Raw genomic sequence first — 72089 nt, forward strand, 5'->3', positions numbered from 1 at the left:
TGTCATTGAAGGAGTGTCTTTTGTTCACAACGCCATAGATCTCCATCTGAGGAAATTGTACAAAAGGACTCATGTATTTGTGAATCCTTTTGTGAAAAATTAACAGACTCATTTTACCGAGGGGAAAAGGATAGCGTCAGAAAATTAATTTTACAAGATCTCATCGGAATTTACTGTTTGCATTTTGGGAAACCTGGCTAGCAACACATCCTTAGCGCTTATCTTTTTTCTTGTTTTTCCACCCAAATGTCCCCGTGTTGGACAGGTGTTGAAAGGAGAGTAGTCGCTGTAGCTAATTTATGTTGTGGGTTGGGTGTAAACAAAGCGTGAAGGATGGGGAACTATGCGCATGTGGACTTGCTTTTATTGCATGTGACAGAGATGACTTCTTTCTGAAGTCATCCCTCTGCGCATGTGGGAGTCTGTGAAGTTCCCATTGTTTCCCACAAGAGGAGATGCACGTGCGTGCGCGCACACACACACACACACAGGAGGAATCAGTCAAAGCTGTGCTGAGTTCAAGTCTCCAACATCATCAACTTAATGCTTCCTTCAAGGGGAAATGTGGGTTTTATGTGTTAAGAGTCTATGGAAATTTCCCACAAGATAATCTTTATCAGTGAATGTGATACATTTGTTAGTAAGTGCATTCCTAAGTCTTCAACTGTAGTGTACTTTTTGGCATCCAAAGAGCCAATCTATTATCAATATGTACGACTGTTTAATTTTTACTCTTGTTAAAGGTTAGTTGACATCAGTATTTCTGGGTAAAAGAGCAGGGAAACATGTATGATGAGGTTATTTTTAATCTATAAATCAAAGCATTTATTTATGAGAATATACTTAACATTTATACGGGGGAAGAAAAGATGGATTGTGGCTTTAATGTTCCTCCCTCAGAACAATTTATGTTGTATAAAGCAGATTTCTCAAAGGTAACTCAGCTGGGGGAAAGGTCTTGCTCAGATTTTGTTCCCATGTGCGAAGAACCAGACTAACTTTTATTTATGGGCAAAGTTTAACTTCTGGCTTTATGCTACAATGATTATGGCTCGGTGTCAAAATTCTAAATGAATCAAATCCAGCGGCCGTGCACAGTTGATGTAACTCTCCCCTTTTTTATTATAATAATGCAAATAATTATTTATTAATATTTCTTTGTCGCCGTCATTGATCGCGACTAGACTGACCCAAAAAAGACACGGGAGAACAAATGAAGAGCAGCATCAGAGGGAAAGTAATGAAACGTCTTTCAACAACACTTTGTCTCCGCTCCTTTGGCCAAGTCTGGGATACCTATTAACACTCCCTTTAAATTATTCATTCTGATGGATAAAACACCTCCACAATTAATTGCATGTGAGCCACCCAACCCCCTTAAATCTCTTGAAGAGGCTGAAATTCATAGCGTGCGCTTGTTAAATGTATCATTTCCGTACACGGGACTTTTAAATATAGAGTTAAATGTGAAAATAATAACTTCTAGGTAAATACAGTCAAAGACGGATGCTGATTAATGGGCGTGAGATGAAATATCGCTCTCTTTGTCGCTTCACGCCCACCCTTCCCCACCTTTTGTGGCATGCCAGAGGAGAAGGAAAATAAAAGAGAGACGCCCTTCTGATAGGAAACTTTCCCATCCTTTGTACATTCTGTTTCATGGACATCACTTCAGAGAAAATGAGCACCCCGCGTCTCGCTCACTCATGTAAATTACATCAGAATCCCAACCTTGCACCATTCACTGTGAAAACGACATTCAGGGTTATATATTAATCATAGACATCACCAATGTATGCAGTATTAATTGTCCTACTTTCTTAAGATGAAAGAAAACTTGGGTATCGTGTTCTGCTGTGGGGAGGTCTGCTGAGTCTGAGTTGTTAATTTGTAGATAATGTGTAACATGATTTCATTTACTAGCTGCTTATTTATATTTGATTTTGTCCTAAGTCTTGCTTTACACTATTAGCTTGCTGGAACTGTACTGTTGGATCCATCTGGAGAGGAATGGATATTACATTTGTGTCTCACATTCAAGGATTAAGTGGGCAGAAAGTGCAGTATTGATGTGGGATATAAACATAAAGGAAGACTGATGGCTGCTACTAAACTGATGTTAGTGTCAGTATTGACGTTTTTGTAAAATGCCGTTTTAAAAATGCAAACTCAGAAGCTAGAAGAAAAAAAAAGAAGACGTTATATTAAAAAAAAGTAATGCTGTAAGCAAAGAGGGAAAATAAGCATTGTGTTTTTGTAAAAGAAGCTCATCCAGGAAGAAGAGTGTGCTGCCCAGCTATTTATTGCTGTGCTGCTGAATGCATCGCCAGCTCAAAAGGCTTCAAATCATTGGGGAGATTGTTAGGCTTCTGTGAAAATTACGGAAATGCAGGGGAAATGGATGAGCAACACTTCATAACAATTAATCAGAGGCCGCTGATTAATAAAGTTCATTTTTTATTCCCGATGATTCAGGGGATTATCAAAAGGACACTGTCCTTGTCATTTTGATTAACAAACCCATCCTCGCTCTGGAAGAGGACGCGCTGAAGGGAGACGCTCTCTTTCGCCCATAAAATAAATATTGAATGAGAATATTAACTCGTTAACCTTGACAAGTATTTGTAATTTTCATAAGGGGGTAAACTAGCAGATTCAGCACAAAAAATGCTGTGGGGGCTCGAGAAAAGGCACAGGAACAGGGGCGGGGGAACGACAACGCACAACAAATTAGAGAGAATGAAGAATGCTACTGCATGAATCCTGTCATTTTTATGGGCTGCAATGATTAATTTGTTTGTTCAAATTCTCAATTAAGCCAGGAGGAACTGGCAGAATTAGAAAAGGAGAGCAGTGCAGTGCTGTCTTGGCTTTGCAAGCACCCTGGGGAGATATAGCCCTACCTGATCTCAGGTCATCAGGCTATTCTGCAGACAGCTCACACAGCCAGGAGCAGGGGTGCGGTATATGTCTTCACTATTCATTTCGAACAGCACGGAAAAAACGTAAGTCAAAATATTTCAGCAGCCCCCCCCGCTCCGATAAATCATTCTGCCTTTTTCTTTCATTTGTCCAGGTCGCCTTGTCAAGGGTAATGCCCTTAAAATGTCAATTGTCAGTGTGAGCATGCATTGCATTAGATATAAAGTACAGTTCACCGCACACAAAAACAGCAGTCAGTCGCAGTGCTATACAAAAAGAAATAAAATATGGAGCTTGCACTTCCCTTTTCCCTGGAGGCCCTGTGCACTTATTATTTGTCAGAGTGACAGATGTTTTTCAAATGATGGTGTCTCATGTGTGCTGAACTTCTACCAAAGCCCAACCGTGAGAGACTGCGGGATGCTATACACCATCTGATGGAAACCTCTGCGGACTCGATCCCTGCGCTCGGAGGCTTTTCTTCGGGGAAGTCGAACACAGAGGAAGAGGTTGTCTGGGTGGTCTGCTGAGGTGATTGCAGCAATTTGCTAAGTAACATGCTCGGACCCGGACCCGACGGGAGCAAATATACAGCCCAGGAACCCAGAGTGCAGAGCGGAGTCGCTCATTAGAGTTGAATTTTCAGAGTGCTGCGAATTTGTTTTGGTGGCTGCAACAAATATTATTTACAGCAAAGACATGCATATTTATATAGATAGAAAAACACATTTGCAAGTAAATCTGCAACCGCTCAGTTCCACCAACTGAGCAAAAAGAAAGAGGTCATTTAGTGGTGTGCATTTTTAACTCTGTGTGGGAGGAAAACACTCAGGTAGCATCGTAGAGCTAAAATACTTTTTAGTGGTTGGTTGTTGAAATATGAAGTGTCTGCCAGCACAAAGAAGGTCAATGAGGTCTTCTTGTTCTACTTTCTTTCTCGGTTTTAGAGTAAAGGGCCGTAAAGGACGAGCCAACAGCAAGCTGCGCATGAATTTTATTACAGGCGTTTGTGAGATTCTTACCCATTGGTGAGAGACTGTTAATATGTGTCACATCTTTTAACAATATAAACCTCAGATATGCGGGGCCACTCGTGCTCTCAAATACATAACTTGGGGATATCCCTCAGCAAATGTACTATTTTTACTCACCTACATTTATGAAACATCTGCAGCACATCATAAAGATGCACTCTGTAAACGAGCATTCCTAACATACAATGCCCCAGTTAAAGAGAGAGGAATCACAGCATCCTCTCTAAGCTGACCCATTAATGTGTGGACAGTGTCCTTTTCTTTTTCACACAATGCATTCAAAATCAAGTGCCACCCTATTTTATCTTTAATGCACCGCCTTCTGTTTGCTCAGTAAGATATCGGTTTACCACTATAACCACTGCGTTATGCTGAAATCAAACAAAGGGAAACATCTTGTGCATTCAAGTGCAACTTGTCACAGAAAGAAAGCGCTGTATCTGTTCTACATACGCTGCAAATTCCCCGAGTAAAATTGCAACTTTTTTATTGTGTTTACGACCATTATATGATTTTTGTAATGAAATCACAGTGTGTTTTCCGGACCAGTGGGTGCTTTTAATAGTGTTGGCCACCTTTCTTTCTTTTTTTTCCAATTCAAGGTGTCCTCTATACCGTATGTATATCCGTAGCAGCAGCATTGACTAGAGCCAGCACTTGTGAAACGAAAATGCTTATTAGTCAAACAGTCCCCATCGGAATAATGCCACGGTCAGCCAGTGGTGAGGGATAACTCTGCCTGGATGACACTCTGGATCCTATTCTGTAGGGGATCTGCTTTAGTACAGCCCGCACAAACATGATGTATGGAAACACAAGCAGAGAAGCATCATGGGACCACACAATGGAAGAGCTGCAGATGAGATACTGTAGCAAGAGCTGGGCTTGCACAGAATATGCTCTTCAAAACAATGACAGTATGTTCTAGTTTCTGTTTAATGATCCATTTGCCCCTGAATCCTTGATCCAAACCGACAGGCAAAAAGAACGCAGTTAAAAATGAAGATCGAATGATTACGGGCGGTGTTAAAACTTGTGTCCTTCGAAGAATCGATTAACTCTGAACAAAAACTTAAGACACATTTTTAGGCTAGTGACTTCAGATCCGGCTACGTAGAATATATACATACAAAAGATGGGCTTTTCAGTTTTATGCATAATCGCTTAAAGCCTGCTTCCTTTCTAATGGCCAGAGGGGGGCAACTCATAAGGTCACAAAATAAATCAGGTTGTTTCAAAGTATAGGAAAGTGACCATACTAGTGTATTTTGACACATGTTTTACGTTTTTGTGCTTTTTAAAGTTATAGTTATAGAATGATAGGTGATATAACAAAGAATGACAGGTAGCCTATGGTCCAGAGCGGGTCTGCTTTCTGGTTGTTACTCTTTGTGTGCGTTGTGTTCAAATTCTCAGCAGAATCTGCTCTTTGCTCGTAAGGCCCAGTTTCAAAACACCAAAATAGTGAGGTTCCAAAACTCAGACCTTTAAAACAGAACTGACAAATCCATGGTTGACGTAATGGTAGCCATTAATTCATCTTTTACTCTGGCAGGGCTTCTCAAAGCTCTGACTGAGTGCCAATTTATGAAACCGGCATATGATTGAGGGCTGCACAGGAAGAATCAATCCATCAAACAAAATAACTGCAAATCCAATGATTTATCTCTTTTTTATTTCTTTACATTTTTTTAAAAGTTATTTTTAAATGACTTACTTTTCAAAAGAAAAACCTTTCTGGTAGTACAGGACAACCTGGAGAAAGGTCACTAAATTCCTGACCTGACACGTGTGTTGGGGGCGGAGTTTTGGGCAAATGTTACTTGTAGTTAATGTTTGAAGTTTGTCTGTTGTGGCTGTTTCTTCATTCTATGAGAACCTTAAGAAATTGTAGGCAAAGATTTTGTGTTGCTGGGCTAACAGCTAATCCACCACCAGTTTTTAATTTAAACTGTATATTATTTATATTATTTTTACATTGAACTAGAGTGAAGAAAACAAATTTAGTAACATAACGAGAACTCGTTTGATATAATGGATTAGGCTAAATATTATAAAATTGTTTTTGAAATTTCTCCAGGATATTTTGTATTCACATATTAGACAAAATACTAGACATGATTCCTTTTGTATTGTTAAAAAAAGATTAAAGGTGGTCAAACATGCCTAGAATGATGGAACTGTAAGTACTGTATTTATTGAAGAGCTACCAAAAGGGGGAAAAGATCAGAGCTAGCAAACCCAACTTATCTGTCAGTTAATAGGCTCGTTAGCTTTGTTGCTAACCAGGCACGCAGTTTATACAATTACACCGTCTTGTTTTATGACCACACACACTATGTTTGGCACTTTATCCCTAGACAGTCTTTATTTGAGCATTTCAAGCTAAAGTAGATTCAGCCACACCTGTTTAAAGCTGGATTCCTTTATTTTGAAATCTGTAACTCTTTCTACCTTAAAGTGAGGATGGTGTTTCCTGGTCAGTTGGTTTCACTCCTTCCTTTGTGTAAATGTTTATACAGATTATAATGATGCAAAAGTATGCTGCTGTGGCTGGGCCCTAACAGAGTTATATTTAGTCTGACTTTCATTGCCAGGATCCTTCACGTTTAATGTGAGGAGGTTTGTCAAAGCATCATATATTTATGTGGAACATTTGCTGCGTATGGGGAAGGGGAAAATCAATTTCCCACCCCTCTTGATAATTTTTTTTTCAGAGTGTACTGGAAAAATGTCATAGCAGGTCTATTATTTTTTGAATGGTAGTCAGGCAGCTGTCCGTCTATATATTTAACATATTTTTGAACACATCAATCTGTCAATAAATTCAGGCAATGACAGTGAAAGGTGATGAAAAAAGCAATAGCTAAAATTAAGCGGGGTACTGGCTTGTGTACTCTACTGATTTAATTCCTCCTCTCCACTTAACAGTCTCAGACACCTTGTCATTAGCCAGTAAACCTTCTCAAAATAAATCCAATCCCATAAATCTACCTCTGAAGGAATCTGATACTTTTAAAAAGTGACAGCAACTGACCTTGAGATTTATTTTTGTCACACCAGAAACTGTCTCCCTCAGCAACGAGAGATGTGCCTGTCCAGATGGTTTTGTGTGGCATCGTCTTGCTAATTGTCAGTGATGCCATCAAAGGGATGTAGCAGACCTGACAACTTAGCTGATGAGCAATAAGATGAGTATGAGGGGGGAAATTAGAGCCAAAAACATGTGACAGTTATTTCGTGCAGCCTACCAATGCTTTTAAGCACTTTAAGTCGTTTGGCTTCTTTTGTTTCCTGCAGACTAGAATAGAGTAGAAAGCAAAGCTATTATTATTAAACTGGGGTTCAAAATAGTCATTACTGTGTAATTATAATGTCTAATTGCATTTTGCAGGCTATAAATATCTCTGAACGTATAATAACGCTGAAGGAATAGGCCCATAATAGTATGCTGCACTGGGCCTCTGAATACTGTCTCTATGGTAATAATATGTTACATGTTTTTTGAAGCTATCACCTGTCTAAGTTCACTTTAAAGTTGAATAGGCTGCAGCGCAGCAGCACAGCGGTGCGTCCCTGGTGACTGTAAAACATGCAAGACAAAACATATGACACGGGGGATAATCCTGACCTGAGACTGACATGTGCTAAAGTACATTATAGTCATTGCCAGGATAAAGGTCACATTGACTTCTGTTATAAATTGGAGAGGACAGCTCCAGCATACATGGAGTGTCAAGTGTGAGGAGGTCTGAAAGAAAATCTCTCGGATGTTTCAGGACACACACGCAGGCGGACAGACGGATAAAAGTGTCTACGTCTCGCTCTCACTTGTGATTAGCACACTTAATCATCGCATTAAAAGAGAAGTCCGAGCTAAGTTCATCACATAATGGAGACGCACTCTTAGGTTTTTGCTGCCTTTACTTCCAAACCTGGTGGTGGTCATTAAAATAACAGATAAAGGTGGGATAACAGCTAAAGTTGGAGTTTATTATTGTTACTGTTTATACTTAATGAGTAAATTCAGGGTCTCGACTATTCTGCGGCAGGAAAAAAAAAGTGCATTTACATATTCATTTGAGGCATGATAGTCTTTTGACTAAGAATACCCAGCTTGAAACGACAGTGAGCACAAGAGCAGACTTTTGCTCTGAGATACAAAGGGAAATGACTTGAAAGGAAATAAGCAAATGAATGCAATGCCTCATTAGGCGGGTTTTATTTGACCGTAGCCAATTAGAGAGCATCTGTAATTTAAAACAGTCAGCCTAAAAAAAGACTCAACGAAGAACACATTTCTCTCATGGGACTGAATCCTTTGCCTTGTTTTCATTCAAATTATTTTTTACCAGTGACATTTTCTATTTGAGTAAAAATAAATAATACACAGAGGACACTGGAGTTCAGAAATATGCAGATAGGCAGACTGCGATATGAGTTTACAAGTTTAGATTTTAAAAAACTGCCCGGTCTGAGGGACTTCGCAGAGGTCAAGGTTGCTTGCCGAGGCGTTTGGCCTCGCTCTCGGCTGGCTGTGCTGAATTGTTTCGCCGTTGCTTTGTGATCAATATCCCTCCCTCTGTCTTAATCAAGGACCTGCTGAGGTATTTGCGGGCTGTTACCTTAATGACACAAAGGTGCGCTTTGAAAACAGAGCTGCAGTCGAGGCAAGACTGACAGCTGGTTTAGCCATGAATCACACCTGAGTGCAGATTAACGTGGCGCTTCTCGCAAACAGAGACAGCACTGAAATATTGATAGGGAGAAGTCGTTTCTGGGGCTTGTGCGAGTGATCCGCAAAGATATGACCAAAACACGATCCCAACTGCTTACTTTGCAGGGAGAGCCTCGTGAAAAATAGTAACACCTGTATTGCTTATACTGGTTGTTAAGCATTGGAATAAAATTTTGTGCAATATGCATAACCAAATGCTGGAATAATGAGCCATCTGTATGTGTGGTCCCTTCCTTGGAGATGCCAAGAACGGCACCATCTGTGATGCAGCTACCAGCTGTTTTCCTTCTTATTACATGTTTATTAAAAGCTGAAGTTGTCCTCTTCAAGAAGAGGAAAAGAGAGCATGGGTGGCAGTGTTGGTTATCTGATTGCCTCCATCTCCATTAGAAACAGACTTGAGCTCTATTCCTGGTCCTATAAAAATACACTTACTGTTTCAACAGAACAGAGGGAGCGCTAATTAAATACTCCTTCTTTTTCATCAGCGACTCGAAGGAAATTAAGAGAACAAACACAAGATTGACTGGCAGCAAAGCAACAAACATAAAAGAGGATGAATGAATCGAATCCACAAGGGCTGCAAATAAATAAATAAATGATGTCACTTACCCCACCTTCGCTTAGCCTTTTGGGTTTGTATTTCAAAATCCCTCAGCAGGGTTTGCGCATCTTTTCTATTTGCATTGTTTTCAAATTTCAAAACCTATTAGCAAGATATCGATCGACCACAATTGAGCATTTATGCACAGCAGGCAACCTACATCCCTCAAGTCAGAATCAGATCACATCTCCCATAATTGAGGGTGGCAGAACTGCAGACCACCCTCTGCAACTGTCAACAAATTTCAGGAGCTCAAACTAAGATGCGTCAGGGATGCATCCTGCACCGAGTGATGGACACCGAGAAGGAGAACTGGAAATGTCCATCAGCGTCCTCTGCCATGAGCTGAACAAGACAGGTCAGGTCTGAATAGACACTGACAAACCCAGAGTGGACACACTGTCGACGCAGACTAAAGCAATACCAAGGGACAAGTGACAGGCTGTTCTGATGCCTTACCTAACTGCAGCACACGCATGCTGGGAGGCAAAAATAGTGTGTGGCTGATCGGACACCCACATCCACTCTAGTCTTTACGGACAGATGGGCCTCACACCCTGGAAAAGGATATTTAATGAACTACAGCGCGTGGCTCAATTCAAAAAAGTCCGAATGCTGAAGTTGGCACTGCGTGTTAATATGTGTGATAAGAGTTACAAGCGCAGAATGCAGTCGAAAACAGCAAATTAATATTTCTGACAGTGCATCCATTTCTGAGGTTAGTATGTTCACTCTGCTCAATGCTCAATAAAACAAACAAAATGCCCTCTCTTTCTCTATAAACAATTACCTGCCATAGATTGTAACCTTATTGGATCGAGTGAAATGTTTGAAATAAATCATTAAAGGCACTGACAGGGCATTTATCTTCACTCTTGCTTTAATGCTCTGTGCACAACACACTGGATGAAGTCAGTCAAGGGTGTTCTTTTTTTTTTTTTTTGTTCGAGTAAGCCGGGCCCCAGTGTGCCTCAGTGTGTGTGCTTGTAAGAGCACTGTTGCGTGTGTCAATCCTCCTGTGGAGCCATGTTCTCAAAGCTCTTCATTTTGAAATCAAGCATGAATAATTAAGCTATTTCACAAGGCTGCTTTAACGATATATTACATGAGAAGAAATAGGTCAAGCAGCAGTGTAAGAAAGATTGTTTGTATGGGTTTTACTGGGTTAAAAAAGACGGTGTACAATGCTCCCCTCCCTTCTCGGCCCGCGTGCTGTACTTACTCTGCAGGATGACTGACAGCCCCAGATTCAGACTCATTTTCCTACACATATGTAAACCTTTAATGACGAGTCATTCGTTTGTTAGGGTTAGATTTAGGTCACGGTGCCATTCCACCTGAGATAACAGGTCAACTTTAACCTTACCTAACCTTAATAATTTTACTTTTTAAGATGTCTATCTGAATGTTTTGCTATTGTTTTTAACAGACTCTGTTTTTATAAAGAATGAGTCTTTTATCATAAAGCATTTTTTAAAATGATACACATTGTAAAGAAATATCTTCTGGGCGTGGCATGGATAATAAAGACCGGAATAATCCAACTATGACAACATCTAAGAGACTATCCAAGGTATTGTATTTACTTAAAGGTTTCCTGTTGTGTATTATAGTGAAGCCCCGTCATAAAGAGGCCCTAAATTCCCCCAGGAAGTCTGGACTCATAACTATATGATTGTAGGTTATTTCCTTTAACCTTCCATAGTGTGAGAGGCGGGGTACATCCTGGAAAACGAATCAAACACAAAAAATCCCAAAGAGTTTGTAAATTATGGTGATTGCCACCTACCCAGCCTCACAATGCAGTCTTTGCTGCTCTTAAAAAGAGCAACTTGTGGTCCAGAGCATTGCCACGACTGGAGAACTGACACCAAAATACTCCTTGTGCTTAATTAGTGACACCAGCAGCATTTAACAGAACCATGGGATGAGAATGTGTTGATTTTACAACTAGTTGCTAGCTTGGTCTGCCTGTTGTAAAGGGCTGGGTCTGTCATATGTGTGTATTTTATTTTCTAACCCTAAACATCTGCTTGCTTTTAAAATTAAGTTCAAGTGAAATGAAGAGCTGGAAGATCATAAAATGATCTGTAGAGCAAATGCAAACTGCAGAGCCAGATTTTATTTTTCAGTCTGTTTATCACCAAACACGACTCGTTTACACATCAGATCCACTTTACCTATATTTAAAAAAGGCTTTAAGGAGTCTGATCTTTTGACACTGTGTCATAACCCACAACATTTGTTTTTCAGTATTTCTCAAAATGTCTCTAAATCCTTTAGTTTTCTCTGTTTTGACAAGAGTTTACGACATGTTTTTGTGTCCACTGCTCGGTTTACATTATGGCCCTACAGTTCTCAGATGTTTTTGTAATCATGTTCCAAAATGAAATCTGACGGCTTGTAAAATCTTTGTTAGAGTTTATCCTGTAAATCAGCACTACATAAATAAGATGAGGTGGCATGGTGATGCAGTGTTAGCACTGTGGCCAGCAGCAACAAACTCCTGGGTTTGAATCCACCGGCCAGCTTTGGCCTTTCTGCGTAGAGCTTACATGTTCTCTCTGTGCCTTTGTAGGTTCTCTCCTGGTACGCTGGCTTTCCCCTACAGTCCAAAGACTTGCTTGTTAGGCTAACTAGTGACTAGTAACTGCCTGTAGGTGTGAATGTGAGCATCAGTGGTCGGCTGGCTGTCTCTGTCCAGGGTGTCTCTTTCCCCAGAATAGTTGGAACAAGGTTTCAAAACCCCCATGACCCTGCTTGGTGACAGTGGTGAGGAAAAAACCTCCAGCTCAGAGAGGGGCATACATCTGCCATCACTGTTTAAGGAGGGGAGGAAGTCTGGACAAAAACACACTGTGGAAGAGAGCCAGAGGTTAATATTAGCTAAATAAATGCACAGCAATGGCAGTATATTCTTCTGCACATACAATTTCCAATGTGCAAAAAGCCTTAGACAATACAGAATCAAAAAGTAGTCACCAAAATAACAGGAGAAGGAGTGTGAGGCATTAACACCTGTCAAGAAAAGAACAACAAGTACCCACTTGTCAAGTACCAACCTTAGTTCAACAATATCAGAATGGTGTCTGAGTCTCTATGGAGTACTGTAAAATTGTGAAAAGGAGTAAGTTCTGACTAATGTGAAAAAAAGCTCCAACGATCTCTGTCATCTGTTACACCGAGCCCCGAGGACAAACACGCCGAGTCCCGAAAAGCTCCTTTAAATGTGCTTTCAACAACAACACACACATCAGCTTGTTCACCTACTTTTAACAAAACGGTTTTCTTCTCACACAGGACGGGCCCACATACTGTCGCGTGCGTATATAACCACGGGTAGCCTTTTCCTCTCTCTGTGTTTAGATTAACTCTTTCATTGCAAACATTATTTATAACTCGCGCTATTCATCGAGACGTCTTAATGTCATCATCAAAAATCCACAACCGCGGCGTCATTTGAAAAATGTTAGATGATGTTTGTATCTGTTTATATGATCACAGATTACTCCTGTTTCATGTGTGTGCGTGCGTTATTTTTTTTATCCCTCAGTCTTGACATAAGTTCATATTAAGCGTGCATCATTAAATTGCTGAAATGTAGTCCTGCTCTCAGAAATTTTTATTTTTAACCACTTGTCAATCACGCAACTGGAAACTTCAGTTATTTCCACAGAAAATGTAATAGCTCTTTGTTTTTTTTTAAGGCTTTGGTAAGTTTTCACAAGCATTACAAGAATTACATCTTAAAATCAAGCAGCTGCTTTTGACTGTATGCATATGTTGTTGCACTGCTTTGAAAATAGTGAAACCAGACTTCAATCAGAGGCTGTCCATTGTACATGAAATTTCATCTTTTGATTAAAGACAGGTTTGGATTTTCAGACCATCCTCCTTTTATCATGACTAGAACATTATAATTAGATTCCCTATTGTGGAAAGACTGTAACTAAATAGTTCGGCCACAAAATATGAATGCACTCAGTCTCGTGATATTGGAAACATTCTTAGGTTGAGCCCAGATTTCACTCGACTGGATAATTGACCAGTGCGGCTCCACAAAAAGCTCGTGTGTTTTTAAATGTTCCACGTTCGCAGGCGGTAGCTTGTCAATCTCGTAACGTGAGGGGGATCTGTGAAGTCTCGACGACGTTGCTTGTTTGGGTTCACTTTGAACTCGCTCTGTTCTTGTGCATCGCTGTCTGTCAGATATTTTCTGAGTCTGTTGCATTGTCTTAACAATTATGAAATAATTTGAAAGATTCCCCTGGATTGTGTTTGCATGGCAGAGCTTTAGAGGAACTGTGTCGAAATTGTTTTCACATTTCCTGTTCTGACCTGGGAAAAAGTGTCCATAAATCTTCTTGGAGAGTTTATAACGTCTATGATGATCAAACAGGAAAAAAATGCTATAATTCCTGTATAAAAACACTGGAAAATCTTGACACATTTCACACTCAGATTTTTTAAACCGCACTTTTAAGTGCTGGTGAACTGTGTGAGCTCATATGCAGCCAATTAGATAAATCTGAAATGCTAGAGAGTGGGAGAAGACGGACACAAATGTCAAAGATGGGGAAAAAAAGAAATAAAATGTCTTAATTGCAGTATTGTCCTCTATCTCGCTGCACTGGCTCAAACCAAAGAGTTGCGATTCATTTTCTTTAAAGGCCATTAGTTTCACAAAGAAACAAATCAGGGAATTTGAAAGACATCCATTCATTTTCTGGGCATATTAAACATAACAAATAGGGTCACTTTGGGTCAGCAAAACAAGCTGTAAAAACACAATCAACATATGTATATTATAAGATTTAGGAAACAGTTGCGTCTTTACGCGATCAGGATAAACGATGTAGCATTAACGTTGTGTATTCGCTATCCTTTAAGCCCTTGTCTGGCCTATATCATCTCCTGTGGGAAATATGTGCCTTTTTAGCTTTCAGGGCTTTACTGTGCTGTCCAAGCAGTTACTTTGTCTCTGCTATTTGCTTCCTTTGTACAGTTTGTTTATTGAGATGCATATGATGAGGTGAGACCAAAATAACACGCTGAAAGATGCGAAAGTGTTCCAGTTGGCTAGGAGAAACTGAAAATGCACTTCAAGCTATATATTTTGCTTAAATTAGTATCTTGTGAAGTATTACTGACTTTAATCTATTTGAGCTGTTTAGATCCATATCGGGAGTCACGGTTATCGTATAATGTTCTTTTTGAAAAAAATGAGAACTGGTTTTTCAGACACCGATATCAAACATGTGAAACTCCTAACAGCTGTCTGTTATGCAGTTTTATTTCAGTTTACAACACCGACTGTATGTGAGGCACACCGTTCAAGGTTAACCTCAAACTTCACTCCAAAAGCGGTGTTTGACAAGCTCTGAATGGTCCAAAATAGACTGCGAAGATGCTTCAAACCCTCTCAAAGTAAAAACTATGAGAGGTCAGAACTTTGGCTGCAGTCAAAAGACACTTTGTTGAGCCTCTTTGTTGACAATAAATAAAAGACTGATTTTGTTGACACTCCAAAAAACAGTGCTATGGGTGACTTCCAAGGAATGCGGGCACATTTTTGGTTTCAGAGCTGACTGATCGGGATTACATGGGTGTCAAAGCTCAAACAAAAATTTCAAGAATGCAAAAACTCTGTTTTTTGTTCTTTGTCGGAGACGCAGCCTCGCTTCGTGATGAGATATGAGGCAAAAGATTTACTGAATTAAGATCCGATTTCCAGCTTGGGAAACATCTGCTTGTGTAACTGGGAAGAATTTCAATTAGTTTTGTAGATTTGTTTTTTTCAGCAGTAAATTTGATATATGATTTTAATTCCACTTACGGTTTATAAGCCTGTCGTCAAAAACTAGTCAAGTTTTTTTTCCCCTGTTTTTTGATGTCTAGTTTCTCAGCATGTGTGCTCTATATTAACTTCACTGTAATGAGAGCCACAGGTGGCTGTGAAAAAGCACTAACAAGATATATGTTTGTCAGATGCGGTTACAGTGGCGGATCACACTTAAGTGAAATCTGTTGAAGTTGTATCCCGGAAAATCCTCGAGTATCCAGGCATAAAAACTGCAAACACGAGAAGAAGAAAAAAGCTCATCAAGACTTAAAGGATGGCAGATTCAACCATCTGCATGTGTGCGCTACTGACGCGTGAACGGTAGGTAAAAAGTTGTAAACACAAGCGCTGATCAGAAACTTTTTTTTAACCCGCCAGTCATGCTCCAGCACCAGATCCACATGCATGGACGGTGTGTAAAAAGCTGTAAATACAAGCGCTGATCAGAAACTTTTTTGTTTTTACAGCTCGGTGAATGAAGGTGTGGAGATACGGGATTCAGTAGGTGCAGGCGGCAGCGGAGCGAGGCCATTCTGGGAGAGATAAGGTGAGTTTGTGGTGGGCGCTGGTGTAACGGCTGTCACCGCACATGCATGCTTTGTGTACACACAGGGTGTTAAGAGCTGTCAGACAGGTATGGCTCAGGCTTGATCTGAGACGTGATTGATCGCACAGGTTCAGGTGGAGTTCACGGGAGGTCTCTGGTATCATTGGCGAAATGAGTGACAGACACAAAATAGGGTGATGGAATATTATCAGGAAGCCATTTGTAATGCGGGGAGAGCCTGGATCTCAGAGGGGTGTTGTCTCTCTGAAATGAAGTCATCCATCAACTCAACTTCATATTTGATTAGGTCACGAGTTGCTTTTAAAGAGAAAGAGAGTCTTTACTATTATGCTCCTTAGTCATAGAGGATTAAGGCAAAGAAATGTTTGGTTTAAAGTGAATAAAGTTAAAAATGCCTTCTGAGATTGTTTCAGAAAAATCTGGCAACATACAAACCCCCTTCCTGGAAGTAGAGCAGAGCTACTAATATTTTTTTCCTACCACTTTGTCACTTTTAGAGAATGGGATCAAATTAGAAGTAGAATAAAATGTCATGTTAGCAGTGGTGATGATTTTCTTTGTTTTATTCAGAAAGTAAAGTTTGTAGTATTTTGGAGTGTTGGTCAGGGGAAAAAAAGCAATGTGATTACATCAGTGTGAGCATTTTTTTCTTTACTCTTTTCCCTCACAGTTTGCAGACTACACTCAAACAAAAAAGTCAGTGTCACTGTAGCTTTGCTGCTTTTACTTTCATCATACACTTTATCAAGAAAATAATGGGCAGATGAATTTATAGTGAAAATATTCTTAGGTTGTAATTCTAAATTAAATAGTTGGTCATGTTTTCACTTGGATTGATGCCTCTTATTTGTAGCCATAATGAGAAGATTAATCAGAGATACAGGAGGGACTAGAGAACTAAGAGGAAGGAACTAAGTCTAATGTGATCTTTATGTAAACAGTGTCCTGAAATGTCAGTTTTTACTGTGTGTTTTGTAATAATCGATTCAGGACTCTTTTGTAATTTGAGTATCCACAGTGCCATCGACATGGCCATACATAATCTCAGACCAATTACACGTTCATAGGGACTTTATGAAGCATTTACAACGCATATAAAGCATTTTTACATCAGGCCTCCAGAACTGCATTCAGCTTGGAAAGTATTAACCGAAACAAAAAAAACGAAACAATTTTGTGCATTTTGATACTCCTGCAAAGAGCGGACTGTTTTTTGGAATCAGCCTGTTCACATAAGTAGGTTTATTCCAACATTCAGCGAGTTACTCGGTCAAACCCACACAATAACCGTGTGTCTGCGGCAGTTCATTCATATCTGCTGGAGATCTTACAAACTTGTCTTTCATCCAGCGAGCAAAGCGGAAGCTGCAGGAAAGGCTCTAAAAACAAGAAAAGCTGCATGAAAAGGCGCCGAGCACAGAGTGATAGAAAGCAGCAGCCCAGCAGCACACAGCCTGTGCTCCCGTCTCTTTTCTCTGGCCTCTGTTCCTTTAATAAACTCATGGTTATCTAGTGTAACAAATGTCTCGCTGCCATCATCAAGTCCAGGCGAGGAGGGAGGAGTTTTTAATGTTCAGTTTGTTCTATGGATCGATGTCTGCTGGCATCGCCTCTCCCCTCGCCTGCACCGTGCGTAATATACTGTACCATTACCAAACGCTTTTTACGCGCATTCCTAACACATTTTAGCCACCGAAAACAGCCTGCGGAACTGACTGACACGCGTCGATCAACATATGTGGCACTGATGGACACAAACGGATCGTGAAAGAAGAAGATTCGCAGCCCGTAGGAGGAAGAAGAAGGTGAAAGAACGATCCCGATTTAACATCTGTTTCCCCCCCACCGCTCTCTCTAAAAACGATTCCTAACTGGATTTTTCTTTATATAGTGAGAGAGACTGAAGTAGTCGGAGAGCCACAATAAAGACTCACACACACTCTCTGTCTATGCATGGACTATCGTAGACCGCATTCAGTTTTCACCTGGGCACAGTAGTGAACTGCGACTCCAGAAAAAAATGCCACGGAGGAAACAGCAGGCACCCAAACGGGCTGCGGGTAAGAGATTTTTTTTGTTGTCAAAAAAGAACCTGTTTTTAATACGAGTGTGAGATTTGTCGATATTTGTTTTACGATTCTGCGAATAGCGTGTCTACAACACAGGGTTTCCCTTTCAAACTTTTATCATGTGGGACCCCCGAAGAGATACGAATCAGATCCTTCCATTTAGTAAGGGATTGTCCCGAGGAGCCCATCAGAGCAGGTTTTCTATAAATGTACATGTGACTATGGGTTACTATGTCCTGTAGAGAGGAACGTGAACGCAGATAAAGTGAATTTAATAATACGGAAATGAAACTAATTCTCATTTCACTCGGGACCTTCTAGAAGCCCAGTGAGGGGGATTCATCAGGGACCTCAGACACCAGTTTTTGGTATCAATTACTGTAAAAAGTCAAATGTTATAAAACAGTAGAGGAAGACTTGCAGCTTTAAGAGCACTTCTGGGATGATTAATTAGATTAATAATGGAAAACACTAGAAAGGGGGAAAGGAAGGACAATAAAGCCTTCTAGGTGCCCCCCACCCCTCCAAAAAAGAAAAAAAAATACTCATACCATGTCAAGGGGCATTTATTCATTCATTGATCAGAAACTTTCTTTGCCCATACTTTTTTTTTTTAACCCTCTCTCACTGCATTTGATTTGACCCGCATGAAGTGTGGAGAGGGGCTGAAAGATGTGGAGCTGCTGGATCCGTAGCAGATGAACTCTGTATGAACTCTTCATAATCTTATGGACAAATGGAGAATGGGTTACACTCACTCACACACACTCTCTCTCTCTCTTACACACACACACACAGAGGCACCCATATACACTCCATCCTTGCTGCTGGCAGGCAAAACAGGATGTGCACACTTCCACAACACACACATTTTTACTTTTTGTGAAGCGGGGTAATCTAGTCAAATGCTTATGTACATTCTGCTGTTTGTTAAAGCACACAAACGGCGCTATATGGAGGCCCGTGCAGTGTGTGCTGGAGGCCAGCATGTTAGTTGTAAAACGGTTTTGTAAATGTTTGTGTTTACAGCTTCTCTTTTTTAATGCAGCACTGTAGGGAAGCTGAATCTCAGCGTTTCTATCCCAAAGGACCCCCTCAAAAAATACCACTAAACTTAATTTTTGCTTATAATATTTAAAAAACAAAAAATCTAAACTACACAAAAAGGTCACAAATTACCTTTGACCACTTTTTAAGCAGCGTTAGCGATTGTGCTATTTAATGTAAATTATAATGTTCCCAAAAAGGCTGCCTCATTACGATCGAGCCGGTGCATTAAAACTAGATTGATCAAGGGTATTTCAGCGTTTGAGGATGCAATTACTTGGTTGTGGTGTGCTGAGAAGTTATCAGTCTTTATTATGGTTGCGGATGTAGCAACCAGATGGTGATTGTTCGCTGCCAATAATAGCGTCTCTTTATACCCGCTTAAGATACTGAGACCCTTATCTGCCCGGCACACTCTCAGTTTACACACACACACACACATAGACACTCGGTGCCATACAGTCACACACTAAATATTTTTCCCACATTTCAGTCGCCAAAAGCCCTCTTTTCTTAAAAACAATGCCCCCAGTTTTATTCAGAGAACTTTTGAGTAGATGCCTAAGTGATCCCTTTACACGCTCTCAGCTGCCTCGCCTGTACTCTGGTAAATGTGTCAGCCCTATAGAGAAATAAGCCTTCCAGAAGAGTTTCTTCATTGTTGAGGTAATTGTCTCCTCTTTGACAGGCACATTCATCAGTGGCTTAATGGTCAATCAAAAGTTGGCAGGCAGAGTGTTTTCATTCTTTCCTATCCACTACATTAGGAATACTTAATCAAAATGTCTCCCGGTAATGGCTGTGAAGAGTTCATGACTGACTGATCCGTTGTCTGTGCCGATAGAAAATTAACAGCTCGGCACTGGAGAGATGTGGGCCTGCAGATAAACAAATTGTGCATTAATATTTCATCTTCAAGACCTGGGATGTGCTATCAAGCGGTGGAATATTCCTGGGCTGTGTTGTCATTTTTCTCGCATTCTTTTTTTTTTTTTTCCTCCTGTATTCTTGAAGGCTCTTTGCAGCTGTAACTCATTTCACTTGATGACTTTACTGGGGTTACAGAGAGTGACGACAAATTGATTACCTGGCAGAGCAAGAATGGAGCGAAGAGAGGCGCAGGCTGACAGTCATGTTATAATAATATGTTTAATGATGTGTGGAGGGGGAACAAGGAGAGAGGAGTATTGAAATAAGAGCATGGAAGATGCAAAGGAATAGGTTTCATTTTTGTAGGGCTCTTAAAGACGCAGTATCCCCCCCTTGGTAGGAAATAGTGTTTTGCAAGGTGTTGTGAGGGGGTAAAAAAAAAATCGCAATTTCCAGCTCGAGCATTTATTCAAAGGACATGCCGCACTCAGGGCTCTTGCATTCTCTACTGGGGATTGTATTATTAATAGGTGTATTTGTAAATGTGAGACCACAGTTGTATCTGATTTACTTCCTTTACATACAGGGTTTGTGTGGTAATTTAAAACGCCAATTACTCACCAGTCCGGGATAGGATGCACTAAACCTTTACTTTATTACTGAGAAAACATCACTAAGGCCGAGGCTATCAGGCTGCAGATTCCAGGATGAAATTTGTGTATCGGCTTTATATATGGTGTAAACGTAAAGCCCTATAAGTGCACGGGATGCATTTTTGAGTGAAGGGAGCCATATGTTATTTTGCGGCCGTGGGAGTATTCCTCTTTCTGTTTTTTACAATAGCTCTCTGCCTCAAACTGTTAGCCCAATTTGCTGTTAACAAGATAAATTGGAGAACAGACAAAGGCATTAAGTGTTGCAGTGCCAGCTAGTGACTGACAGCAGCTTGTGGGAATTGGCTAGCAGAAATTCCTCCTAAGTGGTTTGTTCAGAAAACATCCTACGATCAAGGCAGATGTTGTTTATCCAGTTTAGGTAGAAAAAGGAAGTCCATTTTGTATGACAAAAACTGCGAGGAAAATGGCAGCAAGTACAAGAGAGTCTTATTGTATTTTTTTAAAACCCCATTACTGCTCTCGTTCCTCTGTATTCACTCGCTTTTGTCTAAAGCCTTTGTACCGACTTTTTTCTGTGATTTTTCTTACATTTATTTGACTAATTAAGATTTAAAAGGAATGATGGTCTTGCTAGATTGAACTTTTTTCGATAATTTAACTGATCTCGTGTATGCCTGTTTTTTTATATTTATCCTGTGACTCTGACTCTAGAGTACAGCTTTTTGACATACTGAGCTTCTCCCCATACTTGATACGGTTGCATCATCAGGCTACAAGTTAGGAATCCATGCATGGCACAACATATGGTGACTGCCCGACCCTTTTACAGAGTACACCCCATGATCTTACATGGTTTTCCAGAGAAAAGACAGTGCATGACAACAATGAGGCAAACCATCTTCTTGGCCTTGGAAATCATGTGATTGTTACTGCTAAAAAAAAAAGCCTCCATGTGCCTTTTTTGCCATTTTGATACAGAAGATAATGAAAGTTTTTGCAGAATAAGATGAAAAACCTCCCCTTATAATAAAAAATATGTAGTAGTCATTTTGTAACAGTGCTCATTCTGAGTGCAAAACTCTTGTTTGAATAGTTACCAAAGGATATTATCATTAGCACTCATTAAATCAGTGTATTTTTATGCACCATATCTCTGTGAATTTATTTCAGCAGGGCAAATATTTTGTTTTGATCAAATCCAGCCTTGAAATTTTGTTTTCTTATGAGCAAACCCGACTCTATGTGCACACTTTGTTGCAAAGCTTGCAATTCTCTAACTTGCAGCCGCTCCCCATAGAGATATCCTTTAATAACTTTCTCCTCATCAGCTAGTTTTCTTGCTGTATATTCTCGCCACGGTGGGGGGAAAAAAGGGAGGGGGGGTAGGATCAAGTCAGGTGGTTCCAGCGTGATCTCGTTGCATTTTCTCCTGCGTGCTAGTTAGTTGACAGGTGTAGATGGCTAATAGTTTGGGAAGGTTTTTGTTTGCGTGAGAGGCAGACAGTGTGGTGCACTGTCTAGGTGATAAGAACCAAGACTCCTGTGCCCTCCAGCACAGTGATCTCTCTCCTCCGCGCTGCGCTCTCCTGTGTGGAAAAAACAGCCTGTTATGATTGGTCTCAAGGCAAGTGCCTGTGCAGTGTTGCACCTCTCTACAGCAACTGCTCATTCACCTTGCCTTCCCTCAGAGACCTGCACTAGTTTCCAGGCAAATGACACAATTTGATATGCCGTTGGGGTGATTCATGTGGATAATGTTTCCATGTGATCATCACTGCAGAAAAGAGACTATTTCTTGTTATGTTTTTTTTTTTTTTTTCCTCATTAAGTCTGACAATAACTGGAATATTGGGAGAGTTTATTGCAAGGAGGCTAAAACTCATTATTTCTGCTAGACATTCCAAGTACAAAAGAAATTATGTTATGGTATTTTGTCCAGGTCCCTAAAGATGTAATGATTTACAGAGGAAAATAGGGAGGAGACTTTATAGCTTTGGTTGTTCATTTATGTGGATTTAGAGGATAAGAATGCAAGGCGAGTTTACAGTTAATACAGTAGCACTGAGGACCTGGTATTGATTACACAGAGGAGGTATGGTGTGTCTTATATGGTTTATGGTAAAGCGGACTGCAGCTCATATGCTTCGTATTATTGTAATGATATACATTCCTACCATAGTTTATGCCGCTTTGTCAGGACATCGTCTGTGTCCACGCAGAGTCGAGAAGATGTAAGTGAAGAAATCCATCTTGTAGTTGTTGACCTACATGTGTAGTCAGTCAGAGAGCATACGTGTCGGCCATATGGTTAGGAGGTTTTTATATACAATCACAGCCGGATCAGGTTAACCTAACCTGAGAGGCTTTTCAAAGCTCTTAACATATTATGTTTCTTAAAAAGAGGTCCTCTCCAGATTTAAAAATCACATCTGCTCAGGTTTCAGGAGTGGGGACCATCTGGGGTTCCTGCGCTGCTTTAGCTCAGCAGCAACGTGGCTGATAGTTTCAAGTAGAGAAAGATCCCCATGTAGATGTTTTTCACCGGTTCCTGTGTTAAAAGTTTACTTTAACTTATATCATATATCTTACAGTGATGTAAATGCCCAGTAATGAATGAATATGACATTTCGCTTCAATATGCAAGCACCAAAAAAAAAGAGAAAGCATTAATCTTAAGTTATCCGCGGTGTACCTGATTTGCTTCTTATCAAATCCTTAATGAGCTTCAATTAAGATTTATTATGCAAATTAACCCTCGGCTGCTACTGACTGCAGGAGCAGGAGCTATGACAATATTGTGCTAATGGTGTGATCTGTAACAATTACAAAGGTAAGCTGCCTTCACAGTGCATGCTCCACGAGCCTCTGCGAGGTCAGACCACTAAATATGCGTTCAGGTGTTCTGGAGGTTTGGAAAATTGTTTATCAAGTCTTTATTAATTAGTCTTTTAGATAGCAGTAGATAGAGATGTGATTGTTTCCCTGATATGCGATGTGTTCACAAGCATTGCTGCTGCTTATAGCTGCTTGTTTTTTTATAAAGTGTTTGCCAGTATATGTATTTATTTAGCTAAACTTAAACAAAGGAAGGCAAAGGGTAAAGGAAATCTGAGACTGTAAACCAAAATAAGCTGACAGAGCTTAAAAAATTAGGCAGCCAGCTGTATTTATTAAAAATGAAATATTTTCAAAATAAAAAAAATATTCAGCTGTTTGATTCCAGCTAAAATCAAATGCTCATTAACTGAGACTATTTCAGTGAATATTTCTCTCTCTCCGCCTCTTAAACACAAAAATAAACGTGCGGCATTGTTATTCCAACACTTAAGGCCTGGACAGGTAATGTGTCTAATTATCTCATCAAGTTAATTAGTGGAATTAATATTCATTACTTTTTGCTCTTGCGTTAGGAGCTTTCTTTTCACATTGAAACGAATGTCAAAATGTACACGTGCTGGTCATCAACTCAGCAACTTCACTCGTGCTTTTACAAGTTAGCTGTTCTGACTCAAAGATAATCAAATCGTAAGCTAGACACTAAATGTCCCGTGGGGAGAAAAACAAAGAGCTCGGAATGACAGAACATCGTTAATGTCCATAATCTGCTCTGCAAACCCAGAACCTTATCAAGAGGCCCGCTCTGGACCCTGCAGTATTCATCCACAGTATAGAGCATACCACCCACAAACACGCACCAAATAAGCACAGTGATGTACACTTCTAAGTGGTAATTACCTCATTAACTCAAAAAAGAAGAAAATGTCACAAGAAAATCTACATATTTATGTTAGTTGGGTTTTTTGTTTGTTTGTTTTCATTTCATTTTTATTTAATTACGTTGAGTGGCTGGGTTTACCTTCACCTTTACTGAGCTACACATTACAAGCAAAATTCAAAATGCTGGCATACAGCCAGGCTCAGTGGGCATGGGTTTCATTTGAACTCTGGATGGGACACATTAGTCAAGGTCCTGGTGGTCCTGCCACTGGAAATTTCAAACAGTCCGTTTTATGCATTCCAGCAAATCTGTATGTACAAAATTTTCCATTTTCTGCATTCATGTAAAGGGAATTTTTCTTTATTTATATAAACAAAATACATATTTTAACAACTATACCAAATAAATTGCAATTATTTGTCATCGTTTAAATAATCCTGAATCCTAAGACACTCCAAATACAGGCCTGATTCACTCTTCTGTGCTTTTTGGTGTATTTTGTTGGGGGAATCAAATAGTTTTAACGTGCATGTGGCACCTATTCATATTTCATGATTATCTATTCATGAGCAAAATTTCTGCTCATGTTAAAAATCTCTGCACGATGAAAACATGTGGCACATATGTATCTGTGTTTTGTGATCCTCTTTGTGGACTCTCAGTAGCATTACATGTATTATTTCAAAGTAAAAGTCTGTGCAAACGCATTTCTTCTAAATATTAAGGAGGATGCATCTTTTGTGCCTCCCCCCGACTGAAATCCACACCTGTGCCACAGCCTTTGAGGTTATGACCAGAGGAATTGCTGCTGGACACTTTACTCTAGCACTGCATGAAGTTGTGAACCTTGCACCTTGTGTAACTTCATTTACCACGAGGCTGATGGCTTCCTGACAGCTTTATAGCCTACGTGTTTTATGAGTCGTCATGCAGCACAATTACATAGGAGCTAATTTGATGAATCAAGTCAATGTTCTGCCGGCTCTGTTGACCTTGGTGGCCTGTGATCGTCCGTCTCTCTTCGGGGGTCATGCAGAGGCTTTCGCATTTTGTACTATTCGGTTACAGTTAGGCAGACAAAGAAAAATAGAATTAACTCACACTTCTTATTATTGCCAATCAAGATTCGTAATGAGAAATTTTCTTGCCTTGTTTTAAATGTCTTTGGTAAACTTTCAAATGAATCAGTTAATTAGCCTATTTTGTATTCCATCGTATTGGAATGCAAAATGATTCCTGTGTTTCTGATCTTTTTTGTTTTAATACACATTATATAGACTCGGTTGTGGAAAACAAGCTGAAATGTCATTTGGAGGTATTTTGTAATCTTCATTCTATAATTAACTGCATTTAAACACCTTAAATTCTCTAATTTATACCAATGTGTTTCAGTGGCATGACCGCAGGGATCGAATGCCCAAAAAGCAATAAAAGACCTGGCCACAGTTAAGATGGAATAATATAATTTGAATTTTTGTGGATTTTATAGACTATCAAAACATCCCAAAAAATCTGCTGCAGTCAAACTGTTTTATATTTGAGTAACCACACACTGGTTAGACTATCAGACGGTTTAACGAGATTTAATCAAATGATTTTAATGGTCATCTTACGTATTACTTGTTACAGATACAGAAAGCTTAAATTATAAATTAAACACATAATGTAAAGTGGTGAAATAATAACTCATATTAGTCCCACTGAATTAGAAACCAGACAGCACTCTCATGATTCTGTGTTCTTAGTGCTTTCAGTGACGTTATCTAACAAACTCTTCTCGCACTAGAAACACTGATTTAGGGGAGTAGAAACTTCAGCTTGCTAATTAGCACAGCTTTCAAATGCTGAATGGCTCATTTGACAATTTTTGTTAGCAGTAGACACGTTTTAATGTCAAACTGAATGTAAAGTGACAGGAATAAAGAGTTTGTTTTTTCTTCGTGGCGGGGGGTCCAGTGGATCATGCACTCTATTAAACACATTACCATTCGGCCCCGTGACACTTTGAGGTGCAGATTGGCTGAAACCTAAACGTGGTCGTGAATAAAGAATGACAGTAAAGTTTCCACTTTACTGTGTAACTAATATTTCGTGTGTTTTTTTTTTAATTATTATGGTGATATTTCTATTTTGCGTTATTAAAACGGTCCCCAAAAATATTGTCAAATAAAAATCAATCAGTAAAGTGCTTCATTTTTCTCCACATACATAAAAATTTGTCTATTTTTGTCGACTGAGTAATATTAGCCACGACCTAAGCATCCTGTAGATCTTTACAGAGCGCTAAGAAAGAATTTCCTTCTTGAAAGCATCACCATCATCATCACGGGAGACTCCAAAAGTGGAAAAAATCAGAAAAACACAAGTGTTTAAAAAAAAAAACCTTGGAAGCAGATACTGTTTACCTGTTTGCCATAAAACTAAGAGACATTGCTTGGTAAAAATACCAAACATTTTCTCTGTTTTGGCTATACTGCTGTACCTAAACAGTGCCTGAGACTTGCACGGCATCGTGTTAAGAACCTTCTCCTTAGGGCTGTGCCTGCCTGTTTGTGTCTACAGTATGTGCTGAGCTAGTCTGTTGAAACAGCTTAATTGATACTCATTAAACAGCAGTGACAGCTTAGGTATCCATGATGAATGTTGAATAATTCTGTTGTACTTACAACTTGATTAAGGAGAAGCACACAACATGTCAGTGTTGTAGCCTATGGCTTGGTCTGTGTGCACTTACCAGCAATGATTTCTTATTGCTACCTGCAGTCTTCCTTTAAGTTAATCTCAAGCGTTTGTGTGTGTGTGCCTGAAATAAACAAGTTTTCAAGCACTACATAAACAAGTATTAGAATTTCGCACGAGGATTAAAAATAGTTTTTACTTCATTTGACTTTGATTGTGATAGATTTTGCAGAGAGTGCAACACCAACCAATATACTTCATCTATAAATGTGAATAATGTTGACTTTTCTTTGTGTTTATTCAGCCACAGTCTGGCATTTTCATACAATAATAAAGTCAATGGATGTCAGGCAGATGAAAAATGTGCATCTTGTATTATTTCTGTTAGAAATTAAAGGCAATTGGAATTGGTTCAAAATTGACTGTCTTTGTAATGAGTGCATGACGAATGGTATAATTTAGAGAAGAAAATGAATGCTAGGGAACCAAAAATATTATTCTGCGGCATTTTATATGCTGTGATATTCCATGAAGATGAACTAATTTCACTAAATACCACATAAAATCTACTCATAATATTTTTCTACAGTATCATAAAACAGTGAGGATCAGGTCACCGGGGCAGATTCAGATTGAGGCAGATTCTCAAGTTAGTGTGATTTGATTTTTAGCGCTGTCTGTTTGTCTTTCTGTCAGCTGCTTTACGCAAAAACTACCCGCCCGAATTTGATGAAACCTGGGGGAGAGGTGGATTATGGGAGAAGAAACAGCCTATTACATTTTGGGTTGGATCCACATCACTTTCTTTTAAACTGGGAGACTAGGCACTGGCTTTGGTATCGGTCTGTGCTCTCTAAGTACCCTTCTAGGGTTTTGTTTGTTTGCTTTTTTTGACAGCCTTGGATGAATAAAAAAAAGCTACTTTAAAATCCTTATCATTTTCAGATTTCGAGGCCTGCACAGCTTCTCAAATTGCTGACATCTGATTAAACCGACGTTCTGTTCCCATAAGAGAAAAGAAGCCTTTTCTCCATTTTGAGAGTAGATGAAAGAGGGGGAATTTCCGCAGAGGATGGATTTACAACTTTATCCTCACATGATTAATATTACACAGGGAAGTCTTTGTACAGGAAGCAGCATGTCTAATTATGGTCCAACTGTGTCTTGACTGAGAGCAAACAAAGAGGAACTGCACTGACACGTCACACAAACGGTTCATGCGGGTGCGGGGTGATGTCATCGTCACCCAGATTTCATGATGCTAAGCCCACAACTGATTGAGCAACGGCAGAAGTCTGGCTTTCAGTATACTACGTCCAGCTGGCGACTGCCTCCTAGAAACTCTGTGGGCATATGGGTTTAGCTTCAATAAAACCCACGGCCGCCGGTGACGTGCATTTCCTTCTTTTTCATGTTTTCAAGGTTACGCATTTCCACCAAACACATAACCTCACCACTTATGACCTCACTGATGATAACTACAGTATGTCTACATTCGCCGTACTGTTAGGAGCAGATGCAGATTCATCACGCTCGCCCCCTCTGCAAGAATTCCAGGGACTCCATGTCCTCCCACGTTTGCCTGTTCATCATATATCTCAGCCCAGACATTCAAGAGGTTGCTAGCCAGGCCAGCCATAAGTCTTCCTGTCCATCAGGACGGCACCGTGTTTCTCTGCCTGATTTTCAGCTGTTACTTGTAAACCAGAACAGCATTCTTTAGATTAACAGAGTGACAGGGAGGCCTCTAAAAGCAAACTATAATAGTATGATATGTTACAGTCATATTTTATGGCTTTTAGTGTGTGAGGTCGTGCGTGTGCGTGTGTGCAGACAGATCAGCTTAAGGATCTAATAGGCCTGCATTGCACCTCGGGGAGTGTAGAAAATAATGGTGCTGTGTTACTGCTGTTTATCATTAGGTTGATAATGATAACACGTGCACAGCGCAGGAAACCTGGCCGCACCTGGCCATCGTCACAAGTGGACATCACGTGTGAGGTTATTCTTCTCATTCTTTTAGTTTGTTTTTTTAATATTTAATATTTTATTTTTGTCAAGAAGTGTGTCTGGGTGCAAAAAAGTCAATGATATAGAACTAACTGTCAAAATAAGTTGTGTTCAATCCAAAACCGCTTAAGGTGTCAAGGACACGTTTTCCTCCCTCCCATATCCTGACAAACATTGAGTCAGCAATTGTCTGTTGTATTTTCAGTACTCTCATGCCACCCCCCCCCCAGGCCATTTTAAAGTTGTAGAAAGTGGTCATTTTCTCTGTGTCAGTGGGAGGTCAGTGCTGTGGCAGTCAGCAAAGCTATTCGGTCTGGTGAAACAGAGTCTGTTGGGAACCTTAAAGACATTTTGTCCGGTGTAGTCGCCTCTCACTGTGTGTCTTCACGCCTGTCTCTTTGTACTCCTTGTGCTCGTAGAAAGTCTAAAAGAGCTCGAAGCATTTGTTGGATTGCTTCCAGAGCTCCAAACTTTTATTCTTGACACCTAAGACTACCCAGCTGTCAATTTTAAACCTGCTTATTAAACTGGCATATATGAATCTTGTCGAATATTTCCATTTGCACGGCTTTACTCCGTCTGTGTGGTCATTTGTCCTTGTGTCAAAACTACTTCTTGTTATACCCAGCTCCTATTCAATCTGAATACCTACCTGTCCTTGCAGCTCCCTGTGTTGGTGACTGACATGTCCTCTCTATGCTGCGTACTGTATCCCTGGTAACTGTCGCCTGGGGCCCACTCACTCATCCCTAAAATGTAACAGAGGTCACACACAGATCATTGCTGTAGCCAAAGGCCCTGACTTTAATACAGAGTGACCTGCACAGGACACAGCGGTACAGCAGCTGGTCAGTGATGAATCTGGAAACCTGCTCCATCATCAGTATTATAGAGAGTTTGATTGTGTGGAAACCTGACCTGGATGAGAGTGAAAAGCAATCCAATAGATGAAATACTAACATTAATATAATATTATTTTGATATTTTAAAGAAATTTAAAAAAATAAATAAGACAAGATTTGGTCACCTACTAGGGAATATTTATTTGCTTAAACTATGAGTAACTACAAAAAAAATCTTCTGTATTGTACAAACCACGCTGACTTAAGATAGTTATATTACCCTGATTCTGTCCAAAAGTATTTAAAGGTGACCGCTTTGTAGTTGCAGTTGCTCATGGTACTAATGGCACACTAAGTAAGCCATGTCTGATTAATTAACTAATTAAAGCTGAAGATATCAGTTGTCATCTAAGTGATCCTTTTGACAGCTCCCCATCTGCACTATAGCTAAAGAGCTAACATTAGTTAACGTTGTAACTGCGCAGATTGAGATGTTAAACGAAGGCTCAGCATTACATGTGTGGAGATCCAGATTAAAAAATTACATTTTTAGGTTTATATCTATTTAAGAATGTCATCGACTGTTGTTTAAATACTGAAAATACACAGTGACATGAAAATGATGCACTCTCTGTGAAATATTGAGACGGGACTGATTCATTTTAAAGATTGATTGAAAAAAAACCCCAAATACGCAGGTTAATTGTTTAAGGTGGTCCGTCCGGCTGATGCTTACGTGGTTAAAATCTTGGGAAATTCTCCAAACTTTTCAGAAAAGCAGTAGTATTGTGACTTCTGCTTGTTTTCATAGGTTTGGGTTTTTCAGACCTGATGCGATCTTCCTCGGTCTATTGAAGTGACAGAAATATATGTTTCAAGCATTTTTTAATTTCACGTAACTTTTCCTCCCACTTTAATTTCGACATGCCCGTAACAGTCACCGAAGAAAGCCAGCCGGTATTTTCCATATGTGCGAGATCTTCGAGTAATCTATAATCTTTGGTACAGCACTGGCTTGCGGTTTGAGTGGGGTCAACATCACCCTGCCCTTGTTGCTGTCTAATCAGTGTGTGTGTGTAGATGGTGCTGTAGTGGAGGCGAAAGCAGTGAAAAGAGACATCTGCTTCAAAACTTCTTTGAAGAAGTTGTTTTGAGCCTTCTGCACCTCCTTTCTGCATAGCCTCGCCTCTCATACTCCCTTGCTTTCTGCAAACTCCGTCCACATATTCCCTCGCCTCCTGGATGTGACACCATCTGTCCATGTGAGCCAAAAACCTACGCAAGTCCTTTCGAAGTTTGTTAATCACTCGTCTTCTTTCATGTACGTTTGGCTCTTACGTCAGCGCACCGTAATCTCGTTCTTGCCTAACTGCCATTGTGACCACACAGAGTGCAGACAGGGCCCATTTTATCTCACGCCATGAATATTTCCTAAACCTAAACAAACAGCGACGGAAAATGGATATAACAATAAAAGAAAACTGGAAAGTAGTTAAGTAAGTACTTCTAGCTGTTAGCAACAGGAAGATGGCGCAAATGACCTTGCATGCTTAAATGGCATTAAACATCCCATAAGTAACCTCATCATTATGAAAAGTTGTTACAGTACACTTCATCCATATCTTATTTTGTAATTTCATCTTATGAAATGTAGTTTAGCTCAGTCCTTTTACATGCTGCATGTACTTTACCGCCTTGAAATCTGTTCTAATCCCTAACCAGGAATTCCCGTCTCCCTCAGTGAATTAGCTGTTGATGTGGCGGATCAGTTTTACCCAACTTCCAGGGGGCGTCCTGACTCTCCAGCCTCACTGAGGCTGAGACTGATCTTCAGCTGCTGCCTCAGTGTGTCTAAACACTTCTATTTTTCTAAAGCCTCGCCTGCCACATCCTCACATGGCACAGCGAGGCGAATAGCACTCGTCGGTGCTATATGACTATTTACAGAGTGTGATAACGAAATGTATCTCTTCATTCTGAGACTTGTGACTGAGGGTGACTTTGTAGTGTTTACACAGCTACTTTCAGATTGTCCCGCTGAAATATGAGAATTAACCTGAGGTGCCACACGGGACTGTTTTAGTTGGAGCTTATTGACATCTTTGTGTCTTTAAAAAACACTCTTTGTATCAGTCGGATTTCTACCCATTGAAATTTAGCTCGCTAAGAGAGAGATGTTGCAAGGGTCTTTAAAACTCATCAGCCTCTGAGCGTGCAACCTTTTTGTATGTATGCTTTCTTTCTTTGAGTTGTTCCTGGGTTTTTGCATGTGTTACGGTTGTGTTTGCATGTGTTTCTTACATGCTTCATGGCAGCCCTCACACCCTGGCAGCGACCCAGCTGAAAAGTTCCGGTACTGTCCAGACGCATCCTTTAGGGACCTCATCAGCCCCTGAATTTCCTTCCCCTCACGCCTGAGGGCATCCATATTCATTTCCTCCTCTGATTTGGGGAAAATGATGAAAGGCTGGCTTTTTTCCCATCTCTTATTTCCTGCCAAGGTTGCCTGCATTTTAATGCGACGTAAATCTGCAAAGACCTGCAAACATGCTCCCATTTGGACATGGCCAGTTCCATGTTATTAGTATCATGCCATATCAAAAAAAAAGGAAGTCCCAGGGTTGTTAATGTTATTGTAATACGATTCCTTAAAACTTTAGTGTGCATCAGTACGATAATCCATTTTGTTATAAATCTAGCTCGTAGTTAGGCTCAATTACTCCAATTTCACTGTAAGCTGTATTTACCTGTCTTTTCCATAGGTCTGTTTCTCATAAAATGAACATTTCATTCACTCCTAAGTTATGAGTGCTGGATGATATCATGGAGATAACTGCACTGGTTTGAAATAAACCTGTGATTAAGCTGGTGGGTGGGTATTTACTCTTACCGGAGACAGGAAATGAATGTTAATGAAAATAACAGTCGCGTACAGTAATAACCCAACTCTGTAATTATTGGCATGCTTTGATGATGCCATATATACTCAACACACACATGCGCCTACTTAACTAAACCTCAGGTAGACTATTAGCTCCACTAGCAGGATCCTGCCCTCCGCTATGCACAACAGTGCTCAGGGTGGGGAGGCCTTGCCCAATGAAGGAGCGGGCTTTCAGTTGCCGAGACAACCCTAAACACACATGTACACAAAGGAAAGGTCCCACTGTGAGAGAGGATCATCTCCACCTCTGGCTGGATAAAGAGCGCTCCACACACTGGAATGCACTCCTGCCCTACAGGCGTATGCAGCAGTGTGTATATGCAGTTCGCAAGCATCCCACACACCATTCATGGAGTTTATACTTACACCCAGAATGCTGTGTTTGTGTTTCCCTGTATTTAACAGCAAAGCACATTAACAGGTATTAGAAAAACAGCACTGTGTTTTGCTTGAAATACGAGGTGAGATTCTAGCTCCTAATAACAAATCTGAGATTTGTACCAAACACAGGAAGTCGACCGTAATAAATTATTAATCACGAAAAGCTGTTTTCAGACATTATAAAAAAAAAAAAAAAAAAGAATTATTATTACAAAATTGAATCTGAAGACTTGCCGTTTTGTCTCGTGTCGTCACCGCGACAGCTCACTCTCAAAGATGGCACTTGATGGTTTTCACTAGTGAATTTAGAGCGCTCAGAACTTCATCCGTATTGTTTGGCTTCAAATCTGGGCCACATATGATAACAGAATTATCCCTCTCTACAGTAAGCGTGTGGAAACTCATGCAACGGTCTGTCATCTGAGGTCTGCAAGATGCAAAATAGCTTGTGGCTGTGGGTGTCTGATAGACCTCGGTTTCTTTTATGGTGCAGCTTCAACTCTACGCAGAGAGAGTGTGGGCATGTATCACTCTGACCCAAACACACTTTTAATGCTGACTGGTGCAGCAAAGTAGTTTGTGTATTGCAGCCGGTGCCTCTTTCACCATGAGTGCAGGTTATATTTTGGTGGACGTGGTGTCACCTGTGCATTTATATAATGCCTTTTCAGAAAGTTAATACACTTTGTGTGGCTGCGGAGGCTGCGCTTTTGTTAGAGTGTTTGAGCGGTCAGAGCCAATTAAACTGTTTTAAATGGGTTAACTTTTTCCACATTTCTTTACATTAATAAAATTCTTACTCTAGGCTGTGCAGGTCAAGTTGCTCCAGGATTACACACACACATATATATATATATATATCTATAAAGGAACTTAATGTTAGGCCATCTGGAAAATACAGCTTTTAAAGAGGGTGAGTAAAACTTAAGCGCTGCAAAGGGACACAATTCAGCTAATTGTAAACAGCTGCAGGTGATATCACCCTTCAGACTACAGACAAAGCAGGGGTAAAAAGTCCTACTGAAAAGCTCTCAATTTAAAAGAACACTGCAATCCAGTCTATCCTACTGAGGAAAATATAAAGTGTCTGTTTTAACAATAAATGTTACCAATTTACTCTGTCCTCAAGTGACAAATGTTTTTTTTGCAAACATTCAGGCTTTTGCACTGCAACATCCTACAGGCAGAAACCCCTACTGAAAAGCCCATTAGAATCAAATGAATGTCAAATTCTGCTAAGTGTTTGCACATGACAAACATCTAACATGGCTAATTGCAGATAAGTGTCAGGGTGAAATGTGTTTTGAGCCTAGGATGGTGCAAAATGGCGTTGTGTATTTCTGTTTTAGTATAGTAGTGATAAAGCCGAGGTTTGGAGCAAATGTGCCACGAGATTTCCTTTAGAAAAGCAGAAACGTTTGTCTGCATCTTCAGTGTTTGTCAGCGTTGAGTCATTGTGGTTGTTAAGGTCATTTAAGAAAGAGCAAAGTTAAACGCTTCTCATGTCTCATGACCGACATCTGCATTTCTTGTGAAAATAAAAAGAAAGGCACATACTGCACAGACTGTTTGTAACAAGAAAACAAGTCCTGGATTTATTTTCCTTACACATTCGGTGCATTATGAATTAGGGTGTCTGCAGGTTATGAAACAATTTATTCATTTCCCTTAAAAAGGCCTCAGAACCTGTTAAAATTTTTAAATTTTATTTACCAAGATCTTGATTTCTTTTTCTCTTGCCTAAAGGCAACAGAGTTAGTTAAAATATTTTTATGTGTCAACTGTCAAGTGACATTACACATCCATACACTTCATGTGATCCTGGTGTGATCGTTGATTGTCTGCACACGAGTCTGTTCGGTGCTCTTTTTATTTTGCTGCTGCTGCCAGCTACAATAGCAGCTCATTAACTCATATATATGTAAGTATGTGTCACATCTTCCAAAACTTCACCAAACTACTTTAATTGGTTAATCCAGTTAAACATTATCTGAGTGTAGGCTACGCTTAGTGAATAATTATATATAGATGTGAAAATTGGATGCAAAAAGTCAATATGTTTGTTGTTTATTTAAATAAATTACAGACCTTATTAACTCTACTTGGAATTAGTTGGAAAAAAAAACATTTTTTTTTTGCAATTAGTTGATTATTTGATGATCAGAAATAAACTATAATTATATTAATAGATTCGTTAAGCAAAACATTAAAAAAAAAATCCCCCTGCTGTGATTTTCAGCTGTTACTCTAATGCTATTTGAATTTTGAATAATTGATCACTTAACCAAAGCAGTTTAACAAATAGATTCACCGTCGTGCAGCCTTAGTCTGTTACAGTTTTTTTTGGTCTCAGCTGTAATGACTCCCCGTATTTCACATTGTGTTCCCGTGTCTGTTTGTGCTGGAGTTGTAGAGCTTCCAGTGCTGTAGTAGTGCGACTGGGCACCATCTTGTGTCCTGAGCAATAGCAGCAGGCTGTTCCGTGGCAGCACACCAGCTGCCTGTAGTTTAGGGGAAGAGGCACTGGGCTGGCCTATCTCAGATTTGGGTCTCTGAGTTATTGACCCTCGTTGATAAACCCCTCTGAATGACACGGGCATAATTCAGCCTAAAAGTTTGCACTGTCACCGGGATGAGCTCACTGTCTTCGCTGAATATATGGGTGCAATTTTCGAAATAGGTTTATAGCAATTCTTGAGAGAGGAGGGCGAGATAGTGATATTACTGACTTTATCACTGCAGCTGAGCAGCATCTAGCACCTCGGTATCTCTCTATCCCTCCACTGTAGAGCGGTGAGGGATCACAAAGCACATACATTGTCTGTATTACTAAAGCAAAAAGAAAAAAATAGAGTCCAGCTCCTAATGGGGGGGCAGGGAAATGATATGTCATTATAACAGTAATGCTCTATTATCCGCTCTTATCATACACTTACATGTTTTTTCTTCCCTCTGGTTGGGTTTTACATTTACTTTAGTTGTATCCTAACTCAATAAATGTTGCATTGTTTGTCTTCTTGCAAATGGATCTTGCTCAGTGGCTATCTGGATAAGCATGTGGTGTGTGGTGCGTTTTATCAGATGGACAATTTGCTTTGAATTAGTATTCAAGTGCAGTTTCTTATGTTGCCATTAAGGGCTCACTTTACTGATTTCCTTCTCAAGTGATATAATATGTGATCTAATGTGTAATTTAAGGACGTGATCAAATTTTGTTCAAACTTGTCTGATAGATGTGATTTTCAGTGTTCCGTCTCTATATTTATCCTAAAAATGACTTCTTGAAGTGAGTGAAATAGAATCACACTGAATGTAATTAAATAATGTGAGACTTGTTAAGCAATAGACAAAATAATGAGTCATTCTGTCTATAAACTGCACCTTTAATCCCATTTAATTTTCCCCCCTCCATCAGGCTGCATTCTTAATGTATTTTGTCAGTGTAATGTGAACAGCTCATTGTTGAAAATTCACCGAATCTCTTTTCTTCCTTCTTCCTTTTTTCGTTTCACGTGTGGAGACAGAACCTGAACCCATAAGAATCTAATATACTGAGCCCAGTATAGTGCATCCCATAAATTGATTTTGACCCAGCCTTTGAACAAAAGGAACACTGTTGCATTGCCATCCGCGGCTGATGCCACTCCCTCTTTGGCTCACGCTGAATACTCTCCTTTAATAGTGTGATGGGTGGTAGCTGACTGAAAAAAGTGCCTTATTTAGTTGGTTGGGGAGAGGTAGGCAGAGCAGGGATGGGGTTTCTGTGACTGGCACCGATCAATCACTCTGTGAGGGGAAGCTAATGAAGCAGGCTATGGTTTATTAAAGGGTTAGCAGAGAAAAGATTACTGCAGGGCCCAGGCTTCCCAGAAGCCCAGTGAAGGAGGATACAGTGCATCGCTAATGGTTAGGGGCTAGCCGTAAAGCAATCAAGGTGTTTACTATAATCTGGCTCCTATTATGTGATCTATTATGTGGGTGTGAATAAAGACGGTGTTGAAATGTGTCTTGGTTGAAGTTGAAGACAAAGCAAACATTACAGCGCTAAAAATCTTGCTGTTTGCGATCAAATTGACACAATCTGGGGATGCCAGATTGCAAATTTATGGTATAGAAAACACAATCTTTCACAACATGTGACCTCTGCCAGTTTGCCGTTGTTTTGGCATTTGAAAATAGAGCCCTGATTTAAGGCAAACACTCGTCGGATGAAGTCAGTAAAATAACCTTATTCTGAAGAAATATGAGCACGGTGAAACCGAGGCACTCTCTCAGATAGTTTGAAAGACAAATGAGTAGCAGGGGAGTGAAAAATGCAAAGCAGATGTTTTTCTCACCGTTTTTAATGGCAGCAAGACATTACTGATGCCATTACAGAGACCTTTTATGGCTTCTTTTAATCCCCTGGCCTGCCTGAGGAAAGGAACCCCTTGTGGTGCAAAGTAGCCTCTTTACTTCGGAACGACAATTTGAACCCATTTCCAACTCACTTCCCTAATCTGCCACAGGGTTTTACATGGCTTCCTCTGTAATTATTCTGCTCTGAAATCAAAGGTAAAGAGGCATTAAAATGCACCTCCTAGGTAAACATATGCTGCTCATCATATAGGGCTTCACTCAAAAGTGTCTTCAGTAACAAATAGTTCCAAAATCCTGCAGCTTGGGCATAGCTTTGCCTCCCTGCTGCAACTTATTTCGGTCATTTGGTTCACATTTTCAAAACAAAGCAATGCCTTATAATGAGATCCGATAACTGGCTTCTAACTCCGGTTGCACATTGGAGGGCTTGATTTACATAGAGTGTAGCGGCCGTTGTCTGCTTCGTGCATCAGGCCCAACCTGTAAAGCTCAGAGGAGCACTTACAGGGGTCTGGTTAGGGGCTAAAAATGAGGAGGAGATGAACTATATGGCTCCGTCCCGCAGTCCAGCCGACAGTATATCAGCGGAATCGCAGCTGCATGGGTGTGTATGTGTGAACGCTCTGCCCATAAATATCTCCCCCAACCCCAGCCCCCCCCCCCTCAACCCACCCCAATGGGGCCTCTCTGATGGTGATGGCGAAAGGATGTCGCTGTCTGGGTGATTGAGTGCTGCTGGTCCTGGCCCTGGGCACATCCCTGCGCTCTGAGCCCAAGTGGGAGGCCTACTGCTGAGCGCTGGCCTGAAGGGACTAGCCTGAAGGCGAGCAGCCGCACAGCAGCAGGATGTGCCTCTCCTTCTGTCTCTGACAGAAGAACACCAACTTGGTGTAACAGCTTCATTCGCTATTACCGGAACAGGCAGTGGAAAGTATTTAATTAGCCTAATGTTTTTTAGTTTTAAAGTAATCTATCTATATGATGTATCTTATATTTATATATACATGTACAGCAGCCTTATCTGAACTTGCACCCCATCTCTCTAAGCCGTTGTCATCCTCGCTCACTCAGAAATCTGAAATAATCAAGGCGCAGTAATTAGCCTCACTTGCTGTATTGTAATTGGGGGCAGAAGGAGGTTGCTCAGTCTATATTTTTCCCCTCTTTGGTAATTGCAGACTTTAATGTGCCCTCTGTTTAATTTCTATATATGTACACATATATATACTTGGAAGCTGGTTCCCATAGATGCCGCTGTTATTTTAATGCCGTGGCTCATGTGCCTTTCATCAGTCATCAGAAGCTCCAGCGTTTTTGAGAGAGGGGAGAGTTCATTTTGGAAACCCACTGTCTATTCCCTTTTTGGGTTTCAGTGCCGTCAGCCTTCCCACTGCCTCCACCATGAGATCCTTGACACTGTCCAGGTCCGTCCTACTTGGCAAGAGGGAGAGCTACAGAGAAAGGCAGAGTTTATTTCCTGTTCTTGTGAATCATATATCAGTACAATTCCCCTCTGTGCTGTTTGGCAACGGCGGAATGACGGGTGTCATTTATCATACGGACTGAAAGAGGCTGTGGGAAAAGGGATTTGAATTCTTCTGGAAGTGTGTGGACTCTCCTTAGCGGTGAATCATTAAACGGAGGAGTTTTTCAACAGGGATATGAGTAACTCCTTTGCACAGCTACTTTGTTCCCCTGTTTCACTGGCTGGCTCAGTCATTAAAAGTCTCAAAAATAAGATTTACTGGTTTTATATAAATTGTGAAGGGACATGGCATTTAACTTGTAATTGGGGATTTTGTCCTGCTGAATCCATTAAGTCACTCTTCAGTCTTTGGTTTGATGCAGCTTCGTGCTCCCACTTTGCAAGAATTATATTTAAGCTAATTTGAATTTACAAATTTGATTAGCACTGCATTTGTCAGCTTCTTGTTGTCCTGCTAAGTGATGACATTTTCATCTTCACCATACAGTTATTTTCTTCCTCCTTCAGGTTCTGTTGACTGGTATTTAAGATTGTGCTTTATAAACATTTTGTGTTCCTTTGGATTTTTCTCTTCACTTGTCAGGGACGGTTACTATTTCCCACATTTTGAGCTGGGTGATCAAAGAAAACGACTTTTGATAAGGCTGTCACCAGCTCTTCAGCTGCACTGGCAGAAATAAACGTGTCAAGCTTTAACTTATCCTCTGAAAAACATACTCCCAACCCCTGCTGCTCTAATTGAGTGTAACTCCCAGAAACCTGTGAACACACATGCAAAACTGAGCAGATCATAAATCAGGCTTCTATAGACAGCCGCTGCCCCCATCCCTCCCCAAAGGAGCTACTGGTTTCCATAAGCTGCCCAGAAATCAACCTTTCCTTTATGATATTTTTGCACCCACCATTCTTGGGTTTTTTTTTTTGTTCTGAAAGTTAGTTGAAGTCCTCATCACATGAAAAGTGTCAATAAGGTATTGTATAGGGAAATGGTTCTTGGTGTGTTTCAGCTGTCAGCAACTGTTAGCTGTCTCTCATGTGCAGATCACAAAGTTAAATGTGCTGTCAGCAAGTCCTCAGCTAGAAATAGACGTGTTGAGGTTAGCCTGAGAAGCACCGCCACCCCCTGCTGCCCAGTAGAATGTGGATCCATCAAACAACGTGAACACATATCAAATCTGAGTGTAGAGGTGTAATGAAGTACATTTTCAGGTTTCGAGGTGTTGGTATCTGCTATAAAACAAAACGATTCAAAGCTGCCTTTGGTCTGTCTTTGTGTAGACAAAGATAAACTCCATTGAAAAACACCTCTGATATCGATGCTATTTTGTAATCTTTACCTTTAAAGCTGCAGCTTTATTCAATGCAGAGGTCTGGACTGCCTTCCGCCTTGCGGAGGGTAATATTTTGATGTTTTCTGAACCCAAGCTCTGAGTGCATGACCCCTCCCAGAGGCCCTGAGTCCCGGGCCAATATCTTGACATGTTAGCCTGCCACCGCCTGCTAAAGAAGAGTGTAGATGCCCCTGAGGTAAATGAAAACATTTGGTTCTTGCCAGACCTGTTCACATCTCAGCTGGGCCACATGAGCTGGCAGGTGACGCGTGTACTGAGGAGAATCGGAGACCGCAGCGGTGGCCTACTTCTTTTCTCCCACACAGGCCGTCTAGGCCACAACCCAGAAACACAGATGAATATGTTCTTGGCTCAGAAAACACCCTGGTGAAACTGACAAAGACTGACCCGCATCCAGGTGAAATTCAGGCGCATTCTTAGCCTTTTTATGCTTGGGGATCTCTTTCATTCACCACAGTGGAGCACAGACCAGCACAGCGCTCGTCTGTTTTTGAATCCTTCTTCTGGGTCAGTAGTTCCTCACCGTTGTGTCTCAAGTTGATAAAATCCCCTCGTTAGTGAATTTAGGGGTTTATTTAGTGGCTGTGCATTCCTGATCATCCTCCTTTTTGTTCGGTAATTTTCAGAAATAGACTTGACATTGTGTCACCATCTCATATCAACAACTGCAATTACCACACAATCCACATGCAGGTCCCACGGGGGAGCGTGATTGCAATTAAAAGCATGGGGCAAATGTTAATTAAGTAAACTACTTCAAACTGGAAACAGCGACAGTTTTAAATGTTTTTACTTTTAACCTTGCACTTCTTTTTCACTCCCGTTTATATTCAGAGCCCGGTGCAAATTAGAAATGAGACATAATTTCTTTTTTTTTTTTTTAGTTTCCTTACATTCCAAGCTCTGAAATATTTCTACATTTTTAATTGCAAATTTAAAATGAAATTAATAATTTGCCACCTCTGCGAGGTTGCTCGCACTTCCAATTGAAGCTTTTTCACGACCTGCTGCTGTTGGTTTATGTTGAAATGTTGTTCAGTTGACTTGAAGACTGGTGCTGGATAGCACTGCAGTTCACCGGGTTATTAAATCAGAGGGAATAACAGGCCAAGTTCTGGCCATTCTTGTGATTGATGAGCCAAGCTTTATTTGCTGAGGCGGTGTGTTTGTTCCTGTGTAATTGTCTACCAGATGGCTAAGCTAACTGTTCTTAAATGCCTTCAGACCTGCAGGGGTCCTGGGTCTTAACATTTCCCCTGCTAATGACATTATGCCTGCAAACATCTCATAGTTTTTCTTTTTTTTCCCCTTAACTTTTCTGATCTCTAATGTGCAGGATCAAAATGACTTTGCGAGGCATTTAGCTCAAATTATTTCCTCTGTACAATTCTGTTTTTAATTTCTTCAAAGTAGATGTTTTCTAATCGCTCTGTTGGTAAACTCCTTTGCGAAAATGAGCCCACTCATCTCGAGAGAGAAGGAGAGGGAGACTGAGTGAGAGAGAAGCAGGCCTCCACTTTACCTGTGAGGAGTCAGATTGGAGGAGAAAATGGATCTAGGTGGCAGTGCGAGTCATCAATCACAGCCCCTCAAGGGGAGCTGCAGCTAAAGCTGCTCTGAAGTGCTATCTGTCAGCTGCTCCGATCCAGCCGGGGGACCAGAAAGGGGCCGTATCGCCACCCATCAGCTCATACCCAGCACACAAGCGCCATGTAAACATGTGCAGGTGTGCCTGTCAGAATAACCCTCGTCCCAGTTCACAAGGTCATGCATATTTTCACAAACGGTCACCGTTAGGACGTATCCTCCTTCTTGGTGATTTTCGAAGAGATGCTGCGCTTCCTCTAATAGATTTTTGATTGTTAACAGTGGTGGGTGGTTTATTGTAATTTAAAAATGAGCGTGCCGCTTTCCTCCGTCCCTCCCATTCCAATCCCGGATAAAGCCACCAAGCGCTTCTCAGCCGATGTCGAGCCGCGTATGTCGATACCTCTCAAGATGGATAGTTGTTCTGCATGCTTATTGATTCGGCACAGGCCAGAGATATAAGTATCATTTGTCATTTCTGGAATTATTTGGAGTCCTAGTTAAAACCCAGAGTGGGGGGAGATGGTCGTGCCTTGGGGGGGTTGGTAGTTGGTGGGGGAGCAGCGAGTTGTCTGGGCTTTGATGAATGACTGCATGGGTTTTTGGTTTTTACTGCGAGCGCCGGGGCCCTTTAGCTGCTATTTGCTTTCACTATGGTCCAAGAAAAACAATGCGATGGGTCCAAGGACTGAGCAGCATCGTCCTGTCATGTAGTGTAACGCAGCGAGCAGGGTGGTCCAGGCAGAAGAGTCAGGAGGAGGCTGGGCCTTGGACAGTGCATGCTGCTTTTCCAAAAGACCCAGTAGGTTATAAGCCTTCCTGCTGCTCTCTAGTCCCAGCTGCCGGCCTTGAAACACATGCAATGAATTTGAATATTTACTATTCAGAATTTACAGTGTAATGACAAACAGATCTCAGCCTTTAAAAAAACATACAATGGGGACGAGGAGGGATGTTATGTGGTAACAGTAGCCCCAGCTTATCCCCTGCGACTTTGATTATGTCCCATTTTAGGCAGCAGGCCAGCAGCAGAGCTGGCTTCATTACTGTATGGATCATCTTTTAAGACCGTTTAAGATCAGAGAGAGCTATCGGCCATTAATGACACAGACTCCAAGAAGTTCATTATGCTCAATCCATTTGATTCATTCAGCCGAACAGTCAGTTTTCAGAAAAGTGGAGATTTATTTTCTTCTTTTGTAAATGTAATGAAATTGTTTCATTTCCATTTCGGAGCGCAACTTGAAAGTTGAGTCAGACTGTTTTGGAGTTTGGTGGAGGAAAAAGTGTTTAACAGAGGAACATGTTTAACAGCAACAAAAGAGGGGAGAAGAGAAACCCCCGACACGTGAATGACAAGTAATTATTTCTCTTGTCCATCAAACTGTGTTTTGATGCAGGGATGCGATCAAACATGATATGAACAATCTCAAGCCTTCAAATGAAAATGATTCTCAAATCGTGCGAAGCCGGAGCGCGAGCTTTTGTGTTGAGCCGCCGCATGAATCATTCATAAATGTGCGCATATACATGAACACGCGCACTCGAGCGCACTGGGCAGGGCACCCTTTTCTGCTGGACCAATATTATTGCCACAGCTTTTCAATGTTAGATGACCATTGTGTATTCATTTCCATTTTGGCTTGCCAAAATGTCTTCTCACAGCAGGACGGGGATAGAGAGGGAGAGAGTGACAGCTTTGTGTGTCTTTCAGTGTTTGCTGCTGAATATCCCTATATGCACTGGGCTGACCGGCTGCCCCCTGATCTGGGGACAGCGGACTAGGCCAGCCGCGCCGTCTCTTCTCACACTGCCTCAGAAACACTCGTGATTATTAGCAGCTTTACAATGCGCTAACCTAAACTGGGTTATAATAAGCCTGAATAATTAACGACGATCGCGGCGTTATGGTGTAGTTGTAAGTATTAATTTGTAGCAGGCACATGCTCGCTACAGTATGTCACGAAAGAGGGTATTTGCATTAGTGGGGCAGTCTTCTCCATTTTGTTTGCCAGAGCAGCGAGAGGACAGACAACAGGGGCCCGGCTTAATCCCTTTGGAGAACTAGTGCATGAATTGATATATCCTCCTCTCTCTCCGTCTCTCGCTCTCTCTCTGCCCCCCTCGCTAATGTCTTTCCTAGAACTTGAACAAACAGCCAGTGCGTGTAGAACACATAAGACAGATGTTTAGGATTACTTTCACCTCATTGCTCTATTGTGTGCACTTTAAGGGAGCTCAGCTGATGTGGAATGCCACTCATTCAGGCTCTCTGCTCTTACAGGGCTCCTCCTGCTTATCAAAGTGCCATCTGCACTCAAGACAGAGCTACACAATGTTTAAGAGTGGGATGCTGGGAAGATGGATTCAGTGTTTTTGGGTAATAAGACTTTTATACGCTAAAACCGACACAGTAGCAGTGTATGCAATTACTGGTGGTTAGCTTTTGTCCATTTTTAAGAAACACGGCTGTTTGGTGGGGGCGCCGGATAAGAACCCTCTTTCTCCCCCACATCCCCCTCATCTCAGTGTGTGTTTACAGATGTAGAAACAAATGGGCCAGACACATATTGATATTTGTTGAGGGGTGACATTATCTTTTAGCAGAGCACTTATCTAATCTGGCTGCTGTGGGAAGCTGGAGGAAGTGGCTATGGGACGGGGGCCGGGGATGCTGCATCTTTAATTACCATTGATATCGCAATAGAGAAAAGAGGGGTAGAGGAGCATAGCCGGGGGGAGGCTGGGTGAGGGGGAGCTGAGAGAGGGAGAAGACCCGTGTTCACTTTTTAATTAAGGCTCCGTAGTGTAACTCGTCAATGTACATTATTGGAAGAATGAACGTCAATGCCATTGCTTTTTCTCCCCCTCCTTTATCTCTGTCAATGATTCAAAGACATGATTTATGGTTCGTCTCCGTCTTTCAGGATCATCCATCAAGCGCTGGCTCTGCCGCAGCGCCACCCGTTGTAAATCATTCTGAAAGCCTGTCACTCATTTCCATTAACCGTTCCTCTGTCGCTCTGGTCTCCGCCTCCCTCAACCTCCTTTTTTTTCTCCCCCTTTTCCCACTCCTTTCTCCTCCCCCCTCGGTGCACAACCTACAGCCACGCAGGGTATCAGTTCCGTGCCGCTGCTTCGTCCGCCTACCTTCTTTTCAATAAATTAACCACTTTCTCCCATGCAATGAATAAAAAGGCTCTGCACTCGTCTTGCAGTCGGCACCTACTCCTCCTCCATTATAGCCGAACACCTTAGAAATGTCATGCCGCTGACTCGTAGGCTAAATGAGGATATAGCGCAGAGAAAATATTTTTGTTGCACCGACTTTTCCAGTGGCAATATTTGAACAGCTTTGATATGTTTGGAGTGTTTTATCAATGAACGTATTTCGCGCATGTATAGGGCGCTGCGCCTGGCTTTATTATGTTTCCTTCATCGTGGATGAATTTGCCATTTATGCTTTCATTCGGAAAAGTCTAACAGTTAATGGAAACAATATTATGTCTGTAATTATTTCGTGCAGTAAAAGCACCCCTAGTCCAGCTATTAAAATGCTGTTGGTTTTCTGTAAATTCTACCAGTAGCTTAATTCAGACACTCTCACAATGACTGTAGTCTTTAACCAGTTTTTATAGAAACAGGTCTTATGAACAGAAATAATTGGCTCAATGGAGTGACTGTCAATCTCTTACAATGGTTGATGTGCCTGCTCTGGGGAGCCCAATTCACTGGCTTCTTTTTTCATTCTAATCAACATCTAGATATCAACACAGCAGAATACCCACAAACAGCAGAAAGCCTGTTTTGAGGGGAAACTTTCAACTATTGGGTGCCAACACATTTCACTATTTGGGCAGCCATTGTTCTCCGAATGGGCTGTCAAAGTGACAATGCGCACCAGGCAAATCCAGAAGTTTGCACTTTTCAGAAAACAGCGGGCCCTAATCATTTTGTGGAGGACACTTGACAACAAATTTGCCATTAAAATGAATCTGAATAGGAGGGAGCGGGCTGTTTTGAAGCATTTCTGCCTCTCTTACTGCTGCTTGTCTTGTCCCACGGAGCTCCAGGTTTGGCTGCCTTGCTTCTCTCCCTTTATGCTTGCCATGAAGCAGCCTTTGGTCCCACTAGAAACTGACAGTACCATGCTTCAGCTGCAAATTCACTCTGTAGCCTCATTGTATTTAATGAAGGGAAAAAGTGGCAATCTACTATTAATGAACTTGGAATGTAAAAAAATGCCTCCCTTTGCTGAAAACGGCATAAAACTGCTTGTACAAGGAAAGCTTTGGCTGGAGCCCATCCAGAATCTAATGAAAGATCTATACAGGGACAGAGCGGGCGGGAGGAGTTAGTGAAATGCAGATTGTTTTAATAGAATACACACAGTCTCTTCCAGCTGCACTATCAGATTCATCAAGGCCTGACCTTGATGGAGGGCTGTTGCTGTTTGGGAGGGCCAGTGTTTAGGGTTCATGCAAAGTTTATGATGCCGGGACTGTATGCGCTGTATATGCATCTACTGCTCTCGAGGGAAAACTAAATGGAACAGCGTCCAAAAAGACTTGCCACTGGTTTTTGATGCTCTAGTATTATATTATGAAATAACACGATCACAAGGAAATAAAAGTTCAATTCAATAATAAGGATAATTGCATCCGGGATGTCGCCACTCAGATGCAAAATAACAAAATGCTCCCATAACATCAGAAAATGATTGAATTGGAATTGAAACCCTCTTTATTTAGTCAGGCTAGTGAGCATGAAAAACAAACAGCACGTTAGGTGACTGCAGGCCATCATACCTTTCACTCAGTATCTCATAAAACTCGAACAAAGGCCTTATGTGTTCAAGGCAGTGGTCCTTTAAACGATGGCCCACTTTCCTCCCCGCTGCCACGCAAACATTCCTGACTGACATTCAATCAGGGAAATTTGAACCGAAGCAAGATGGTCTTTTATTAGTACCGCCCTGTTTGCTCGACTGGTCAGCTCCAATATGCGAAGCGGTTTGAGTGGCGTACTGTAAGATGATGGGTTCACTCTCTGATAAGGGTGAATGAGGGGTAAACTGCTATTCTGCAGAAAGGAACCATCAGACCTCATCATGTCGCTCCTGGAGAGCCGTGTCACGGGCTCTTCAGAAACCAAGTGACAGAGCGGCGCGAGGCTGCTCCCCTCCCGCTAGTGGAAAACACACTGGAGCTGAAGCAGCCCCGCTTCTGCTCCACCAACTGGAACTTTATCAGTTAGGGCAGAAAAGATCATCCATAATCTGGCAAATATACGCAGAGGCTTTTAAGCCTCTTCAGTTGTAAGCTTATACACGTTCTTGAATTTTTTATATATACCTGTTAGCGAGAGACTGCGGATTCTGCTTGTGCTGCTAGCTACACAAAATACCTCATTACGGTTTATTCAGCAGCCAGTAATTTAAAGCATTAACTCGCTTTTTTTTCCAGCTCTTCTTAATTACAGCTAGCCAAGTAAATGTTATGGATTTTTAAAAATCTGCCCCCTCGTTTTAATGAAATTCAGTCGTTTTAGTGGAGGAAGAACCATTCACATAATTTACTTAAGAAAATGTATCGATGCCGTGCTACAAAATACGACATATGTGAAAAATAGAAAGGTCAGCGTTAGAGATTTATATGTTTTTGGATTATTCTTAAATGCATTTAGATACACAGTATGAGTACAGCTCATACTGAACCAGAGACCAGTGGAAAGCTGTGTTAAACAGATTCGGATCAGTGCTTATTAGCAGTGCATTAGAACTGGTAATATTGAAGAGGCTGAAAACTATTTCCAAAATTCAGGCTGCCTGACACATTCAAAATTCCAGTTGTTATCATATGCGCATACAGCACCTGGCTTTGTGCCGTCAGTGTTTAAAAAAATCCTACGAGACAGGAAGGAAACATTATATGTATAATTGTCTCCTCTGGTGCTGACAGGGGACCCTTTGGTGAGACGCAACACCAGGCAGCATCATATAATGTGGCGGCTGTGGCACGTTCAAAGCGATGACTTGGGTGCTGGAGTGCAGATTGCAATGCTCTCCCACCGCTCACTTCCAATTAGGCAGCCGGCCGACTGATGCATCTCAGAGCAGAAGCTTCTAGTAGGCATCAAAAGGAGCAGTGACTTCATGTTGAGAAGGGGCTCCTGGAGTTAGACATTGCAATCTGATGTGGCTCAGTAAATACCATGATTAGCATCCATGCAACATGCAGGAACAGACTTTTACTAACTCCCACATTTGTGTCATTACATAAAAATGTCCCATAACTCAAACTAAACATGCTCGAAAGCTGTGCGACTTGTGCGCGTGAGCGTGTGTGTGTTTATTAGCGATTGTGCATTCCAAAGTTCTCTGTGTTTTTAGTTAACAGAATGTTGGTTGTGAAAACATTTTTGATTAATTGCCATAATTATTGTGATCATTTTTGCCCAAATGAACAGCCAGATGGCAGGATATGGTGTCATATTTGCGATCCTATCATATTAATCTGGCTCCGGGTCCATCTGAGCACATTGTGCCATTTGTTGTGTTCACAATCTGTCCTCAAGTTGTCCGTGTCTTTTTTGAGCTTCCAGTTTTTATTTGATTATATTAGACTATTAAATATTAAAGTTGAGGGTGGATGAAAGCAAGGCATTTATCTGCATGAATAGCTTGTGTTTAGTCAAGTACGTAATGCGCTTTAAGTTACATCTCCTTCATGCATACAAAAATTAACAACAGTGTTTCTGTCTCATGGATTTCTAGACAAAGCCTGAGAAAGATCCAGCAAAACTACTTTGCAGGGACTCGTGGCTGCTTTTAAAGCCACTTCACATTATCTAGTCTTTTATATTTTTTTTTTTGCAGTATTCTTAATAACTGTTTGCAGCTAAATACAACACGATAAAGACTCAGTCTGTCTGCAGAGTTTCCAAGTCTGTTAACTGCATCGTTGGAATCATTTAACACAAAAGTGCTCAAACTAAATAATAGGTCAGACAGGATCTAATGACACATTCTGATTTAAAAGCAACTCAAAAACTGTTTCATTCTGTGATATCAATTAACCTCCAGACAAATTTTGTCAAAGGGAGCAGGCTGCGTGTGATTGTTCTCTCTTTACTCTGCAGTGTCCTTGGGCTCGGGGAGACTGTTTCCTGACAGGGAACAATGAAGAGAGAGGTGTTTACAGATCTTTACAGATGGCTTCGGGGCTCAGAATTAGGTCTTCGCCGTTTCTCATGTGATTCAGTTCAGAATTAACTTCAGATGTGTCATCAGGACTATCATCAGGATGTCTGACAATCTATCTGTTTGATCTTGACGTGCACTTCTCACCGAGTTTGTCAGATATCACTGTCAAATATTAAACCTTGTGGCATGTGCGCGTCTCATTCTAATGATAGCTCACTGAAGAAATCGCATCGTGGTGACTTTTATAAACACATCATGCTGTTTCCAACATTGACAAAGAGGAAAAAAACTTCACAACTTTGTTTGCAATTATGTTTTGTACAGCAAGTACTTTCTGAGTGACATTTCCCACCTATTTATAACAACAGATGAGCAGACGGTGACTAAGTGCTGCGCCACGTAAAGCTACAGTTAACTGGGTACATTGCTTAGATGTGAGTGAAAGCACAAAGTGGAAACAGATACATAGTACTACATTTACAGACGACCCGGAGAGAAGCTTCAGTCCTGACCTGCGTTGTTACTGTGTGCTCTGCCGATCCAGCAGGCCTCTCTCTACCTCCTTCTCTCTCTTCCCTTTTTTTTCCTCTTCACGTGGCATAAATCCGGGAGATGAAAATGTCATGGAGCAGGTTCATTTTGCAAAGAGGTTTTGATTGCCATGCGCGTGTAATTGATTGTTCCAAGGACAGGGGGAAATCTAGAAATGTCATAACAGTCCTGCTTAGGTTGGTCCCACCGCTATGCAATCAATGAGAAGTAAAAAGAGATATTGATTTGCGAGCAGCAAAAACTGTAGCTTGAGACAACCGGGGAGCACTGGGGAAAGTGGCGCAGACGTGCAGACCTGTCACTGGCACCTATGAATTACCCAATCTTCTCTGAAGATAGTGTTACCTCGGATACTCACAAAGTCCTGCGATGGGTATTGCAGCTGTCCATTAGCTAAGCTCCTCGGGCTGCTAACTCTCTGTGGCTTGTCAGATTAATGAAGGAAATGTTGACCTTCCAAGGGATAAATGTTGATGTTCTCACCATTACAAAAGTTTCTCCTGGCATGTTAATATCGGAAACAGAATGCCCTTTTACAGCTGTCACATACATTTCTACAATGACTGACGCATTTTGAATAGACTCACTTCCTCTGGGAGAGGGGATTTCGCTCGATGAAGATACTAATGCTGAAAAGTTGAGTTGTAAATATAATCTCATGTACGCTTTTAACACCGGCCCTGTTGGACAGCATGCCACCATGAAGGTAGCAGTAAATATAATCTATTATTTTCTGTGCAGTTAGCTGTTTTTCTCTGGATGTATGGGGAAAAAGCTTTTGGCTCAGAAACAGGCTGCCGCTTCTGTAAATCCCAGCCTCGCTATGCCAAGAGTCTGTTCTAACGGATAAAGGTTATAAACACTTCAACCGTCTGATTTATGATGGACACCTCAGGTTTTTTGACCTTTGCATATCTCTGTCTGAAGATATAAATTTGTAGTGACACAGATTGGAGGCTTTACAGCAGTTTATGACATGCTAAATCTCAAGCAAGGCATGCCAGACTCTTGTTTTCTAAGGCTAGCTGGGCTACGAGTTGCCTCGTTCGGACTCCGAGACAACATTTTCAAAGCCAGCATTTTCTTATTCTTTCTGATTTATGAAAAAACAAGAACTGTGCCCAAGAACTAGAAATAGCTGTTCACTATTGTTTTACAAGATGATACACAACTTAGTGCTTATGCTTTGAACAGTGCTGCTTTATGAAGCGTATCACTTGACAAACATGTCACAATACAATGATCACTCTTGTAGGTGTTTGGTTGTTTTCACGTTGTCCTTGAGTGTGCTCTTGGATTAAAGAGTAATGCAGCTTGGCATGGCAGCAGTTCTGTGGTAGATCAAGAGCTGGCAAAGCACAGTTACAAATGGTGTGAGAAGCGGAGTTAGACATGTGGGTATCTTGGAATGATCCCCTCTAGAAGGTTAATTGGTGCCTCAGGATGTCTGCTACTCGGGTCATCTGATAGAAAGGCATACAACAGCAGGAAGGGCAGCTGTTAATCTCTGTCAATTTCATCCTCAAATACTAAGATGAGGACAAACATTCACATTAAAGTCGGTATAGCTTTGTCGTATTTCCAGGAACCCAGTGTTTATCCCTTTTGTCAAATGCACAATTATTTTACTAAGAGGGCAGTAAATTTCTAGGCACAGGAGATGTGCAGAAAATGGCCTGCACTGTAAATTATGGTCTGATCAAGGAGTGAACAATTTTCCTTTAACCACCACCAGACTGGAAAATACTGTTCTCCCCACTTTGGTGAACATTCTTGCTATACTTTCAGCTTTAGTGATGACTTTGAAGAGAGATGACATCAACTGGCTGCTTGTCAAAGCCATTGGTGTTCTCCTTCACTGTGAATACTATATATAAGACTATAAATAAAACATACCTCTGTGCTCTTGACAACTCTCTCCCTTAGCATCAAGGGTGTTTCGGAGGCCATCACAGACCTCGGCTGGCCAATCAAAACATTTCTCTTGCGGTAGATCAAGGTCACAGCACATAGGGGCTCTTGAGTCTGTGTGTGTGTGTGTGTGTACAGGCTCTTGTTCGCCAGGCCCTGTGCTCGATGTTTGTTTTGAAAGTCCGAATCCCATCTCCATCTCCATCCATTAGCTAGCAAGCAGTTCATCTCCCGGGTTTCTCTTGAGGCACTTGTGAAATATTGATAATAAAAAAGTCGTACTTTCAGAAGGCAGAGAAGACGAAGACATTCTATGGGCTGCCCAGTGTGGGACTTCTGAGTGCTCGGCTTCAGTCATCCCCTCATGGAGTGCCCCTTTATTCAGAACAGAAATATTAACCACATGAAATGCATAAGTGCCTGGACAGGGCTGTTATGTCCTATTCATATTTAACTCGGAGCACATCTGCCGCGTCTCTCCCAAAATGCACATTTTCCAGCACGACTACGAGGCGGAAAATATCTCAGATGTGTGACAACTCTGACAAACTGCATTTACTGCAGGATGTCTTCAACAGATATGCAAACTTTGTTTGCGATATTGTTGCCGTGGGTTGCCGGGTAGTTAGATTTAAAATAATCGGAAACAGTTATTGTCAGAAAGGTTGTAATAATCTTCTGTAGCCGTCTTCATATGCCACGCAGACCCTGCAGCCACGGCTCTGTGCTGAGTCAGAGTTTCCACTAATTGGATGATGGGAAATGTGTCAATTAGAAATACTGTTGTTTAATTATCTGTTAATTGAAGCAATAATGTTTGTGCTCTATGAGTTGAGAGAATGAACAGGTGAATAATGAAAGAAGTAATTGCTGTTTATGAGACTGTCAGGGAAAATATAATGACTTGACAGATTGCCAGTAATCTTTTGAAATTTTGTATAATTGTCTGGTTTTAGCACTGATAATTGAATCACTTTTTCCACCAGCGTGATCAACATTTGCATCGGGACCAGTGTCCGTATTTACAATATACTTTTATTTTTGCTATCAACAAAATCAGTTGCCCGATGTCAAATTACAGAATGCTGAAAGAATATTCCGAATAGTCTCATTTTTCTCAGCTATGGCTTTTAATTTATTTCTAAATCACTGAGGGATGTTATAATATCTCAGTTTATGTTAAGCCATTCCTCACAAGTGGCTTCAGGGAGTCTAAGATGTTATCCAGAACAGCAGGCTTACATTTTCATTGCAGTTTTGAGGCATCTATAATCACCGTGGAATAGGTCATTTGCAATAACACTCAACAAGCCCCAGAAGAATCAATTTCCTTTTGTCACTCAGTGGCCAATGATTGTTGTAAACATCTCAACTTGAGGCCAGGGAAAGCTTGGACACAGCGCTAAGTCAATGGCCTGTCGTGAATCAAATGGTGCTGTTACACCAGCAGCAGTCTGTTAGCAGAAACATTATGTCCACCTATACTCAGCCGCCTCCCAAGGCACAAGGCAATCGCCATTATGCTTTCTGGAATGACTTTTGCTTTCACTGTATAGATTGTTTAGAAATTATAAATTAACGAAACTGTTGTTTCACAGTGTGTTTTTAATGTTATATCTCTCTTGCTTTTTTAGTGTACGTGCCCGATGAAGATGCAGCTCTTCAGGATTCCATCGCTGAAGAAGATGGAGATAACGACACTCAGACTGAAGAGGAATGCTCGGAGAAGACCAGCCCCAAAGTGTCTGAGGACAGAGAGCTCGACAACAAGAGCACTAACACTTACAGCAACCAGAACTCTCCCATTAGTGTCCTTTCCAATCAAGAGGCAGAGTTGGAATCGCGCCTTAGCGACAGCAGTGACAGGCTCTCAGACTTCAAAACCTCATCGCCACCTGAGAGCCAGCGAGACGAAGAAAGCAGCACCTCCAAGCATAAAGAAGAGACGGGCAGCAGCTTAGAGAAAATGAGGGCGGCCTATGCAAACTTTCTCGCGGATTCTTATTGGACGGGGATAGGAATGGACTTGAAAATTGGCAAAAACACCAGCAAAGCCAACTGTGACAGCACCAATGGAAGCACCAAGAGTGAGTTCGACTGGCACCAGGACGCGCTCTCTAAGACCTTGCAGCAGACACTCTCCCCAAAGCCTGCAACCAAACCCAACCTCTTTAGCTCTGTGCACCTCTACAGGCAAACCACCAAACCTTGTGGCTCGGTGTTCACGGGAGCCAGCCGATTTCGCTGCAAGGACTGCAGCGCTGCTTATGACACTCTGGTTGAGCTGACAGTTCACATGAACAAGAGCGGGCACTACCAAGACAACAACCACAGCAAACAGAGTAATTCCTCTGCCTCGTCCTCCAAATCTAGGAAACGAAATTTGCAAGACATGGAAGGGAAGGAGGATGCGCAGAAAGTTTTGAAGTGCATGTTTTGTGGCCATTCTTTTGACTCGCTCCAGGATTTGAGCGTCCATATGATTAAAACTAAGCATTACCAAAAAGTGCCTTTAAAAGAGCCGATCCCAGTAATCACACCCAAATTACTGCCACCAGCAAAGAAACGGGCTTTCGAAACGAGGCCCTGCTCCCCTGACTCCACGACTGGTGTGTCTGGCTACACTGAGGCACAACGAGCTGCCAGCATTGCAAACGCCAACAACAATCGATATGGATATCAGAATGGAGCGAGTTACACCTGGCAGTTTGAGACGTGCAAATCTCAGATTCTGAAATGCATGGAGTGTGGAAGCTCCCATGACACCCTTCAGCAACTGACCACACATATGATGGTTACTGGACACTTCATCAAAGTTACAAACTCAGCTTCTAAAAAGGGTAAACAGTTAGCCCTTGACCCCTTGGCCATAGAGAAGATCCAGGGTTTGGCTGAGCCTGCTGTCAGTGACACTGAAGGAGAAAAAGCATCTCCAAAAAATCCTTCCCCAGGGAACGGTGAGAAGGATAGCCAGGGGGAAGGTACTTCAGACAAAATGGAAGAAAGTGATACTAAAGATGACAAGCAAGAGAGTGAGGATCAAAAGGCCGGCAATGGGACTTTTAAGTACCCTTATCTACGTGAGGAGGATCTTGAACAGGACTCAGGTGGAGGAGGGGACATTCTTAAATCTTTAGCCAACACAGTGGCCTCTGCCATAAATAAAGCTCAAACAGGGACACCGAGCTGGAGTGCCTACCCAAGCATTCATGCTGCCTATCAGCTCTCTGGCATCATCAAAAGCGCCCCTCTCTCAGCATCTCCACCTACTCAGCTAAAGCAGACGTTCAACCACAAGCTGAGACCGATTGCCCCAAAGGGGAAGTTATACCACAGTGCTGTGGGAGTTGAGGCTCCCCAGGGACAGCATCAAACTGTGGACATCAAAAAAGAAAAGGTTGGCATTAGCGATGGTAAAGAAAGTCAGAATATTAAGTTTGATCTGGTGGAGAATGATGACAGCGATTGTCAGGACGATTCCTCTTCCTCTTCAAAGCTTGATACAGACTGTGTGAATGAAGGGAGTGAAGCGATCAAAGGAAAGTTGAGCCCAGATTTCTCCGACAGAGGCAAGACACCGAGCCCCACTGCCAGCAATGGACGCAGCACTACTTCAGAGCCTCTCAGTGACACTCCGGATATACTTGGCATAAACCCTCTTAGTGCACTGCAGTCAGTTCTGAACAATCATCTGGGGAAAGCAAATAAGCCCAATAACTCAAGAGTAGATAAACTATCGGCTCACACACAGTCTATGTTTGCGGACATTAATCGTAGCAGCGAGAAGTCTGCTTTAATGCTCAGAAATCCTGTAAGAAATAAGCCTGATAACCCCTTTCTCTTTGTTAACGATGACCAGCCAATAGATCTGACGAAATCTAAACACAACAAGGCGAGCTCCCTGCTAATGCAGCCCTCCGCACCGATGCCACAGAAATATGCTCTGTCTGATATCGCCGATATGGTTAAAGTGCTTCCGAAAGCCACCACTCCAAAACCATCAATACCATCAAGGATTCCATCTATGAAACTGGAATCGGATGTCAGGCGCTTTGAAGATGTCTCAGCGGAGGTGTACTCCGTCCACAAGCGTAAAGGTAGACAGTCAAACTGGAATCCGCGCCATCTTCTCATCCTGCAAGCTCAGTTTGCCTCCAGCCTCTTCCAGACCTCTGAAGGAAAGTATTTGCTCTCGGACCTCGGCCCTCAGGAGCGGATGCACATCTCCAAATTCACTGGCCTGTCCATGACTACCATAAGCCATTGGTTAGCAAATGTAAAGTACCAGCTGCGGAAAACGGGAGGGACCAAATTCCTGAAGAACATGGACACGGGCCACCCAGTCTTCTACTGCAATGACTGCGCTTCCCAGTTTAGGTCACCCACCGCATTCATTTCCCATCTGGAATCCCATCTCGGGTTCCAAATCAAAGACATGTGCAAAATGCCGGTAGAGCATCAGACGAAGGTAGAGGAGCCAGAACTGTCGAAGGCCCTCAGCGTCAGAGCCACAGAGGCTCTAGTCGCAGAGGAGGACATTGACTCAAAATTCAAATGCAAGCTCTGCTGTCGGACATTTGCAAGTAATCATGCAGTCAAACTCCATTTGAGTAAAACTCACAGCAAATCCCCTGACAACCATTCACAATATGTGGAAATGGACAAGGAGTAGTTTTTCATATTACCATCACCTTTTTTTTTCCTCTTTCTTGCCTTTTTATTTCAATACACGGGTCAGATATTTCAACCATTTTTCAATTATCATTGTGTAGTGTGCATTGTAACGACTTCAAAAAAAATTAATGGATTACAGCAAAGACACACTGGTTAGAATTTGTGTAAGGAAACACTAAGAGATACTTTTGCACCCTGCTCAAATGCATCACCAGTAATGAAATGTATTACTGCTTGAAGAAACATTATTGCTGATGTTTGCATGCAATAGCCCTGGCTATGACTACTATTTATTTGTATGATATGTCAAGTTTCAATTGTATTTCAAAGACAAAATAATGACTAACTGTACTTTACAACCTCTGTGATACAGTGCAGCCGCACAGACGTGCAGTTGTTGAAGCAGGTAGCCTGATAACGCGATCACACTCATGCAGACCTGTACAGTGTATTGCTATGTAAAGATGTTTCGTGTTGCAACGATAGACGAGGGGGGGAAAAGCACTTTAATAAAAATTTAATCACCAGTTTAGACTCGGATCCTGTACATGACTCAAAAATAAATTAGACAGTTTCAAAATGAGGCTCTTTCACATGTAAATATATTTTAGAAGGAAAAAAAAAAAAAACGTGTTTCATGCAACAAGGATAACAAAAAGGCAGATGATACCTGTGATACCTGCACCTTTTTTTACTTATTCAAATAAAGAGTTAACATTTGATTGCCTTGTATTTTTTGGCTCCCTTAATTTGATTATTTTCCTACTTTTACACATAATAATCAGCTGATATGATTCACAATAATAATATAATTCACACAATAAAGCCTTTCCGGTTATTCATACTGTATCAGCTGAATGTGTGGACCTGTAAAATACTGTGAAACATTCACTGAAATCTTCGCAGGCCACACAGAACCTATACACGACAAAGAACAACATCACGACACTATAGAGCACGCCACACTCATTTGTTACCTTATGACTTTTAGATACACTTCAAAGATCTTGTTGTCAGACTTTATTGCTTTCCTGTGAATGCTGCCGCAAGATGGTATCATAACAATTAAACATATTTCCTCCAGCTCTATTATTTCAAGGCTATTAAAAATAATTGCCTCCTAAATTCATAAACATTTTATGCAATTCATCTTTTTTTTTTCAAGCAATCAAGTCCTCAATTACCTCCACCCATCAAATCTCTATTTTATAACAGGCAACTGACATTTGATGGTAAATGGGAAAAAGCACATGGGCACTGTGGTGATTTGAATGCTGTGACACCAACTTGCCCCCTATTGTTGGAAATGAGCAGGCAATCACGTTGTTCATCAGATGACTCCTAATGCAGTTAAAGTATTCAGCTATAATTTCTCCCTGCATTTATAATTACTGTCAAAGACCACACACCTCAGTGAGCAGATTAAAGCTATAAATTATTTAGTGCCTTTCTTCGCCGATGGATCTCTGATTTGTCTGTGGGGCCATTATGTTTTAAAGGAGCAACTTACTTCTTTTTTTTTTTTTTTGAAGCAAGCATTGTCCTTAAGCTGCAGCAGAATGCTCTGCAGAGAAACAATGAGAATACTATTGGGGTTTTTTTTGTTCATTAAAGCGAGGCTGTGCATTTTGCAGCACATACTTTTTCCATTTTTATCTCAAATGCACGTTGATTTGCCGTAATTCTATCCACAGCAGTTATTCAGAGCATATTTAGTCTACAAGTGCATTTTGAAGAATCAGCACAACCTAGTAGAGACTTACCCAAGGCTAACTAAAGAAAAATGCTGTCATCAGTGCAGCCACAGAAGGAAATTAGTTGTCTCTGGCTATAATTTGCCCTAATAAGTCAAAGTCAATGTGGGATTTATTGTTGGTACACAAAAAGCTCGTATGGATGTGCATTTTTTAAGGTTAATAAGATTCTTATCGTGAAATAATTTAAAGGTGCAAATCAAAATACATATCCGCTGTTTTCAAATACACATTATTCTTTCTAATGCGTGATTTATTAAATACCTACATTCTTTAGGTACCATAATCATCATAATTAGGTGAAATAACCCCATTATTCTTTGGGTGCTTTATATTCATTTTGAGTGTTTGCATACATTAACGCTGTTAATTGCATTCTACATGCAACATGTCATGGCTAATTACCGAACACAGACACACCCACAGACACATGCACGGTGGAAAAAAAAACAAAAAACCTGGTTGTCATACGTATCAGTGACGCTAACGCGCTCATACGTGGACCTAATATAAACACAATATAAGCTTTTATTTGTTGCAGTTCCACATTAGCGCTGGGTAGATGGCCCAGTGATGAAGCATGACTCCGTTCATGTTGCTCTTAATGAAAAAAGAAATAGAATTAAGAAAACATGTAGTGAACAGTGGATGCGGTCACACCTCGCCCTAAATGGAATGAAGCCAATTTATTATGTTATTTTCACTATTAATAACATTGATTTTTACAAAAGTTCAGCTGTGAAATTGTTTTGAAATGTTTTAAGGCTTTGCAAATGTCTCAGTGCCGGACTCCAAATACCAAAAGTGCTTCTATTATTCCCTCCTTGAAGATACTTTCTAAAATAGTCCTAATGGCTTGGCTGAAAAATCAAATTATGCACATAAGTATACTTGCGTCGCAGATGCAGTGATAAGCGACCTTAGCAAAATTGACGCCAGCTCGCATCTACGAATCCTTTGTCAATCTGTCATTAAACATGCTATCAAATAATGATAAGTGTGCGCTCCTTGCTTGCACTGGCGTGCGTCTCTCTGATGCTGATGTGCTGTAATAGGGCAAATGTGCATCAGAATTTGCCTGCTTGGATACACACAAAACATTTACACTGTGCTTGACTTTGCTTCGCCCCGTGCCAGACAAGCATGGATTCACTTGCATCATCTGGCCTGTAAACCGGAGGTGGCGGGGAGGGAGGAGGGTTCAAAATGTTCATCACACAGCAGCAGCAGCAGCAGCAGCAGCGTAATGACGAGCTCATGTGTTTAATGAAGGGCTTTAGAACTTATAGCTATAATGACCCACATCCTAACTCCCTTTACTCCCATTTATTCTCCCCAAAGTCCTCAGGTTATTACGTCCCTCGGAGAAATCTCCAACAAAGAGCGTCGCATTGCTCTATTCCTATCACATATTACATATCAGAACATTTTATTGCCCTACAATGTGCTATCGAAGACACGGTGACATGATATTAGTTTTAAATATGGCGAAGAACATACTCTAAATATAAAAGTAGTAGAGGCATAAAAACAACGTATCCTAATGCTACACCCCTGCCTTCCATCTTTATTTCCTCCTTTTTGTGGTTAATAATAAGCTCTAAAATCTGCCTTCTAATGAATTCTACCTCCTGAGAATATGAGCACTGCAAGACAAAGAGTTATGCACGTATGTCTGCTCCCTTACATACATCATATCTTCCAAATAGCCCATAGTCCTCCACTGTTAATGGTGTTGCTTCAAATATGCTAATTAAGCAAAAATAAGTGATGAATGGAATACATTTGATCAATCAAGTAGGCCTAAGCCCCTGGTGCTGCATATTCATTGTACATCATGAATATGAAACCAAAGTCATTTATCAAATATCAGTTGCACATTTGTATCTTATTAATCATACATGCTGAAACTTCTGTCTTGTCAAAAAAGCTGAAGGTTGATGAAGCACTTGCAAAAAGGATTAAACTCAGGGAACTCAGGGTGGTGCTTCAGTTATAATGCATGAGATATTCTGAAACTTTCAGAATCTTAAACAGTCGGTCCAGCCACGCTCCTGATAATGCTCAAGCGATCTTAAATCTTTGCACATTTGGCTTTTTAATTATTTCTCCCCCTTTTTTCCCCCCTCTGTCTTTTAGACACCACTACTGCCAGTGCTCCAAAAAGGATGGGTGACTAACGTTGTTATGTTTGAGTCATTGTCAGTGAGACGGCTTCATTCAGGATATTTAGGGCTGTACTTTAGCATGTAAATAATTCATTAGTTTTTACATTTGTATTCCAATATAAATGTCAAATTTAAGTAGTACTTTACCTAAAAACACAATTAGAATTTATAAGAAGTAAACATTTAATAGATGTTTACAGAAATGTATAACAGCGGGGATAGTCATAATAATATAAATGTGGACGACAAAAATGGCAAAAACGAACCAGCAAATGTTTGCATGTTGCTTGCGAACGCTGAACAGGGCGGCTTAAAGTTGCCAAATTGGGGTAGTTGTGGGAGCACGAGAAGCCTTTGGCTAAAGTGTAAATGGATGACTGAACAAAAGATTATTAAATACATTAAATCCCCTTCATTTTAAACTGAAATGTATTATAATAAACAAAATGATGCCATCAGTATTTTGCCAAGCCGCTGTGTAACAATGTGTGGAGGTTTTCACTGCCATCATATAGTGGATGAGAGAACTAACACTTGATTGCCAGCAGTTCATCAGCGCATCCTTCATATTTTTCACCCAGCCTGCCTCAAGGCAGCGTGCTAGCTCAAATTGAAGCTGACATCTTCCAAATATGAAAGCAACAAATCACACATTTTTATTGGGCTTAATCTCCAGCCTAGCCCCTTGCAGACGTCAGCACAATCACGGACGCTGCTCTAATTCTTGCCGACTGGCTGCTTGTGCCTCCCAAGCATCTCTGGACTCGCAGAGAAAAGGAAGAAAGTGGCCAGACACCAGAGACAGGGGTGACACCTAGGCTTATTAGGAGGCTTTAATATGGCGGTAGGAACGTGTGCAACTCATCTAACAGGATTGTGCTTTGAGTAATCTGTGGTTCAGCTGTAAATAGAAATTATATCTGGAAACACGTCATATTGATTCTTGTGACAAATGAAAAGGGAATGTCCAAATTTGACTCAGTGGATTATTCAGTTGTGTAAAATTAAAAAAAAAAATGGTTACAGGGAATGCAACTACAATTTAAAAAAAAAAAAAAAAGGATGACTGGAAGTAAAACCAGGGCACTGATAATAAAATTAATGTCAATGCAGCAAAATTTTTGGAGGCAAAAATTGTCTAGTCTGGAATTTTAACAGCAGGTGCCTTTTTCTGAACCCACATAAAAGTGTAACTGAAAGCAATATAAAAATCCAGATGTTGATGATGAAAAAAGTGTTTCTTTCTGTTAATAATGATACAGAAACAGGTCTGATGCACTCTTTTAAGACTATGAATCCCAAATGTTTTTGTGTTTGTTTGTTTTTCACTTCAGTGTAACCTCATTAATGATTTACACCATGCAAAGACATTTGTGAATGGACTTCGAAGGTTCCTCATTTGAACACTGCATAGACTGTACATAAATGATGGCTACAACCATTTATTTTGAATGTTGCCATCTTGGTGTTTTGAAAAGACTACATGCTCATTTGTCTGCTTTGGCCCCGCCCTATAGCAGGGCCTTTTTCACTCTAACAAGGACCTCAGTTTACAAAATAAATATCATATTGCAGCGGTCCCCAACCTTTTTTGTGCAACGGGCCGGCTTATGTCCGACAATATTTTCACGGACCGGCCTTTAAGGTATCGCAGATAAATACAACAAAATAAAACCAGTACTGGTACCAATAAAAAGATTTATTCATAACACACGGGAGAGGACCCAGGGAAACCGAGTTAACGCTAAAAAAAAGAAAAAGATAAAAGCCAATTGAAAACCCTGAAAACCTTAAACTGTCGTGGCCTAGTATCAAACGACTCATGGACCAGTACCGGCCCATGGCCCGGGGGTTGGGGACTGCTGTCATATAATAATCAACACAATATGAAACTAGCAACTGAGACTATACACAAATTGAACAGTGTTCACTGTACAAATGTCATAGCTCAAGTCCACATAGACTTGTCAGCTCCCATTTTAAAAAGTCCACTTTTGCAGCAGAAACAAATGTAACTTTTTGATTTTTGAGGCTGTACAGGGAGTGAATTTCTTTGTTATTCACCCATTTAAATTGCACTAAGGATCAGTGTATTCATTACCAGGGGAACGGGCACTTTAAGTGACAGGCGGGTGCTGACAAGCCCACTGGTAGGTGTTGCATTAACTAACTGAGGTTATTGAACCATACCTTTGCACCTTACTAACCAAGCTTCCTAGCATTAGCTGATAACTGAACTCTCTATCTTGTCTAAATATAGTCCCACCTGGATCCATAAAAAACAATGACTGTGGCTACAATGTTAAAAACACGAGGCTTCAATTTTCTTAAATCAACAGAGTAAGTTGGTGGCAGCTTCTATCTTCTATTTACAGTCTTTGGTGTGACCTGAGAGAGAGGTGGAGTTGTGCCCATTGATTCTGTCACTTAAATCAGCTTAAAATCGGACTGCAAGCTAGAACATCTCTGAGTGTAGATACAGAAGAAGTCAGCTTATCAGATATTTATAGCAGGTCCTCGTGTCTGCTTAGGAATTATAGGCAATATAGGCAGCCATTTATATAACAACAGTAATGAACTGCTTGGTACAGTTTATCTCTATTGTGTTGCATCAGCTGTGGTCTTAAAACTTAAAACTGCCCAACCCATTTCTTAAATTCATGTGCATTAAGTGCAGTGCTTAAACTGTGAAGCAAAGTTTTAAGCTTATTCAGATCAAATCTTAATGTTGTCAAATAAAAATGCATGAAACTACAAGTTAATGAAGATAAATGGTTACCGGGTCCAGAGATGTGAAACTGAGCTTCCCAAGTACATCCTGAGCTTTAATGCCGATAACAGACACTCGGGTTAAGAACAAAACATATCCTAGCAGGAGATATGAAGATTTCGCTGGGAGCAAGCAGAAATTCAGTCACTTTTTGTCACATTCCAGCCAACAGAAACCTTTTCTTTTTTTTTGTAAGGCTCTGATACCAGAGAGTGCTAGTGTGTGTGACAAGGGGATTTCAAAGATAAACTGAACTAAACAGTCAGTGCCAGAAGGAGAAAGATTACAAATGACTACAGCTTCCTGTAGCACTAAGCACCCACAGATGTATTGTTGCAGTAATTTCCAGCTTGATGTTAGCTACAGTGAAAAAACAGCAGCTTATATGACGACTCACACCTGTAAACAGCCCGGAGCCTGCTGTCAACCGGGCAGACTTTGACTTTTACTGTAACTTACCCATCAATACGTGACATATTTGTAATGATATGGTAAAAGTATTCAGAAAATAAAGCAGCTCCTTTGGTAGAAAATTAGCTAGTTTGTTGCGCTAGCTGTTGTGGTCACGTGAGGACTGAGAGGAAAGTCGAGACTTCACTGATTTGTCTGCTTAGGGACGATGCAAAAAGTCTTAAACTTGGTGCAATCATAAAAATGAAAAACATACCTGAGATAAATTTGGCTGGTCTTCACTTGAAGGCTCTTTGGGCAGCTCTGCCCCACTTTAGCTGCTATTTTTAGATTGCTACTTGGAGGTCTTGTGGACTTGTGCATCCCTGATGCGTGCAGTATCACGTCCACTATGTCATGGTGGCCTTTCAGCAAGGATTTAAATCAGGTGAGCATGGTGGACAATAAGAAAAGGTTATGTTGGCGTGGCCATCAAGCAAACATGGTTGAAATGACAATTTTACTTCAGTCTAAATTGATCTAAAGCAAAACCAGAACCACAGAAATTGATTGACAGCTTATTTGGTTAATGAACGGTGCTGCACCGACAGCCATGTAGTGGCCAGCAGTATTATTGGACCTCCTGTTATAATTATTTACAACATATCTATGATACTTATTCTTATCTATCAGTTAATTATGTCTCATTTATTGCCTGGTGAACTTACTACCATCTAATATCAGCATTACCAACCAATGGTGTGAGTGAAGTAGCATACAGATTATTTATCTTATTGGTTAAAAAGACTGACTGTGGGTGGCAAGTTTGAGTTTTGGCATAATTTACATTTTTCTTCTCTCCATTTGTTGTTTTGTTGATTTAATTATCTTCTAAGAAATAAAAGGATACAATAAAACCGTTCTTGTACACAGATGTCATCTTGCTAAAAATCCAAACAAATGTGTTGAGTTCACTTTTAACAAGACTAAACTTTGAGAAAAGGCGGTCAGCTGATAGTTGAACAACGTCTTGCGCTGTGATGACGTCACAGTGTGCCTTACAGATGAAGTTGCTTCTACTGATTTTTTACTGAATGACAGCAACACTCTGCACTGACAGTCTGACTGTGGGAGATGAATTCACAGTGCACAGCCGTTCTCCTGGTTATACTCTTGACCTGATGCTCCACCTAAAGCCCAAAACTCCTGTTTGGGCTCTGGATGATAGTCGGAGTTCATCCACCAGGGATGATTCTCAACCTGAATGTCGAACCCATTTCACACAGAAGTCGATGTTTGCTCTCTGCTCATATTTGACGCGTGTAGCGAAACTGCAGCCGAGCACATGCGAGAGGTCAGAGCTGCGTTTCCAAGGAGAGCTCTAAAAACAGAAGCTAGGCTGGAGGTGGTCCAAACGTCCACAAAGACATAACTTTGGAGGGGCCAGGTAGTTCATTTATTTTTATTATTTTATAGTTGGAGGTGCAGGACTTTAGGATCACACCTTGTTATCATTTCCCTATAAAGTTGATAAGGCGCATTTGTGAACCAGCAGTTGCCTATTTGCACATCCAGGAGACGACAGCTGCATTTGTTCAAGGTTATAAGTTTGTGGGAATAAGTTACCAGGATCTTTAGATGCCAAGGTTCACCAGTTTGTTGCTGATATGAGCTACAGCCTGGGTTTATAAGCAACTGCTTGCAGCTTTAAATAAATTTGATGGAAACGGTCAGAGAAAACCAAAACAGAAAGCACAATGAGCTGATGGACACTAAAATGCTCTGCTGGCCTGACAGTAACATGGGGCCAGGGTGAAGATGCTCTTTTAAATATGTTAAAGGTGCCACATAAGAGTCGTGAAGCCACTTCTTTTCATATCGAGCTAAATCTTGAAAATGATGAAACTAACAGCTGTGTTTTTAGATTTTCCGAATTACACATATGAGCCCAATAGAAACAGCACAACATCTGTTTGCTCATTTATGTGTCAGACACAAAACATCAGACATGACTGATCTCACTTTGACAAAATGTGGAAAATGATTCATATCGCCGCTGCTTTTCGGCAATCAGAATTACACTGATTGGTCCGAGGGGAAATTACATTTCAAAACAAAGTGACACATTTGTTGCCGATTGGTCCAGATGGGGACATTTTGGGTGCAAAATTACTATTACTTATTTTTACTAATATAAATTTTTCGAAAGCTGATTTTTTTAATCAGACATTATAGGATATTGATGCTTTTAATCGTTGCAGTTTATCGACTTTCAGCTGCAAACGATTTAATGCAGTTTTTTGTAACATCGTGGCACAGCGAGATATAACATTTATAAAATCCAAGGAAACAGCCTGGAAAGAATTTGACTGTCAGCACCGTGCAAGGTCGTCCTCGCTGTAAACTAACAACCGGAATTGGAGGGGATTGGATTCGGGCCCCTCAGACGCTGTCAGGAGAATTCGGGGTTTGTTGGCTCTGCTGCAACCAGCCGTCAACAAGGGCACATGCATGCTTACGTTTTGCCACTGCACATTTGTAGGCGAGCAGGAGCATTTTCATTCCCTCTTTCTTCTTGTCCACATTTTTCACTAGGAGCATATAGTGTTCACACCTTTCTATTAATGGACCGCTTCCTGACTTGTAGCCTTGTTAGTCCTGAAGCCACAAACACTTATTCCTCACTTGTATTTGGCTACAAGGTAATTTCTGCTGCTACGACCGCATAATGTAACTACAATGACCTTTTTGATTGACAAGCAATTTTAAAATCTGGTGATTTGTACGTGTGCTGTAACATTACGGAGTCTAACTCTACCCAGATGCACTATAGTCTTGGTAGAAGTGACACTTAAAAAGTAAAACAACGAATCTGTAACAAGTTACTTCAACATCTGACATAGCTGTATTATTTTAACAAGTGAATGCTCTCATTTCCCCTTGTCTATCAGTAAGCTTGAATGGATAGTGGCCAAGAGGGGGATGGGTTGATGGATAGATGGAGAGCTGGGGGGGGGTTTGCACACAGAGCTCTCCACCTCTTGCCCTCCTCTGCTGTCATCTGTTGCCCCACAGCAGGCCAGAGGTTGTTGGCGTTTTGCTCACTTGTAATCCGTCTCACTGTCTGGCTGCCGGCTCTCGGGTCACCTGCCACTCAATTTGACATGAATCAGCATTGACGCCAGCAGATTTAAGCTATTTCTCTCAGCCTGTAAACACAGCCTGGGTTCATGGGCCTCAAGCAAAGTTTGAAAATAATAAATAAAACACCCTTCACCACCTATCCAAAAACTACTGAATGTTGTCTAATGACCCATAAGAGCATGAGAGAGCATGCATAAGAATATGGTTAGACATGTTTTTTTTCTTTTTCTGTCATATAACTCCAATTAAATATGATGTGACAATCAGGTTGTGTTAATGTGACGTGACGTGCTGCTGCAACTCACTTTTCCTGGCCCAGATTAGGGCACAGTTTTAGACTGAGAAAACACATTGTTGTAGCAGTAAATCTCCCATCAACCCGACACGCTGCGGTTTGATAATGTATGGCAGATTTCTTCAAAATGAAATGTTTTTAGTGAGTTTCTTTTGAGATACTGAGTCAGATGTAAAGCACATGTTAATGCTTCTCTGATTTTAGTTTTTTAAAACAATGGAGATTACGGCCATGAAATTAAATGATCCTGTAAACAAATAACACAATAAATGAATAAAGTAATAAACAAATAAGCAGTCTACGACGATTTTTTTCGTAATAAGTATTTGTGAAGTTTCCAGAAAATGGTCCGAAAGAGAGAAATTACATAGTGACCGGCAGTTTTTTGGATAAAAATACCTTGTTAATGCTGGTCAGAGGAGGAAAATAAAGAGACTTCTGCACAGAGACTTATGGGTTCTTCCGGCAGGATAATGTGCCGTGCCATAAATCTCAAATCATCTCAAGCTGTTTTTTTAACATGACGACGAGATCAGTGTAGTCAAATAAACCACAGCCAGTAGATTTTAATCCAGTCGAACACCTTTGGGATGTGGTGGAACAGGAGAGTCATATCATGGATGTGCAGCCAACCAATTTGCAGCAACTGTGTGACACTCCTAGTCAATATGGACACCTTGTTGAATCTATGACCTGAAGAAATAAGGCAGCTCTGAAGGCAAAGCGCGGTCCAACGCAGGTGCACCTAATTAAGCGGTGGTGAGTGTATATATGACCCTGATAGTAGCTACATTTATGACATTTGTGCTCGTCTAAAACATTATAATGTAGTATAATCTATTGATATAACTTAAGTCTTACTATTCTAACACTAATAAAACAAGTCAGTTTGACTTTATTGATCTGTAAATAGTTCAGTGATTTTTGTGGATGATTATTGTTTAGATCAGCGGTCCCAACCATTTAGTACTGGGCTGTCAGAGTTGAGACTCGGGTGTGAAATTTATGGTTTTCAGGGTTTTTATAGTTATTTTTTATTGTTAGCTTGGTTTCCCTGGGTCTTTTCCCACGCGTTATGAACAGTGTTGGGCAAGTTACTTTGAAAAAGTAATTAGTTATAGTTACTAGTTACTTCTTCAAAAAAGTTATTAACTGAGTTACAATATTCTAAAAGCAATTAATTACTTGAAAAGTAACTATTGCGTTACTTTAAAAAACGTTTAACCCTCTGGGTTCCAGAGTATAATTGGCCATTTTTAACTACTTTTGATTTTCCCTCCACATTTCACCTTTAAAAACAGTTTATTTGCCTTGTTTGGGCTCATCCTTTTCAGCGCAACCTCACGTGTCTGAATTTACAGTTATGTTTTCATTTTGACATACTGTATTAACACAATTGACTTAAAATCAGACAAAAAACATAAAATCCGAGTAGAAAAAGTTATATTTTTTACTGTAACACCCACAAACATGTTTAATGAATCATATTTCATAACTTTAAATGCAAATATAAATTGTCAATTTTAAAATCCTATGCACAAGTTTTGCAAACAACAAATTTATTTGCATCCATTTACCTTTTACCTTGATTTTTTAAATAACCATTTCAAACTATTTACAGAACAATCAGCTGTTCTGCATTCAATAAGACACACAAATTATTTGTGCCACTCCAAATATTTCTGTCCACTATAAAGGAGAATATCACAGCCTGATACCTGCAGGTCTGACAGCAGCAGGTTTCTACCTGGAGACAGCAGTCGCCTCATTGTTCTGACACACAACACAAAACTATCCACAACACTCCACACTAACTACACAAGGCAACACATTAACTACACACTCCAAACACGTTAAACGTCACAAATCTCTCACATCTCAAAACTCGCTCTCTCTCTTTTTCTGCTGTCTTTCTCTCTCTCTCTCGCCGTCACTCCTAAAACTTCCCCTGTTTTTTTGTTTGTTTGTTTGTGTGTTTTTGCTCATAAGCAAAGAGTGCTTGCTAGCGCTGTCCTTAGACAGTAAACGTGACGAAACTATTGAGGAAAAACGCCACGTATATATCGTTTATCATGACTCTGGTTTTACGTGGCCTATCAACACAGTTTAAAAACTGGTAAATATCACCTTGTTGCTTCGTCTTTAAGTGGCCATGTGATTGGCTTACCACGCCTACTTTATTCTTCCTCAGTCAAACAGCAGCACTCATGTGATTGTTTTGCCCCCTTCGCTCCAGGTGTTGTGCTAGAAAGTGATCGTGATTACCGTCCGCGGGAGCGCGCGCAGCTGCTTAAAGCTGTAGCGTCCAGATTACTTACGTATTCAGCTACTTCCGTGCAACTGATATAAGATGCTGTGAGCTGAAGACAGCTTCAACCATCTGTTTGTTGAAAAACAGTAACGGACCGCATTTTCTTGTTAGTAACTGTAACGGCGTTGTAACGATAGGAATGGTAATTAGTTAGATTACTTGTTACTGAAAAAAGTAACGCCGTTATTCCCATCACTGGTTATGAATAAATCTTTTTTTTGGTATCAGCACTGGTTTTATTTTGTTGTATTTATCCGCGACACCTTATAGGCTGGTCCGTGAAAATATTGTTGGACAGAAACCGGTCCGTGGTGCAAAAGAGGTTGGGGACCGCTGGTTTAGATAACTGCTGCCTGTCTGATATAACTGACACTTTTACGGTTCACATAATACAAAATCCAGATTTCTTTCAGTCATAATGTAACATTTCTTGCAAATAGTGGGGTTGTTTTGTTTGGGACGGGTTTAGGCGTTAGGGGTCTTTCAGTAAATTGTATGTCAGCCCACCAGTGAATGTATCTGAATGTAAACCTGACTAGCTTTAGTCAGTATTAATTTTGGCTATTTATTAAGAAAAGCTAAGGAAGTAGTAGCATGCTATTGGTTTGGTTCAAACACCCAGTTATTATTTATTTGACTTGATCATTATTACTGTTTGTTTTATGTAACCTGTCAGCAACTGGTCACTTTTTGAACAAGCTTATCTGACTGGTTTTCTGTTTTTCCTTTTGTCTGCAGGTATATGATATTCTAATTGATTTTGTGTGTGTGTGTGTTTGTATTTTTGTGTGTTTTCACATGCACATTGTCAATTCATTCATTTTGCAAAAAGCCAGCTTTTCCAAGTAGTGTCAGTTAATCAAATTAGAGTTCCTATCACAGTACTCTCGTTGTAATTCTCATCCTCAAAGTAAGGAATAATTGGTAGCTTGTCGTGATGCATGCTCAATAATCAAGGTCAGGACATTAGTAGGTTGCAAAACTATGCTTTCAGAGTAAATTTCCCATCGCTATATAAAAAATCGGTACTCTGCAAATTACTAACAGTGCAGTGTATTTCTAGGCATCTCTGAAATCCAATGTGGGTTTATTATTTCCTAGCTGCTGGTCTTATTTTTTTTTTTTTGTTGACCTAACCAACATTCTCACACTGGTCATTGCTGTAAACCTTTTTTTTTACTGTCTAATGTAAGAAAATCAGATTGTCAAAAATATCACGTATATGATGGAACATTGGTTGGCAGGTCACACATTGTGTGACACTTCATAGTGTTTACAAGTGAAGTGAATATTTTTGCAAGAAAAACTGTGAACGTGCAACACACTTTGTTGCTTTCACTGGCATAAAAACCACCTTAGATTTGGTTGTGGACACACAGCAGTAGTGCATCAAATAAAGTATTTAAATAATCTTACTTTACATTTATTTAAACAAGTCAGCCGTTTTAAGAATATCCTCCTTTCTCTGCATTTTTGAAGTATGCAAACTAATCCCGCTGCTAACTAATATCATAACAGTTTCCGAATCAATGAAGAAGACGCCTTACCAAGCGCGAATAGCATGCACTGTGATGATCAGTTGAAAACACTGCAAGATATATGTCTCAAACAGCCTGCAACATATCAAATATGCTAGAGTCATGTGTGAATAAACAGTTCTATGAAAGATCTTTTATTTTTTATGTGGAAGATGCACTGAGATTAACTTAAATCTAACAATGCAAATGTAAGAAGCAGGGATACAATGAGGTGCAGACAGACAGCTGTCACTGTAGTCCAGATTCAGACATGCACATGTGCAGTCTTAAAAACCCAGCCGCTGTGCAGACAGGGAAATCAATACAGCATTTTGTTATCTATCTCTATCTTACAACTTAAAAGAGAAGGATTATATGTCATAGAGTAAGCCCAGGCAGGCTTAGGCATAGATCTATCATTGTAGAGAGTCACAGGCCTTTTCCTGTGTAAATCATGTGTCACATGGGCAGCAAGTTCATTCTCCGGCCATGGAATACATTTAGGCCTTGGACACAGTCCTCCATTTTTCACGTTTGATTGAGTGCTTCCCTCCAGTGCTGGACCCGTAAGTAGATTATTTTCCAACATGACGCTTTCATTGTTCGTTTTGTTATTGCTGCCTATATCGGATCAAACTCGTGAAAAATAGCTCGGCGAGCTAAAACAAGTGATTGATACATTTTAATTACTCCACTTCTCTTAGGAGCGCAACCGTCAGAGCTGCCGAGGTTTTAACGTGACGAACGGTTGACAGCGAGACAAGAAAGGCAAATGACACACCTGTGGCAAAGTTGTGAACAAACTAAATTTCTCCCACCTGAGCAGTCAGTCCCGCACATGTCAGAGCCTTCAGTGCAACCGCAGGATCCCCATAAACCAAAACCTGAAACCGAGCTGAGACAGTGAATGATCGGACTTCATCGTTTACAGGACCCTCATCCTTGTGGATTTCTCCGAACCATCTCTCATCTGGAACGTAATGCTGACCGTGCGAGGTGGATAAAGTGAAAAGTAGCCACAGAAAATATGAACAGCCTTGCAGTGTAATACATCCTTTCAGGCAAAGATAAAGGACTCTGAAGAAGATGCTCTACTTGTTAAAGTCCTTGATGGAAAATGAAATCTTGATATTAAACTACAATATCAAACCAGTGATTGATTTTATATTAATGGCTCTTATACAGCAACCCATAAAGACGTAAAGAAATGGATCCCCTCCACCCCTCCTTAACCCTCCAGTGGTGGGCAAAGGAAGGTAATCTTGTGGTGTAGTTAGTCAGGTGGGAGCTGTATTCTACAGGTATTGTATATTCTCAGTTATGGGTACAAAGATAGACCAGCAGGTAGTCACTCATTCAAGACATCTATATTACATCTGCGAGATAGGGTCTTCCAGAGACAATCATTCCTACGATTCACTTCCAACACACAAGAATCATCTTATGTGATGAAAGTATGTGAGCGCTGAAATTGTCAGACAGCTCCCACTTCTGGCTTTCATCATCTCTTCCCAAAGCATTTCGATTTAATTTAAGTGTGCCGGGAAGTGCTTTCATTTTGTTTTAATGAAGTTTTAAAACTTGGCTGATCTGTAATGTAAGCTGCTGCTACGATCCAACTCTCACTTACCTATCATCTGTTCTCCGCGTGATTGCCACAGAATACAATATGATGACCTGTCAACCATTACACTGTGTGTGGGATATTCCCGAGTTCACTCAGAAGTTAA

The 72089-nt window shown here is 40.8% G+C and overlaps 1 protein-coding gene across 3 annotated transcripts; it reads left to right on the forward strand.

The window, feature by feature from the left end:
- The first annotated feature begins 17056 nt into the window (after nucleotides 1-17056).
- Nucleotides 17057-56732, forward strand: LOC120737328 (teashirt homolog 2). 3 transcript variants are annotated; one of them, XM_040037959.1, is made up of 3 exons: nucleotides 17119-17513; nucleotides 17600-17768; nucleotides 52971-56732. In XM_040037959.1, exons 2-3 carry the CDS (start codon nucleotides 17729-17731, stop codon nucleotides 56006-56008), a joined length of 3078 nt encoding a protein of 1025 aa, XP_039893893.1. In that variant the 5' UTR covers nucleotides 17119-17513; nucleotides 17600-17728; the 3' UTR covers nucleotides 56009-56732. The 3 variants fall into 3 exon arrangements, 2 of the variants coding, with proteins under 2 accessions (XP_039893893.1, XP_039893891.1); XR_005696727.1 differs by having other exon boundaries at nucleotides 17057-34806; nucleotides 52971-53067; XM_040037957.1 differs by having other exon boundaries at nucleotides 17119-17768.
- The last annotated feature ends 15357 nt before the right edge of the window (nucleotides 56733-72089 follow it).

This window comes from Simochromis diagramma, unplaced genomic scaffold, assembly GCF_900408965.1.
Source record: "Simochromis diagramma unplaced genomic scaffold, fSimDia1.1 OVJJ01000061.1, whole genome shotgun sequence".
NCBI classification, from domain to species: domain Eukaryota; kingdom Metazoa; phylum Chordata; class Actinopteri; order Cichliformes; family Cichlidae; genus Simochromis; species Simochromis diagramma.

What these genes read in the sequence shown, in the direction of transcription:
- LOC120737328 (XM_040037957.1), top strand. Translation starts at nt 17,729, where the DNA reads ATGCCACGGAGGAAACAGCAGGCACCCAAACGGGCTGCGG. An exon ending in GGCACCCAAACGGGCTGCGG is followed by an intron (nt 17,769 to 52,970) that starts GTAAGAGATTTT and finishes TTGCTTTTTTAG; the next exon opens with TGTACGTGCCCGATGAAGAT.